We start from the raw sequence: 71829 nt of genomic DNA on the forward strand, positions 1-71829 counted from the left end.
TACAGGGGTGGGGCAGTGTGGACAGAGGAAATGCTTCCTACTGCCTGCAGCAGACTGATCATGGGTGAGGGGGTTGGCACTGAGGAAATGCTTCTTACTGCCTGCAGCAGAGTAATCAGAGGGGGAGAGGAGACTAAGGAAATTATTCCTCTTGCCTACAGTAGAGTGGTCACTCGGATAGAGGGGGCTGCCTGTAGCAGAAAAATCAGAGTGCCATATGGGGAAGGGGTGTGGTGGGGACTGAGGAAATGCTTCCTCATACCTGCAGCAGAGTAAGCACAGGGCTGGGGCAGTGTGGACTGAGGAAATTCTTTCTACTGCCTGCGGCAGAGTGATCACAGAGCTGGGGCAATGTGGACTGAGGAAATGCTTCCTACTGCCTGCTGAAGAGTGATCACAGGGGTGGGGCAGTGTGGACTGAGAAAATACTTCCTACTGCCTGCAGCAGAGTGATCACAGGGGTGGGGCAGTGTGGACTGAGGAAATGCTTCCTACTGCCTGCAGCAGAGTGATCACAGGGTTGGGGCAGTGTGGACTGAGGAAATGCTTCCTACTGCCTGCGGCAGAGTGATCACAACGGTGGGGCAGTGTGGACTGAGGAAATGCTTTCTAATGCCTGCAGCAGAGTGATCACAGGGGTGGGGCAGTGTGGACTGAGGAAATGCTTCCTACTGCCTGCAGCAGAGTGATCACAGAGGTGGGGCAGTGTGGACTGAAGAAATGATTCCTAATGCCTGTAGCAGAGTGATCACAGGGTTGGGGCAGTGTGGACTGAGGAAATGCTTCCTACTGCCTGCAAAAGAGTGATCACAGGGGTGGGGCAGTGTGGACTGAGGAAATGCTTCCTAATGCCTGCAGCAGAAAAATTAGAGAGGGAGAGGAGACTACGTTATTGTTCCCTCTTGTCTGCAGCAGACTGATGACATCATCCTAGCCTAGGCAAAGTCACTGACTGGAGCTGACAAATGGCTTTTTATTGATAAAGGTGGAGCTCTTCTGACTGAAGATACTGTCTCTGTATATTGTAAAAAAAAGTATCCATGTGACTTGTAAAGTTACTTTAAATCTGTAACATTCTAAGATGTGATTGGCCAATTCCCTGTGACCGAGGTATGGGGTGATGTGGATCCTGCACGCCGCTGTCCCCGCATTAGAGTGATAGTGATTGTCCTGCCTGCAGAGGGCGCCCCGCAGCTCTGCGCCAATTAGCGGGTTTGGTGGAGTGGCGTCACCTGGAAATAGACGTTTGTGAACTCATTTGTGAGACGTGGCGGAGCAGTCGGGTCGTCTCATCAATAATTCATACAAGACATAAAGTTTGTAGCCTACTTGGCGCAGAGTGGACGGGGGAGGATTAGCACTGGATGGGGGTCCTTGGGGACTGGGGCTGTACATACCGTAGATCGGTAAGGTGTTCCCAGCGGAGGACCCCGGATTATCTTCCCCCTGCAGCAAGGTAGCAGCTCAGCGCACTCCGCGGCCTGACACCGGGGCAGCCAGTCCAGATGGGGCTCATTAAAAATGATGTACGGCCCTTCAGGGGAACTCCGCATCCGAAAAACACAGCGAGAAACAAACAAACAAGATGCCGCCGAGCGCAGGCACATTTAACCCTTTCTCTGCCGCTCCTGCAAAATAAATCAGACAGAAAAATGCAGACTGGACGCCGAAGTCGCCACACTGCCATCACCATCATTATTTCTTTTTATTCATTTGGAAAGCGCCTTTCTCCTCGGGGACACATAGTGTGGGGGGATGGGAGGGAAGACGGCCATCCTGGGTGTTATCATACTAGAGCCAATTATTAGGCAGAAGCCAATTATCCACATTGGGAAATTCCCCCAAACTCCATGCAGTTCTGGAGTCCTTGAGATTCAAACCAAGGATACCAGTGCTGCAAGGTGGAAATGCTACCCACTAAGCCACTGTGCTGCCATTCATGCATTACCTTCCACCTTCAATGACTTGGGTGAACTACATGTCCCAGCATACTCTGCCATCCATCTGTGCAGTTATCCACTGTAATACTTTCCTGTAATAAAGACCGCTCACTGCTGCTCTTTCTCCTTGTGCAGGGTGGCTGGTCTTGACTCCGCCCCCACCTGTAGTGTTCTCTATGTAGCCTGTAGTGGGTGGAACCTAGTTGGCCCCTCCCACAGCTCTGCTCACGCGATCTCCTTGTGCAGGGTGGCTGGTCTTGACTCTGTCCCCTCCTGTAGTTTTCTCAGTGTAGCCTGTAGTGGGTGGAGACTGTTGGCCCCTCCCACAGCTCTGCTCACGTTCTCTCCTTGTGCAGGGCGGCTGGTCTTGTCTCCATCCCTTCCTGTAGTTCTCAGTATAGCCTGTAGTGGGTGGAGCCTGCTAGGCCCCTCCCACAGCTCTGCTTACGCTCTCCCCTTGTGCAGGGCGGCTGGTCTTGTCTCCATCCCTTCCTGTAGTTCTCAGTGTAGCCTGTAGTGGGTGGAGCCTGCTAGGCCCCTCCCACAGCTCTGCTTACGCTCTCCCCTTGTGCAGGGCGGCTGGTCTTGTCTCCATCCCTTCCTGTAGTTCTCAGTGTAGCCTGTAGTGGGTGGAGCCTGCTAGGCCCCTCCCACAGCTCTGCTTACGCTCTCCCCTTGTGCAGGGCGGCTGGTCTCGTCTCCATCCCTTCCTGTAGTTCTCAGTGTAGCCTGTAGTGGGTGGAGACTGTTGGCCCCTCCCACAGCTCTGCTTATGCTCTCCCCTTGTGCAGGGCGGCTGGTCTTGTCTCCGCCCCGTCCTGTAGTTCTCAGTGTAGCCTGTAGTGGGTGCAGCCTGCTAGGCTCCTCCCACAGCTCTGCTCACGCTCTCTCCTTGTGCAGGGTGACTGGTCTTGTCTCCGCCCCCTCCTGTAGTTTTCTGCATGCAACCTGTAGTGGGTGGAGCCTGCTAGGCCCCTCCTACAGCTCTGCTCTTGCTCTCTCATTGTGCAGGGTGACTGGTCTTGTCTCCGCCCCCTCCTGTAGTTTTCTGCATGCAACCTGTAGTGGGTGGAGCCTGCTAGGCCCCTCCTACAGCTCTGCTCTTGCTCTCTCATTGTGCAGGGTGTCTGGTCTTGTCTCCGCCCTTCCTGTAGTTCCCAGTGTAGCCTGTAGTGGGTGTAGCCTGCTAGGCTCCTCCCACAGCTCTGCTCACGCTCTCTCCTTGTGCAGGGTGACTGGTCTTGTCTCCGCCCCCTCCCGTAGTTTTCTGCACGCAACCTGTAGTGGGTGGAGCCTGCTAGGCCCCTCCTACAGCTCTGCTCTTGCTCTCTCATTGTGCAGGGTGTCTGGTCTTGTCTCCGCCCTTTCCTACAGGCAGCCTGTAGTGGGTGGGGCTTGCCCAGCCCCTCCCACAGCTCTGCTCTCTGCACAGACTATGTACAGCACAGTGATGATGTCACTGTTACTTCTACAAGGAAATATCTGGGTTTGCAAAGGCAGTCAGTGCACTCAAAGTGGATTTATACATTTGTAGCTATTGGGGAATAGATATTCATGACATTTCCGCATCTGGAGTTTCCCTTTAAAGACCAGTAACAGGAAACAAGTAAATATAACTTAGCTGCTGATGGCATTTAGGAGACACATATAATCCAATATACTAGATTCAGCAGGTTTTTTATTGTGCTTCTGGGTAGGACTGCAGCTTCTCATCACATGGTGCTGTGCCATGTATCTTCCCACCATGGTTTGGGCTCAGAGCTGGAACTTAGGCTGGCTGCAACTTCAGAGGCTTCGGGCCAATTAGAAGACAAGGATACAGAGGGGAGGTCATGTGACATCCCATGAGGAGCGCACATGTTCATGATTAGCTGGGGCGTGCTTTTAAAGGGCCAATCCACCAATAAAAAGTTGTAGTTCAGTTATAGGTGGAGCCTGCTGGACCGATTCACCTACTAGCCTATTACACCCCCCCCACCCCCCACCCCGGGGTCGATCTCCTGGTATAGATGCTGCAGAGCTGGGAAATGGAATGCAGGAACAGATCAATCACCTTCATCTGCTCCTGACCTGTAATTGCCGATCAAATCATCATTAAACCCAGAAGTGATTCCAGAGAACTCTGCGAGCGGTGAGATGGCGGCATATTCCTGTGTTGGCGCCCGCGTGCCGCGATACATCTTCTGTCAGCGAACATGGAAGCAAATTAGTGCAAGTATTGATCTGGAGAGGTAATTAGAGATTTATTACTAATCAATACACACGCCGGACTGAGAATCTGATTGTAGATGGACTGGAATCTGAAAGTCCCAATGAGATGAGATGTGAAAGCAGGTGGAACCGATGGAGGGTTTCATGACGGCTTCTCATTCCATTCTTCTGATAGCTTTCCATCAGGAGTGGACTGACAACTCATGGGGCCCCCGGGCAATAGGGGATCATGGGGCCCCTGTGTCCTTGCCCAAACTCAAAAAAGCCTACGAAAAAGGTACCAGGGGCATCTCATGGGGCTCCCTACTGATCCCGGGCCCTCGGGCAGTGCCCGAGTTTTCAAATGGTTAGTCCGCCCCTGCTTTCCATTAAGGGTGGAGGTTGGATGATCTCTCCAAGAAATTCTGTTTTTTTTCTTCCTGCGAATACTGGGGAGAGACCCCATGTACAAAGCCAACTCCATAGAAGCACGGTGTGACCAGTTTGGTGTGGAGGAACTCGAGTGACCTGCACAGATCCCTGGCCTCAACCCTACTGAACAATATTGGGGTGAATTGGACTGCCAATTTTGACCCAGGTCTTTATTCCTGTGCCCAACACGGAGTCCAAATGCATGAGCCAGGTATCCACCAACATCAGTACCTGACCTCAAAAACAGGCACAAATTCCCACAGGTACATGCCAAAATCTTGTGGAAAGTCTTCCCAGAAAAGTGAGCATTATATAAAAGAACATATCCCCGGCATCCCTTTAGACGTGCATGCTCCTCCCTGATGGCCACTGGGTGCTGCAGACATGAGCTGTGCAATCTGCTGATCATTTGCTTTATTTCACTCTTAATACATCTGATCAGCAATATTCAGCACAAGTTCTGGTGAGACCTGTGTGAATCTGGGGCGAGAGCTGTAAGAATTTTGGATAACAGCTGTGTGAATCTTGGATGGAAGCTGTGTGAATCTGGGGCGAGAGCTGTAAGAATTTTGGATAACAGCTGTGTGAATCTTGGATGGAAGCTGTGTGAATCTGGGGCGAGAGCTGTGAGAATTTTGGATAAAAGCTGTGTGAATCTTGGGTGGAAGCTGTGTGAATCTGGGGCGAGAGCTTCGAGAATTTTGGATAAAAGCTGTGTGAATCTTGGGTGGAAGCTGTGTGAATCTCGAGCGAGAGCTGTGAAAATTTTGGATAAAAGCTGTGTGAATCTTGGGTGGAAGCTGTGTGAATCTCGAGTGAGAGCTGTGAGAATTTTGAATAAAAGCTGTGTGAATTTTGGGTGGGGCTGTCTGACTCTTTGGGGAGAGCTATGAGAATTTTGGATAAGAGCTATGTAAATCATGGGTGGGAGCTATGTAAATATCGGGTGAGAGCAGTGAGAATTTTGGATAAGAGCTGTGTGAATCATGGGGGGGACCTGTGTGAATCTCGGGTGGGAGCTGTGAGAATTTTTGGATAAGAGCAGTGTGAATCTTGGGTGAGAGCTATGAGAATTTTGGATAAGAGCTGTGTGAATCTCAGGTGAGAGCTCTTAGAATTTTGGATACAAGCTGTGTGAATCTTAGGTGAGAGCTGTGAGAATTTTGGATAAGAGCTGTGTGAACCTTGAGTGGGGATGTGTGAATCTAAGGCGAGAGCTGTGAGAGTTTTGGATAAGAGCTGTGTGAATCATAGGGGAGAGCTGTGTGAATCTCGGGTGAGAGCTGTGAGAATTTTTGGATAAGAACAGAGTGAATCTTGGGTGAGTGCTATGAGAATTTTGGATAAGAGCTGTGTGAATCTCGGGCGAGAGCTGCGAGGATTTTGGACAAAATCTGTGTGAATCTTGGGTAGGAGCTGTGTGAATCTCAGATGAGAGCTCTTAGAATTTTGGATAAGAGCAGAGTGAATCTTGGGTGAGAGCTGTGAGAATTTTGGATAAGAGCTGTGTGAACCTTGAGTGGAGCTGTGTGAATCTCGGGCAAGAGCTGTGAGAGTTTTGGATAACAGGTGTGTGAATCATGGGTGGGAGCTGTGTGAATCTCAGGCGAGAGCTGTGAGAATTTTAGACAAGAGCTGTGTGAATCATGGGGGGGGGGGGGGGACGGGACCTGTGTGAATCTCGGGTGGGAGCTGTGAGAATTTTTGGATAAGAGCAGTGTGAATCTTGGGTGAGAGCTATGAGAATTTTGGATAAGAGCTGTGTGAATCTCAGGTGAGAGCTCTTAGAATTTTGGATACAAGCTGTGTGAATCTTAGGTGAGAGCTGTGAGAATTTTGGATAAGAGCTGTGTGAACCTTGAGTGGGGATGTGTGAATCTAAGGCGAGAGCTGTGAGAGTTTTGGATAAGAGCTGTGTGAATCATAGGGGAGAGCTGTGTGAATCTCGGGTGAGAGCTGTGAGAATTTTTGGATAAGAACAGAGTGAATCTTGGGTGAGTGCTATGAGAATTTTGGAAAAGAGCTGTGTGAATCTCGGGCGAGAGCTGCGAGGATTTTGGACAAAATCTGTGTGAATCTTGGGTAGGAGCTGTGTGAATCTCAGATGAGAGCTCTTAGAATTTTGGATAAGAGCAGAGTGAATCTTGGGTGAGAGCTGTGAGAATTTTGGATAAGAGCTGTGTGAACCTTGAGTGGGGCTGTGTGAATCTCGGGCAAGAGCTGTGAGAGTTTTGGATAACAGGTGTGTGAATCATGGGTGGGAGCTGTGTGAATCTCAGGCGAGAGCTGTGAGAATTTTAGACAAGAGCTGTGTGAATCATGGGGGGGGGGGGGACCTGTGTGAATCTCGGGTGGGAGCTGTGAGAATTTTTGGATAAGAGCAGTGTGAATCTTGGGTGAGAGCTATGAGAATTTTGGATAAGAGCTGTGTGAATCTCAGGTGAGAGCTCTTAGAATTTTGGATACAAGCTGTGTGAATCTTAGGTGAGAGCTGTGAGAATTTTGGATAAGAGCTGTGTGAACCTTGAGTGGGGATGTGTGAATCTAAGGCGAGAGCTGTGAGAGTTTTGGATAAGAGCTGTGTGAATCATAGGGGAGAGCTGTGTGAATCTCGGGTGAGAGCTGTGAGAATTTTTGGATAAGAACAGAGTGAATCTTGGGTGAGTGCTATGAGAATTTTGGAAAAGAGCTGTGTGAATCTCGGGCGAGAGCTGTGAGATTTTTGGATCAAAGCTGTGTGAATCTTCAGTGGGGGCTGTGTGAATCTTGGGTGAGAGCAGTGTGCATCCTAAGTAAAACTGTGTGGGATGTGGATCCCTGGCGAGAGCTGCGTGGATCCCTGGCGAGAGCTGCGTGGATCCCTGGCGAGAGCTGCGTGGATCCCTGGCGAGAGCTGTGTGGATCTCTGGCGAGCTTTGATTTAATTCCCTGCTTTATAAGTACATCCAAAGCGTATTCCGATGATCTGGAGGAATTGTATGAACAATGTTGCTCGCAGAGGATGAGGATGCTCCGTGTGGGTATTGGACATGACCGTGATCTCAGGGACAACTCCGCTCCGATAAGACAGAAGAAAACATATTTCTTGTGTCAGGATGGAGATATTGGAAACGGTCTGGGATTGTGGCAGCACTCCGACCCCAGGGGGGGGCTTATTAAAGCTGCACTGGCAGAGAAGCTATTGGAGGAAGCCGCAGGGGGAGATTAATGTCTCAGTGTTGGCCTGGGGCTGTGCTTCCTGACAACTCTTCTCCGGATCTCGGAAATCAATGTAAAGAAAAAGTCAAACAAACAGTAACACGCATGCGTTAACGCGCTGTGACGTCATTCATTGTAGAGGCCCAAGGCACTGCAGTGTATCTGCTCACGACACGTGGCGTTGGAGTACAAAAGAAGGGCCTTGTCTGATTTTCATCAGGTAGGTTGCTTTGCCAGTTCGTTCATTTCAATAGGCTGCCCTAACACAGCGCAAGTTAATGAACAACTTGACATAATTTAATGCACCACAAAGAAGTAAGTGGGCATGAGAAGTATTTTTGAACACAACTAATGTGACTACCTGAACCTGACTTGATTTCAGCCTGTACAGCACAACTCAGACTGGGAGAAGGAGAAGCAGTACTGGGAGCTGATAGAAGAGAGTAGAGAGGGGAGATCATCAGTCTGCTGCTGCTCCTTCTCTGTCCAGTCACAGGCTGGGGGCGGAGAGGTGACCAAGCTTTGTTGCTTAACTGCAGAAATGGAAAATCCAGTCACCAGGCAGTGCTGTGTAACTCTCAGGATTGGATGGACGGAATTACAAATCTTTTGGCAGATATAACCGATCCCATCTATGTATTTAATCTGTGTACGTAGGCAGCTGTTTGCCTTGAGTTCCGACTTAAAGTCTCTCCTCTGTCCTACATCTATGGAGAAGTCTTTGCCGCTCTGGCATGAAATGAACTCTGACCTCAGTCCGCTGGCGGCTCAGAAATAATTGTCCCATTTATAAATGAAGCCCGGGTCCTTCTACAGAGCAGGAAAATGTCTGTGCCCCAGGGTGAGAGATTTCCTCTGCCATACCTGTCATCCACATCCCTCCTAATAATGCCCCCCCCCATATAATTCGCTAAATATTGCTTACAGCTAAATGGGATGCTTAATTTGCACCCCCCCCCCATTATTTTGGAGGCATGATAATCTCCTCTAGGAGAAAAATTTAATATATGAGTTCTGTACCAGTCAGACATATGTGAAAGAATTTTGGAAAAGAGGACCTGTGTGTGGCCACGCCTCCCCAGCATGTCACCAAACCAAGGTCTAAAAAAAAAAAAAAGACATTTTCACCCCAAGGTGCTTCCCTTATGGCTCATTTAGACTTGTGGTTGGGGGGCGTCAAAGCAAAGGGGTTGAGCTGTGTTTTTACAGCCTCCAGCTGACAGTGGTTTTCGCATGCTGTGGTCATGATGCTTTCAAAAAAATGAATCCCCCTATTGCTGCAGAGTTCGTCCCATTGAAGCGAATTGGGATGCGCTGCAACCCCCCACAACCATGTGAAATGCAGGTGGCACAGCATTTACAGTGTTAAAACAGGCAGTGAGACCTGTCACATGTCCATGAAAAGAGATTTGAATGTGGATCACTTTTAAGAGGTGCGTCAATTTCACCACACATCTAAACTTAGCAGTTGTCCAGCAAGGATGCTGATTGTCTGACAGCCGGTGCTGTGTGTTGTGGCATTGCATGAAAATATCGCCTGTTCAAGCATTTGAATGTTGGATTGTGAGGAAAGATTGTGACATGTGTGACCATACATTAAATCAGCACCCCGCTGTTGATCTTCACCGCCCCCTCCCCCCCCCCTGTTTGTCCTGAGATGTGCAGAGCGCCCCTTTATATAACCAACCTTCATTTCCACTTCCCTGGATGGAAGAACTCGGCTCCCATAAATCATAGAAAAGTCACGTTTCCAGAGGACGCCCCGCCGCTGTCAGATATTCCCTTTATAAGACTCGGGAAGCTTTTTAATTATCGCAGATGAAAAGCGCAGCCGGCTCGCCGTGTCTGACATGATGGCCGCCGCTGTCAATTATTGATCTGCGATTTGCATGCTGCTCCAGTGGATTCGTCTGGATGAGGGACCTCATTAGGTAATTAAAGGGAGACCATCGACCCGAGAGGATCAATTAGACTTTGTAATGTTGTAATGGATAGCACCTGTACTGGAGACGCGGCTCCGCGAGACGATCGTGTAACGCTGTTCGCTGTCTGTCTGGATTACACGCGGCTCATTACTGGGAAATGGCGTTCAGCTGTAGTCAGTGACAGAAGGGATCTCTTTATAAATATTTTCATCCAAGAGTCACACATCTCACCCGAGACACACAGCTTTCACACAGCTCTCACCCGAAACACACAGCTTTCACCCGAGACTCGCACAGCTTTCACACAGCTCTCACCCGAGACTCGCACAGCTTTCACGCAGCTCTCACACGAGACTCGCGCAGCTCTTACCCGAGACTCACACAGCTTTCACCAGAGATTCACGCAGCTCACACCCAAGACGCACAGCTTTCACACAGCTCTCACCCGAGACTCGCGCAGCTCTCACCCGAGACACACAGCTTTCACGCAGCTCACACCCGAGACTTGCGCAGTTCACACCCAAGACACACAGCTCACACCCGAGACGCATAGCTTTCACACAGCTCTCACCCGAGACGCATAGCTTTCACACAGCTCTCACCCGAGACGCATAGCTTTCACACAGCTCTCACCCGAGACGCATAGCTTTCACACAGCTCTCACCCGAGACGCATAGCTTTCACACAGCTCTCACCCGAGACGCATAGCTTTCACACAGCTCTCACCCGAGACTCGCACAGCTTTCACGCAGCTCTCACACGAGACTCGCGCAGCTCTTACCGGAGACTCACACAGCTTTCACCAGAGATTCACGCAGCTCACACCCAAGACGCACAGCTTTCACACAGCTCTCACCCGAGACTCGCACAGCTCTCACCCGAGACACACAGCTTTCACGCAGCTCACACCCGAGACTTGCGCAGTTCACACCCAAGACACACAGCTCTCACCCGAGACGCATAGCTTTCACACAGCTCTCACCCGAGACGCATAGCTTTCACACAGCTCTCACCCGAGACGCATAGCTTTCACACAGCTCTCACCCGAGACGCATAGCTTTCACACAGCTCTCACCCGAGACGCATAGCTTTCACACAGCTCTCACCCGAGACGCATAGCTTTCACACAGCTCTCACCCGAGACGCATAGCTTTCACACAGCTCTCACCCGAGACGCATAGCTTTCACACAGCTCTCACCCGAGACGCATAGCTTTCACACAGCTCTCACCCGAGACGCATAGCTTTCACACAGCTCTCACCCGAAACTCGCGCAGCTCACACCCAAGACTTGCACAGCTCACTCACATAAGATTCACACAGCTCTCACCTGAGATTCACACAGCACACACCCAAGATTCACACAGCACACACCCAAGATTCACACAGATCTCATCCGAAATTCACAAAGCTCTCACCTAAGATTCAAACAGCTCTAATCAAAGGTTCCCACTGCTCCCACCTAAGATCCACTGAGTTCCCATCCAAGATTCACACAGCTCTCACATGAGATTCATATAGCTTTCACCCAAGATTCACACAGTACACACTCAAGATTCATACTGCGGTTACCTGAAATTCACACAGCTCTCACCCTTGAGATTCAAACAGCTCTAACTAAAGGTGCACACTGCTCCCACCTAAGATTCACTGAGTTCCCATCCAAAATTCACATAGCTCTCACCAATGATTCTCACCACTCTCATCCAAGATTCACAGAGCTTACATTCAAGATTCACACAGCTCTTCCCTAAGATTTGCACAGGTCTTGACCAAAATTCACAAAGCTCCCTTCCAAGATTCACACAGCTAACATTTGAGATTCACACTGCTTACACCCGTGATTCACACAGCTCACATCTGAGATTCACACAGCTTAAATCCATGAGTCACACAGCTCACACTTGGGATTCATAAAGATTCAAACAACTTTCACCCATGATTCACACAGCTCTCGTCCAATATTCACACAGCTTGCATCCAAGGGTTACTCAGGTCTCATCCAAGATTCACACAGTTTTTACTTGAGATTCACAAAGTTTTCACCAAAAAAGTGTAAATCTCAAAAAATATGTGTGTTCCCATAAACAGACCCTCTCCCATTCTTCTAATTGGATTCAATCAGGAAAATGTGTGAATCTTGTGTGAAACATAAATAGAGTGCAAAATCTCGGCACACACACTCAGAATCTAGCTCTGACTTCGCACTGAACTCTAGTTGATGTGTCATCCAGTCTGTCAACCTTATCCATGGCATCGCCTTAAAGTGGACCTGTCATCAAACATAATTTTATAAAGTTAAAGTGTTACTAAACCCCGGACCCGGCATTCACTATATCTGGTCTCCCCGGACCCTGCATTCACTATATCCGGTCTCCCCGGACCCGGCATTTACTATATCTGGTCTCCCCAGACCCTGCATTCACTATATCTGGTCTCCCCGGACCCTGCATTCACTATATCCGGTCTCCCCGGACCCTGCATTCACTATATCCGGTCTCCCCGGACCCTGCATTCACTATATCCGGTCTCCCCGGACCCTGCATTCACTATATCCGGTCTCCCCGGACCCTGCATTCACTATATCCGGTCTCCCCGGACCCTGCATTCACTATATCCGGTCTCCCCGGACCCTGCATTCACTATGTCCGGTCTCCCCGGACCCTGCATTCACAATGTCCGGTCTCCCCGGACCCTGCATTCACTATGTCCGGTCTCCCCGGACCCTGCATTCACTATGTCCGGTCTCCCCGGACCCTGCATTCACTATGTCCGGTCTCCCCGGACCCTGCATTCACTATGTCCGGTCTCCTCGGACCCTGCATTCACTATATCCGGTGTCCCCGGACCCTGCATTCACTATATCTGGTCTCCCCGGACCCTGCATTCACTATATCCGCTCTCCCAGGACCCTTTTCTCATCAGCAGTTAGAGCAGTCTTGTGACTTCTATCAATGGCCAGCAGAGCACTGGTTAAAGCTTGAAGAAAGAGTTTTCTTTCTGCTGTAGGAGGATGCAGAACCCCTGACCTCTGTCTGGGCAGTGCTTATTGGCCCTGTGCTGATCACATGCAGTCTCCCACGAAGAAAAAACTCTCTAGCAATACACACCAAACTGAGCATGTGCAGAGTGTCTCCACACTATATGTCTTATCAGGAGACATTTAGGAGACACTGGAAGAAGGGGAGAATCAGAGAAGACAGGATCAAACAGCCTTTTTACACAATCTGGAGACTTAACCCCTCGGTTCCACAGTGAGTATAACAAGCATGCTTTACTGCATATACAGACTGATTTTACTGCTGGGTTTAGTAACACTTTAAGTGCAGCATGCTGAGTAATGTGTCAGTGTAGCCCTTCCGGGTATGTATCATCTCTCACAGAGATTACAGGTCTCCCTCTGACAATGCCTTCATCAGTGCTTCTCTCTAAAAGGACAACACCATCTTTGTTCAGGCATCATCCAGGCTCACCATTTACCTCCTAGACTGAGATGCCAGCTCAGTGAGGACACAATCATGTAAATCCTGGTGCCTGTGCAGTTATTGGCTATGTTCACAAATCTGCTGAAGCCTTTCATCTTGTGACTTGCTAGAAAGTTACAATGTACAGTCTGATCACTGGGGGAGGGGAGACTGAGGAAATGCTTCCTGCTGCCTGCAGCAGACTGATCACTGAGGAAGAGGATGAGGTTGCTGTGCATCATGATCTCAGGCCAAGGTGAACTCGGGGTCTTTTTTTTAAAATAAATATACCAGATGTCTGTCACAAGTACTCATCGGGCCATAACAAATTTTGTCTAATCAAGGTATTTTCTATGATTGTCAGCTCCATCTAGTGGCCATAATGTGGTATTTTCCTGATTGAGGTATTTCAGACAAATTCCCTTACAATAATAGGAAATAACCCAATTAGACAAAATAGGGAAAATTTGATAAGGCTGGGCAAATTTTTTTGACGATTGTCCAGCAATTTTTTTTTTTTTTAATAAACAAACCCCAAACTGTTTCTAAAGCCAAGCCTTTTTCTTTTAGTTTTGGATACAATGGTTAGGACACCTGTCAGGTCTTTATGTTTGTGTATCACTATAGGAGCTTTCCTTTCACTTCCTGTCCCGAAGACACAACAGGAAGTGAGAAGGTATCTCCAGAATGAAAAGAAATCTCCCATCATGTTCATGTGCTCATCAGGATCTCCGTATTAGGTAAATAAATTACTTTTATTTAAAATTGAACTATGATTTCTTTCCACAAAGAGAAACATCCAAATGATTATTATGTTGCCATTCAAAAAAATACAATTCTCCTCATAAAATACAGTATCAGATACAATTTCAAGGAAGTATCCACCCAAAACTGATATCTGACTTCTGGACGGGGTCATTTGGCCTAATTATCTGCAAACCTCTCTTATGTCTATATTTATGAGCTCTCAATAGAATTCCCATTATTCTGCTCCAAGGAACTCTCAGTCATTCTTACTACAGTAAAAAAAATCACCCAATGACATCACTGTGATCACTTACATAGGTCACAGAGATGGGTGGAGCCAGGAGCTCACATTCAGGGATCTCATGACTGGAGACCCAGAGAGAGGTACAGCTGAACTTACCATATCAGTTTTGGGTGGACATTACTTTAAAAGGGGCCGATATAGGCATGCTGTCATTGCTGGCTTGATTCTTAAAGGTGCAGGCATGGCTATCATCCTGTTTCTGGCTTCATTACTCAGCAAGTCTTTGACCTGGAACCAGGAGGCAGGATGTGCATTCAGACTTTCTGACTTCACTGACTGCATACTTGTTCCAGGTCATGAAGGAGGCATTGTGACCTAACAGCCTTCCCGGAGTCTTGGTTTGGAGGCATTATGCTCTTCAAGTGCACTATGGCAATAAATAATTCCATTTTAGGGATTGGATAGAAGCCCAGTACTCAAGTGCTGTCCCTGTAAGGGTCACTTCCCATTGTAGAAGTACTGGTAGGTCTCCTCAGACACCAAGCTATCCGTGTCATTGAAGGTGTCGCTCTCTCCGGATTGATTGGCATCCTTCACCCTCAGTAGCCGGCTCTGGAGCCTCTCCTGTTCCCGTTTGAGCTCAGAGTAGGAGCGGGAGAAGGTGTGGAAGATGGAAGTGGCAGGAAAGGCCATAATCAGGATCCCGCTCAAGATACTGCTGAGGGCCACCACCTGCCCAGGGATACTGCGGGGCACCATATCACCATAGCCCACAGTGGTCATGGAGATGATGGCCCACCAGTAGGACGCTGGCACGCTGGTAAACTCTTGGCAGCGGCCCATCTCGTTCTCGGCCAGGTGGACCAGAGGGGCAAAAAGGGTGACAGCCACACATAGGAAGAGCAAGAGGAGCCCAAATTCCCTAGTGCACCTCCGGACGGTGAGGCCCAATGTCTGCAGCCCCAGCGAGTGCCTGGCCAGACGCATGACGTAGAGTATCCTCAAGGCACGTAGGACCCGCAGCACCAGGCTGATCTTCTCTAGGTATGAGTTGCCCCCAGGCTTGTCCTCAGACTTCTGCTCGTCCTCTACGATGAGAGACACATAGTAGGGCAAGATGGCCAATGCATCGATGATGTTCAGGGGCCCCCTGAAGAACTGGCACTTGCTCTTTGACTGGATGAAACGGAGAAGGAACTCCAGAGAGAACCAAGCCACGCACACTGTCTCAATGATGAAGATGTTGTAACATTTCTGCGAACATTCCCCCTGTGAAGAGAGAAGGGAGAGATCAGTTGACCTGATGTGTCTCAAGGATTAGAGCAACAACCAACAGTTCTCCACCCTGACACCGGAGTCTTTCCTGTGGGGGCAAACACAATGATGGAGTCACCTAACACTGCAGATTGTCCCCTATGAGGGCAAGCACAATGATGGAGTCACCTCACACCGCAGAGTGTCTCCCATGGGAGCAAAAACAATGATGGAGCAACCTGATACCGCTAAGTGTTCATTATGGGGGCAAACACAATGATAAAGTCAATTGACACCACAAAGTGTTCCCCATGGGGACAAACATAATGGTGGAGTCACCTGACACTACAAAGTGTCCCCTATGGGGGAAAACACAATGATGGAGCCACCTGACACCACAGAGTGTTCCCCATGGGGGCAAACACATTGATGGAGTCACCTGACACCGCAGAGTGTTCCCTATGGAGGTAAACACAATGATGGACAATTAATTTGCTTTTGATCTGTGTGTTTTAAACAATTGCCATATGTTTTTTTTCCATCCAACTGCTACCACTTCCTGTCTACATGCGCTGTCTCCAGTGTCGGCTCTCCATCATTGCTCTGAACTAGTTTCCTGATGGTGACAACAGTGGACCATGCCTGAACAATATCTGTCAGCACAGCTGCTTGAAGTCTCCACTAGGGGAGAATGTGACAGGGTGACAACACAGGACCACAGTTCGGAGACATGGACAGAGCGTGTTTGACCAAAGGAGCTTTATGGCAGGACCACCAGTGAGTATTTTATTGAAAGCTGCAGATTTAGAAAGTTTGAAAATTAGTTTACTTAGAAAATAATATGGAATTATACTGACTGGAAATACATCAAAGTCAACATCTAACATTAAAACCCAAGTCCATACAGTACTGTACAGAACATAGTCTTTGTTCCCGTAAAGGAGATATATTGGAAATGATGGAGAAATCTCCCTGTTTAAGAGAGCAATAAAATCCTGATGGAGGTTCTGTAGCAGATGGCCCCTTGACTCACCACGCAGACTTCTTAGCCTTCTTTTCCCCTGGGTGCCAACATGCCCCCAACCTCTTTGATGCACCCAAGGAATGTAACTTGTTTCGCACCCTCTGCATGTTCAGAGCGATCACACCTGATGAGGACTGGGACTGTGATTTCCTGCCAGGTGTATAGTCCTTCATTGTTAGTCCTAGCATGCGGGCAGATGGGCAGGAACCCAACAGCATGCAGTCCCTATGGAAAATACAGTCGCTGTCGGGAGCATGCAATTTATATGGGTGGCATTGTGTCTCCAGTTGGTCACCTATGGTACCATCCCTGGGAGTCTTTCAGCTGCCTGCCTGTGTTACCAGCCTTGGGACTCCTTCATCCTCCCACCTTTGTTGCCAGTCCTGGAAGTCCTCCAGTCACCCACCCATGATGTCAGCCCAAAGATATCTCTGGCTGCACACCTGTGGTACCAGCCTTGGGACTCCTTCATCCTCCCACCTTTGTTGCCAGTCCTGGAAGTCCTCCAGTCACCCACCCATGATGTCAGCCCAAAGATATCTCTGGCCGCACACCTGTGGTACCAGCCCTGGGACTCCTTTTGCCACTTGCCTGTGGTGTCAGCCTTGAGATCTCTCCAGCTGGTCTCCTGTTAACCCAGACCTACCCTGAACTGCACTGTGAGAGGCGCTGTCCCAAAGACTATGCGCATGTAGTTGTTTTGTACTGTACTGTCTATGATAAAATACTGGTCATCCTTTAGTATCTGGTGGCCACAGAGCCTTACAGATACTGCACTGTGCTGCCACCTACTGTCTGTATTGAGTCATAGAGACATTGATCTTATGAGCTTTTGTTTCTACAGCTTAATATTTTGTTTAACTTTGTTCTGTAATGTCTGCGCACACTTTTGCCACTTTGACTCTCTGCATTTTTAATCAGCTTCTGAACCTCTTTAGTAAATTTCAAGAAGAAGCTGTCAGATCATTAGGCAGATTCAGGGCCGGTGCTAGACTATTTTGTGCCCTAGGCAAGACCAGCTTTTAAAAAAACAATATAAAATATTAAATCAACAAAATATGAAACTGCTAAATTTATTTTAATTTGCAAAAATAAGTGCCATAAAATGCCACCAGTACCAATATTAAAGACAAAATCAGCATCACGGACGGACTGCATCTGTGGCTGGCAGTGGAAGGGTGACAGTTGCAGTGAGTGGAGGATGATGGATGGGTGATGACACTCTGAGAGATGCCAGGCTGAAATTCCCCAGGCAATGGGGGGGCGATAAAACGCTGTGACAGCTGGCAGCTAAACTGAGCTATCCCACACAGTGACAGATCCAACACAACACACCACTGACACAGATCAGCAGGCACTAGAAGAGCATGCTGTGGGATGATGATGATGTCATCACTCACTGACACATTGCACATTTGATTGATGGTCGGCTGGGTCACACTCTCACAAAGACACGAGACATCAGAGTCAGACATTACCTTCCTCCGCAGGCACAGCTCCACCTCCACTGATGAATGGGAAGAGAAGGGCTGGAACTCCACAGTGATCAGCAGCCATCAGCCCTTGTAGTCAGGGACTGAGTCTGAGAGGAACACTGGAAGGAGCTGCAGCTCCGCTACTACACTGGCCCCAGACACCTGGCATCTTCCTCTGTCCTTTCTTCCTCCCCTCTGCCACCCCTTCCCTCAGCTGAATGATCATTCATGATGTGGTGGTGTCCCACACAGAGCGTGTGCTGGCCTGTGCTGCACCCAGGTCTCTAGGTGGCACTGGCCTGTGCTGCACCCAGGCGCCCCTAGTTGGCACTGTACCCTAGGCGGCCACCTAGTTTGCCTAGTGGAAGCACCAGCCTTGGGGAGATTAGCTTATCTATTACAGCTCTAAGCCTTTTCTACTTCACTACAGAATATATTTTGTATTGCTCACTGTAACCCCCTTGGGAGGATTTCCCATCACTGGATGTTCTGCCTGACATCAGCCAAATAGGCAGTAAGAGGTGAGATTTTCCCTCACTTTGGAGAAAAATCTGAGGAAGGAAGTGAGAAAAATCCCCAGAAGGGGATACAACAATAAAAAATTCACAAAGGGTTATAACCCTTTCAGCCCTGGTTCACATGGGCCATGTTTGCTCAAGCACGGCAACCTATTCATTTGAATGGGCTGCCGTGCCTGCGTTTCCCCATAGGGTACCATGCGATTTCCCTGCAGTTCCTGCAGCCACATATGCGGTTCCTGCAGCCATTCATACTCCATCCAAAACTTTACCTATATCACACAGTCCAGTCATGCAAACTGCTACAGCAGTCAATGTCAAGTTAACAACACCCCAAAAAAATGGTCAAAAAAGGCAGTGTGATTGGCCGAATCAAATCACACCCATGCGATCTGATTCCAGTACAGCAAAAAAAAGATGCATGCACCTGTTTCACGCGGTTGCAGTGTGATATGAGCCATAAAAAATTAATGGGCTCAAATCTCACTGCAAAGAATCACATGTGATTTGAACAGGTTCACACAGCGGTGCGATTCCTGTCTGAATTGCCTGCATTCCCCCATGGCATCAGTGTGAACCGTCCCTTATCTTTCTGTGAACTACAAGTGTAACTGGAATGTAAACTGCAGTGAGTGACCTGGTCCAGGAATTTTCCACACTCTGCTCCTGCATGAGTTTTGATGCCGGTCAGTATGGCGCAGGGTGCAGACACATGAGTGTCAGGAATGACTTACAGATCATCTGCTTTTGCATGACAAGAAATTCATTGCATTACTGAAAAGGTGGAATTATTTTCCAGACTCTGTACAAATTTTAATCTACAGAAGAGAGATTTTATCTGAGCAATCGATAGGACACTGCAATTTATTTATGAGGATGCGGTAGGGGTGATCAGTTTAGCTCAAAGTCTCAGTGCTGCTCATAGAGGTCACCAAGCACAATAAATTCCAGTAATATGCAGGATGTGAGAGAACTAATCAGATGGGACTGTGATAAAAGTATATATCTCTATGGTGTCAGTGGTCCCCGGACATCCACAGGGGAGGGCTGAGCTCCCATCATCATCATCTCCGGACGGCTCCCCATCAGGTGCTCTGCGCTCCTGATGAAGTGGATGGAGGATGAGCGGAGAGGGTCGGGAGAATGTCTTATCTACAGACGAGTAATGATTCTCCCCACCTTCTCTGGATATTTTTGGAACTGCTGAATAAGATATAGAAGAAATCTGAGATACTTTATCATCATGATGTCTGATAGAGATGATAAATATTCACCAAATCAGAACGGACTGCCGGAGAACTTCATTAACACTTTATTTCTGATACATCTAGAAAAGTGTATGCTGCGGTGCTCAGGAATTGCTGGGCTACACTTGGGGGTCCCTGGACAATGACACACTGACACTCAAGGGTCCCAGAACAATGACACTGACACTCAAGGGTCCCAGAACAATGACACACTGACATTTGGGGGTCCAGAGCAATGACATACTGACACTTAGCAGTTCAGAACAATGACTTACACAAATTTGGGGTTCCCAGAACAATGACAAACCAACACATGGGGATCCAGAACAATGATATACTGATACTTGGGGGGGCCAGAACATAGATACACTGACACTTGGGGATCCAGAACAATCAAACCCTGACACTTGGGGGTCCAGAACAATAACACACTGACACTTGGAGGTCCAGAACAATGTCACACTGATACTTGGGAGTCCCAGAACAATGTCACACTGATACTTGGAAGTCCAGTAATGACACACTGACACTTGGGGGTCCCAGAACAAAAACACACACACCCTTGGGGGTCCCAGAACAATGACACACTGACCCTTGGGGGTCCCAGAACAAAAACACACACACACTTGGGGGTCCCAGAACAACGACAAACTAACACTTGGGGTCCAGAACAATGACACACTGACACTTGGGGTCCAGAACCATGACACACTGACACTTGGGGTTTACCAGAACAATGACACACTGACATTTGGGGGTCCAGAACAATGACATACTGACACTTGGTCCAGAACAACGACAAACTAACACTTGGGGGTCCAGAACAACGACAAACTAACACTTGGGGGTCCCAGAACAATGACATACTGATACTTGGGGGTCCAGAACAATGACACACTGACACTTGGGGGTCCCAGAACAATAACACACTGACACTTGGGGGTCCAGAACAATGACACACTGACACTTGGGGGTCCAGAACAATGACATACTGGCACTTGGGGGTCCAGAACAATGACATGCTGATACTTGGGGGTCCAGAACAATGACACACTGACACTTGGGGGTCCAGAACAATGACACACTGACACTTGGGGGTCCAGAACAATGACATACTGACACGTGGGGGTACAAAACAATGACATACTGACACTTGGACGTACAGAACAAAAACACACACACTTTGGTTCCCAGAACAACAACAAACTAACACTTGGGGTCCAGAACAATGACATACTGATACTTGGGGTCCAGAACATAGATACACTGACACATGGGGGTCCAGAACAATGACACACTGACATTTCAGAGTCCAGAACAATGACACACTGACACTTGGGGGTCCAGAACAATGACACACTGACACTTGGGGGTCCAGAACAATGACATACTGACACGTGGGGGTACAAAACAATGACATACTGACACTTGGACGTACAGAACAAAAACACACACACTTTGGTTCCCAGAACAACAACAAACTAACACTTGGGGTCCAGAACAATGACATACTGATACTTGGGGTCCAGAACATAGATACACTGACACATGGGGGTCCAGAACAATGACACACTGACATTTCAGAGTCCAGAACAATGACACACTGACACTTGGGGGTCCAGAACAATGACATACTGATACTTGGGGTCCAGAACATAGATACACTGATACTTGGGGGTCCAGAACAATGAAACTCTGACACTTGGGGGTCCAGAACAATGACACACTGACACTTGGGGGTCCAGAACAATGACATATTGATATATGGGGACCCAGAACATAGATACACTGACACTTGGAGGTCCCAGAACAATGAAACCCTGACACTTGGGGGTTAAAAATAATGACACCCTGAAACCTGAAGGTAAAGGAAAAAAGACACCGTGATACTTGAGGTCCCAGAACAATGATACACTGAAATCTGAGGCACAAGGACACACTGACACTTGAGACACTGATATCTTGGGTATGGTGACTCAAGGTGGCGCGGTGTCACCCTCCGTCTTGTAATCCAATCTCTAGCACAGTATTCACATTTCAGCTGATATGGCATTTGATTACTTTATCCGCCGATGACTTCTCGTCACCTGGAGCATTGAACAATGTGCCGACGTCTTCAGAGACGGCTCTCCTCACGTCTCATCTTCAGCTTACGACGTGAATTTATTGCCGTTCGGTGGAATTCTCCGCTCGCGGCCAATAACACAGAGATGAAACGATGCCGTTGTTTGCCCTCCTCATTTTGCTAATAACAGAAGTTTTCAGTGTAGAAGAAATCCGCCAAGTTATCTGTCTCAGCGGACAGTCGTTGGCAGGGACAGCAGAGGATGTCACGGAGGATTTACCGCAGATCGGGCGCAAAAAGACGCGCCAGATTATTACTAGCGACAGTGAACGTTCAGTCTCCCATCACTTTGTTTTATTCTGTTAATATGAGAATGGGAGAGCGTTATGTGTGATATGAACCTCAGCCTCAACCTCCCACAGTGACCATCACACCAGAAGCGCGCCACCCGCAATGTTGTAGTAATATTGAAAAATGGTAAAAATTTACTTGTGACAGAAAATAAACTATTACACAGAACTAGATGTTTGCTTCATTTTTTTATGATGTCATTATCAAACATTCAGATATATACGAATCTCCGAATGGACATACACTATATTTCCAATAGTATTGGTCGGCCGGCCTTTACACTCACAGGAACTATAATGTCATCCCAGTCTTAGTCCGTAGGGTTCAATATTGAGTTGGCCCCGCCCTTTGCATCTATAACAGCTTCAACTCTTCTGGGAAGGCCGTCCACAAGGTTTAGGAGGGTGTCTATGGGAAGGTTGGACCATTCTTCCAGAAGCACATTTGTGAGGTCAGGCACTGATGTCAGAGGCCTGGCTCACAGTCTCCGCTGTAATTCATCCCAAAGGTGTTCTATGGGGTTGAGGTCAGGACTCTGTGCAGGCCAGTCAAGTTCCTCCACCCAAACTTCGCTCCTCCATGTCTTTATGGACCTTGCTTTGTGCACTGGTGTGCAGTCATGTTGGAACAGGAAGGGGCTATCCCCAAACTCTTCCCACAAAGTTGGGAGCATGAAATTGTCCAAAATGTCTTGGTATGCTGACGCCTTAAGAGTTCCCTTCATTGGAACTAGGGGGCCAAGCCCAACCTCTGAAAAATAACCCCACACCATAATCCCCCCTCCACCAGACTTTACACTTAGCACAATGCAGTCAGGTAAGTACCGTTCTCCTGGGAACCGCCAAACCTAGACATGTCCATCGGATTGCCAGACAGAGAAGTGTGATTGGTCCCTCCAGAGAACACGTCTCCACTGCTCTAGAGTCTAGTGGCAGCATGCTTTACACCACTGCATCTGACGCTTTGCATTGCACTTGGTGATGTAAGGCTTGGATGCAGCTGCTCGGCCATGGAAACCCATTCCATGAAGCTCTCTACGCACGGTTGTTGTGCTAATCTGAAGGCCACACCAAGTTTGGAGGTCTTTAGCTATTGACTCTGCAGACAGTTGGCAACTTCTACACACTGTGTGCTTCAGCATACGCTAACCCCGCTCTGTCATGTGACATGGCCTACCACTTGGTGACTGAGTTGCTGTTGTTCCCAGTTGCTTCCACTTTGTTATAATCCCACTAACAGTTGAGCGTGGAATATTTAGTAGCCAGGAAATGTCACGGATGGACTTATTGCACAGGTGTCAAGCTATCACGGTACCACATTTGAATTCACTGAGCTCCTGAGAGCGACCCATTCTTTCACCAATGTTTGTAGAAGCAGTCTGCATGCCTAGAGGCTTAATTTTATACACCTGTGTCCATGGAGGGGATTGGAACACCTGAATCCAATGATTTGGAGGGGGGGCCCAATACTTTTGGCAATATAGCGTAGTAACGAATGTCAGCAGATCTGAAAAAAGTTTATAACAAATCCATTTCTTTCATTTGTTTTATTCAGATGATGTAACATAATGCAATAGTAGTTCAGGCCCATGGGGAAATTTCATTAAATTTGTTCGATAATGCAGATCCAGACAACGAAGAGATTCTAATTTCATTTCATTTGTTAATTTGATCCACATGATGCCAGTCGATTTTGTCCAATCAGCTCATGCCATTTCTCTAGCTGGGTTGGACTAGCGTCTGAAAATATTATATCCTTACAGATCAAATCCGCCTGATTCGATAAGATTAAAATTAAAATTGGAAAACAAATAAAACCGATTGCTGGAAGTTGATTGATTCATTATGATTTTTTTAAATGAAATTCAGTGGAGCATTGGCAGTTTCAGGGTTTGTCAGGGTCAGCTGCACCTCTCACGCCATGGCAGGTTGGGAAACCTATACACACAAGGACAATGTTAAGTCAGCAGTGGCACAAAGTGAAGATTTGCACTGGCGCCCCCTATTGACCGTATGTGCCACAGATACTAATACAGAATGCACACGCTGTATGTCTGCAATTATTAAAAATGTGTAACAATGGAATCTTACAAGCATTTTTAGGGTATCTTTGGGAGAATCCTTGACCACCCTCCTGTATAGATCGGGTCACCTCTTCAGGAGACCCACAGTGTGCAGGCTTTGGTGCCCCACCAATGTGCCTGGTATGCTGTTTCCTTGACAACAAGTGAAGATTCAGTCTCATTGTCCACTTTAAATTCCTTCTGGTGAACTTTATTACTGTCCAACTGAAGTCACAGCTGTAGATAAACAGTCAGACAATTTACTAACCATCTCCACTTACAGACACCATTCTATTGCAGCAGCTGTGCCGGGTTTCCAAAACATGACTGTGGAATCCAGTAGGCATGTGAATTAGACCCAGTGCACTCCGTAATCAGCACTTTGTAACACACCTGCTCTGACACGCCCCCTCTCTGGGGTGACACACCCCCTCACTACAGTACAAGCTGTGCTGAGGGGTGTGGCTGTTACTCAGCTCTGCCAGCACAGAGCACAGGAGGAGGACAGAAATCAGCATTTGTAGTAAAAGAAAAGAAGAGAGTTTAGGCCATTTCTTGGCAATCATAGGTAAAAAATCATAATATGGGGTGTACAGGACCGTACAGAGATAAACGGGTGTAAGACTTCAAATTAAAGGAACAGCAGCACTGACCCCATCAATGCCAATGGTGACACTGTGACACAGTTACCAGAAACCCAGAGATGCCTTTTGCTTGACTAACTCTGTTTCTCCATCAAGGACCACCATGAGATGCCAAAGGGACAATGAGTGGACTAACTGTCCAGAAATGTACAGACAGTCCCTGAAAAGTACAGGACATTTAAAGCTCTCTTGAAAAAATAAATATCTGGAATACAAATTGCTGTTCTTACAGAAATTTGAGTATCAGCCTTCCACAGGGGTTCCATCACATCTCAACTGGAAGTAAGACTTGGAAAGAATGATTTTAGTAGGGGGTGGATAGTTGAGATGATCTACCCAATTCTGTGAGCTGCCAAAGAGTGGCAGAGTGAGAGGGAGGATGCAGATAAGATGTCCAGATCACACACCAATCAGTCCAGTCATTGCCGCCTTTACATCCAATAATCATCACCAGGTCATCGATATTCTATAAATCACAAACTTTTATTAAACAATAAAGTAACAGTTTTCGTTATTCAGAGATTTGGATGTATCCAAATTTTTGTATTACAATAGTAATGAATTTAAACAAATCTGTAATAACAAAATAAAATTTGATATGAAATTCGAATCAAATTTGAATTTAATTCAAATCGAATTCAAAAACAAAATCAGGTTTAAAAACAAATTCGATACATAAACATATTGCTGATTTCTTCAAAGACTGTGCGTGTTAGTGTTAGAATATAGCTGTCTTCCAAAATTCGAATTTTTAAAAGCATAGAATAGAGAAAAACAATAGAATTGAAAATAAAGAAATGGAACAGAAAAGAACAGAATCTGAAAAAAAATAGAATAGAAAAAATAGAATAGAATAAAAAGAATATAGCTGTCTTCCGAAATTCACATTTCGAAAACAAAAGGATAAAATAAAACAGAATAGAATAGAAAAAATAGAACAGAACAGAATACAATAGAATAGAAAATAAAGCAATAGAATATGAAATAAAAGAACAGAATAAAATAGAATACAAAAGTAATAGAATAGAAAAAAAGAATAGATTAGAATACAATGGAGTAAACTCATCTTCCAAAATTCGAATTCAAAATGAAATTTGATATGAAATTTGAATCGAATTTGAATTGAATTCAAATTGAATTCAAAAACAAAATCGGGTTTAAAAACAAATTTGAAATATAAACATATTGCTGATTTCCTTCAAAGACTGTTCATATAAGTGTTAGAATATAGCTGTCTTCCGAAATTCCAATTTTGAAAAGCATGGAATAGAGAAAAACAATAGAATAGAGTAGAATAGAAAATAAAGAAATGGAATAGGAAATAATAGAATATGAAAAAAGAATAGAATAGAAAAGAATTGAAAAAATAGAATAGAATAAAAAGAATATAGCTGTCTTCCGAAATTCAAATTTCAAAAAGAATAAAATAGAATACAAAAAAGGAATAGAATAGAAAAGAATAGAATAAAAAAAAGAATAGATTAAAATACAATGGAGTAAACCCATCTTCCAAAATTCAAATTTGAAATAAAATTTGATATGAAATTCGAATTGAATTTGAATTGAATTCAAATTGAATTAAAAAACAAAACCAGGTTTAAAAACAAATTCAAAATATAAACATATTGCTGAATATTGCTGATTTCCTTCAAAGACTGTGCGTATTAGTGTTAGAATATAGCTTTCTTCCGAAATTCAAATTTTGAAAAGAAAGGAATAGAGAAAAACAATATAATAGAAAATAAAGAAATGGAATAGAAAAGAACAAAATATGAAAAAAGAATATAATAGAAAAAATAGAACAGAATAAAAAGAATACAGCTGTCTCCCGAAATTCAAATTTCGAAAAGAAAATAATAAAATAATCAGAATAGAATAGAAAAAATAGAACAAAAATAAACAGAATAGAAAATAAAGCAATAGAATATAATAAAATAAAAAAGAATAGAATATGAAATAAAAGAACAGAATAAAATAGAATACAAAAAAAAAGAAATGGAATAGAAAAGAATAGAATAAAAAAAGAATAGAAACAAAGGATAGATTAGAATACAATGGAGTAAACCCATCTTCCAAAATTCGAATTTTGAATAGAATAGAACTAGCTATTTGGATTGATTAGATATTTTTGATTTGAATACTTCGAATCAATTGGAAAAGTTTGAATCCTGTTGAAAATGAATAAACAAAACTAAACGAAGCTAATTTTGTCACAAATGCAACAAAATGAATTAGTAACTTAACGAACCGATCCGAAATGAAACAAAACAAATTTTTTGTTTTGCACATGTATCCAATTTGATTACTACAATCTTGATCCATTTCTCCATGTCACGTGACCAATGCCATGACCATATCACCTGATTTAAAGGAGACCCCGCCCCTTAAATGTTGAGATTCATATGTGATGACTACTTTATATCTAATATAAGTTTGTGTTTCTGAGGATCGGTGACCTGGTGGGTGACAGAAGCGGCATCGGTTCTGATCAGAGCCAGACGCAGGTGATGGTGGGACTTCAGCAAATATCTGGGACTGTCCCCAGAAACTGGGAGAGTTGAGGGCAGTGAACATAGCGCCCCGGTGCTGTAAGACCCCGCCGGACATGAGACTGCTGAGAACTCTTCCAGATTCTTCACTGTACCCAGCAATGAATATGACCCTCCTGAGTGGAGGCACAGACAGTTCAGTGTGCGACATTGGACAGGCCATGTTTTCCTGATCTCATACCACCACTGGTGACTCTGCGCAGTATTAGAGGTGAACGGATCCATAAACACATCTTTCTGCTTGGAGCCTCATTTACAGAATTTCTCCTTTCTGTGAGCTGAGTCCGGCGGGAGGATTTCAGGCTCATGAAAGAATAATCTCCTAAGAAGAATGACTTGGATGGAAAATGGCTTTTCTATACTTAGAAACGTGCGGCTATTTCGCTGAGCTGGATATTAAAGTGGACCTGTCATGGCTGGTTTTCCGAGCCGCAGCACTGTTACAGAGAAGGAAGCATGGGAGCTAGGAGCATCATGGAGGCACGGGGCACTGCATGTCTCATGTGGAAGCCTCGACAAATTTCCTCCATCTGCAGCCAGATTCATTTCCTCAATGTGCAATTCAAAGTGTTCTTTGTGAGTGAGAAAAAAATCCTTAAAGAGATCCTCCGCCCACAATAATTCCACATTTTATAAGCAGGGCCATCATGCTGCACTACGCCATCTATAACGAATGTTGTGGATTTACGGGGACAGTCCTCCATCTGGGCCCTCTGTCCTACTGATGCTCTGTCCTGGGCCATGTCCTGGGAGCACAGCTTCAGCCTTGTTTATGTTACTGCACAGGTATCTCAAGGAGGCATTCATTGTAGGGATCAGACTGGGCGTGGGTGGTCCCTCCATATTCAGAGGTGGAGTTTAGGAGGGACCAATTCATCATGTGAATGTAATGGATGGTCCCTGCGTGTTTAGAGGTGCGGTCTGGGTTAGCCCAACCTGTAAACGGGGATGTGATGGGTTGTCCCTACATATTCAGAGGGTCTGGGCAGAACATACCAATAAAGTGGACGTGATGGGTGGTCCTCACATGTTTGCAGATGGGGTCTGGGTGGAACCAACCTGTAATGTGGGCGTGGTGGTGGTCCTTCCATGTTTCGATATGGGGTTCGGGTAGGACTAACCAATAAAGTGGGCGTGGTGGTCCCATCATGTTTACAGGTGGGGTCTGGATAGGACCAGCCTGTAAAGTGGGTGTGATTGGTGGTCCCTGCATGTTTAAAGGTGGGATCTGGGTAGGACCAACCTGTAATGTGGGTGTGGTTGTGGTCTCATTATGTTTACAGGTGAGCTCTGGGTGGGACCAACCTGTAAAGTGGTTGTGATTGGTGGTCCCTGCATGCTTAAAGGCAGGATCTGGGTGGGATCAACCTGTAAAGACGATGTGATTAGTGGCCCCACATGTTTAGAGGTGGAGTCTGGGTGGGACCATCCTATAAAGTGGGTGTGGTAGTGGTCCCATTATATTTACAGTTGGGGTCTGGGTGGGACCAACCTGTAAAGTGGGTGTGATTGGTGGTCCCTGCATGTTTACAGATGGGGTCTGGGTGGGACCAACCTGTAAAGTGGGTGTGGTGGTGGCCCCATTATGTTTACAGGTAAAGTCTGGGTGGGACCAACCTGTAATGTGGGTGTGATTGGTGGTCCTTGCATGCTTAAAGGCAGGGTCTGGATGGGACCAACCTGTAAGGAGGATGTGATTAGTGGTCCCATTATATTTAGAGGTGGGGTCTGGGTGTGACCAACCTGTAAAGAGGATGTGATTGGTGGTCCCCACATGTTTAGAGGTGGAGTCTAGGTGGGACCAACCTGTAAAGTTGGTGTGATTGGTTGTCCCTGCATGTTTATAGGTGGGGTCTGGGTGGGACCAACCTGTAAAGTTGGTGTGATTGGTGGTCCCTGCATGTTTATAGGTGGGGTCTGGGTGGGACCAATCTGTAAAGTGGGTGTGATTGGTGGTCCCTGCATGTTTATAGGTGGGGTCTGGGTGGGACCAACCTGTAAAGTTGGTGTGATTGGTGGTCCCTGCATGTTTATAGGTGGGGTCTGGGTGGGACCAATCTGTAAAGTGGGTGTGTTTGGTGATCCCTGCATGTTTATAGGTGGGGTCTGGTGGGACCAATCTGTAAAGTGGACATGATGGTGGTCCCTACATATATAGAGGCAGGGTCTAGACAAGACCACCCTATACAGTAGGCTTGATTTGGGCATATCCACCCAGAAAGTGGGAGGATGAATTGTGGACTGTGGGCATGTTCTGAGTTCTACGACCAAAATATTGATATGTTTGCTAAGTACGTAGAAATGTTATTAATCCCTTTTGTACTGATTTGTGCACAGAATGAAATGAAGCCAACATGAGTTGGGGGAGGGAACTCCATGTTTTGGGAGCTGTAGAGAGTCTGGTGACTTCTCTCAGTATTTCCTTCTGCTGCTCAGCTGAATGTATTCACAGATTTCCAGAGGTGACCCCACAGAGCAGGAGTCACCCTAATTTGCCTTTTTAGGGTGTCCTGTAGAAATCATCAGACAGACCGCACAGAATACTCCCGGACGGATGTGACTCCTGAATCGCCTTGTTTATAAATCACTGCCTCAGAAATCCTCCAGCCTGGAAATATTAATCCTCCGTCAGCCCAGATTAGTGTCCATTAATGTGAATTTACCAGCCACTGCCTCATTAAACGGGACTTTACACTCACATTAACGGACGCGGCGCAGAGATTCTGAATCCCTCAATGTGATGTCCTGGTGGAAATGTGCGCCACGGATCAGTGACAACAAACAGATTTATTAGTGTAGATGTAAGCCCCAACTGGATGACATTTAGTTTGCTCCGGTCACTGTGCGTCATCTGAAACAACTGTCATCGTGTTTTATACATGAAATCCTTGTTTTCACCTTTTTCCCTCCTTTGTTACATCTCAGTGCTGCTGATCTCCTGCAGCCTCTTTGCAGGCAATTCCTGTCTACATGCACTCCAGTGATGGCTGCAGGACTTTTCACAGGGCGGGTTTCCTGATGGTGACAACAGTGGACCGTGTCTGTGTAATGTGCGCTGAAACGGCCACTTGTAGTCTCCATGTGACAGGGTGACAACTCAGGAGAACGACTGGGAGACAGGGACAGAATGTTGTCACTCTACAACAGGAAGTTACAGAGTTACAAAGACTGAAGATAACTTTTGAAATTGCATTAACGTACTTTTCTATGAGATTTTGCTTATTGTGGACTGCAGGATACAGAAATACATTGTCGTGTAAATTGTCATGTCACCTCCTATAGGCTCCATTCACACTTTTCTGACTCCATAGTCACATGATTTCAGTGCACATTTCAATGCGACTTTGATGCCACTTTACATTCTCTGTCACTCAAGTCGCATCAAAGTAGTAGCGCCTTTTCAAAGTTGCTGCGACTTTAAGTCACATAGATTAGAACGGGTGCCTTTGAAATCAATGGCCTGCGACTTGTCATGTGACTTTATGAGGTTTATTTACTAAAACTGCAGAGTGCAAAATCTGGTGCAGCTGTGCATGGGAGCCAATCAGCTTCTAACTTCAGCTTGTTCAATTAAAACTCTGGAAGCTGATTGGTTCCTATGTACAGCTGCACCAGATTTTACACTCTCCCGTTTTAGTAAATCAGCCCTTATGTGTCCAAAGTCACACAAGTGTGAATGGAGCCTAATGCCGGCCATAGACGGGTCGAAAATCGGATGATTTTTCGCCCGGAAAAAAAATCGGCCGATTTTTGCACCGTTAGTGGATTAATTGTTCGGTCATTTTTCGGGGGTTTTGCACATTTTTTTTTATCGGGCATGTTGGAAAATTTGACGATCGGCCGATTTTCCCGGCAATGATGGGCAAATCGGCCTATCATTTTACCGATAAAAAAAAAATGCGCATGAGCCGTGACCTTCAAGAAGAAGAAGAAGAAGAAAAAGAAGAATTCCAGTCCGCTATTATATTCTATATAAAAAGTCGTGCGGTTGCAACAATGTATCCATTTGTATCCGAATAAAAACATCTGTACCCGAAATTGATACAAATAGATACATTGTTGCAACCGCATGACTTTTCATATAGAATATAATAGCGGACTGGAATTCTTAGGGACAGAAATAATTATGGGGTTAAATGCCGGCCATAGACGGGCCGAAAATTGGCCGATTTTTTTACCATTGGTGGTAACATCAGCCGGTCGAACGACCGATCTTTCTTTTTTTTTTTAAAAAACGGACGGTTTTCGACTTGTCTATGGCCTGCATTAGATTCCCTGTGTGGTGTGATTTGATTGGAGCAGAGGTGAGTTTGGTGATAAATCTGATACAATATAATCCTCTCTTCCATCTGTTGGTAACAATGTACTGTGTGATGGAAAACAAGTCCGTCAATCTGTCACATGTAACGATTGCAGCTCCCCTGGAGAATACAGCCAATCACAATGTCCTCTGGGAATTCAGCCAATCACAGCACTGTGGTGATATAAACACTTCTAGGAAAGAATGTCTGTGATGTCATCGTCTGCACTCAAGCTGTCTTTACACAATACAATCTGATTGTACAATCCCTCTACAATCCACTTAGATTAGAAAACTAAACAATCTATCCAATCTGTTATAAATCAGGCAGCCCTTGGCACTACATAGTTGTTGGTAGATCTAAAGGAGATTGTACAATCAGGTTGTATAGTGTATGTCCAGCTTCCAGTAAGGGATAATTGTTCACACACTGACTTCCTGCCAGGAATGCCAAAGAGGGGAACAGACAGACAACTGTCCCCAGGAACGTCCTCCAGCCTGAAATGCGTGTCAGAGCTCCAAGAGATGTCAATTCCAGCACATGAAAATCCCCAACAATGACCGGCTATTGTCTGTGGGTAGTACTCCCCTTCCAGCAACTGGTTCCCTACAAGTGCAGAAAAACTACAACTCCCAGCATGACAATAACCTGTGTCTGCAGAGATTGTGAAGAACCACAATTCCCAGCATGTCCCATCAGTCACCAATAACCTTTGTCTGCCCAGCTTCTGGAGCACTACAACTCCCAGCATGTCTCATCAGTCACCAATAACCTTTGTTTGCCCAGCTTCTGGAGCACTACAACTCTCAGCATGTCCTATTAGCCATCAATAACCTGTGTCTGTCCAGCTGCTAGAGAACTACAACTCCCAGCATGTCCTATTAGTCAGCAATAACATTTGTCTGCCTAGCTTCTGGAACACTACAACTCCCAGCATGTCCCATCAGTCACCAATAACCTTTGCCTGCCCAGCTTCTGGAGCACTACAACTCCCAGCATGTCCTATTATCCATCAATAACCTGTGTCTTGCAAGTTTCTGGAGAACTACTACTCCCAGCATGTCCTATTAGCCACCAATAACCTGTGTATGCCAAGCTACTAGAGAACTACAACTCCCAGCATGTCCTATCAGCCACCAACAATCTGTGTCTGTCTAGCTGCAAGAAAACTAAAACTCCCAGCATGTCCTATCAGCCACCATTAATCCGTGTCTGTCTAGCTGCTAGAGAACTACAACTCCCAGCATGTCCTATTAGTCGCCAATAACCTGTGTCTGACAAGCTGCAGGAGAACTACAACTCCCAGCATGTTCCATGAGACTTCCATGAGAAAATGCTGAATCTTATAACTCAGGAGACCAACAGGCTGAGAATAAATGTACTTCTTCTGCAGTTATATAGAACTGACGGTCCTGGGACAGATTCCCCCCTAGGTAGCCCACAGTAGTCAGGGGCTAAACCCCATGCAAGGAATTACAAAGATATCTCCAGATGGGGGTCACCTGCTTTGGATATGAAATATTTCATGGAGGGAAGATGTGAGAAGAAGAGGGGGATGGAGGTGACAGATGTTGGAAAAGAAACTGACTGGTTCCTGGACAGTAGAGTTCCACTTTAATGTCAGTGTTTTTTCAGTTCAGTGCTGCCACCTGGTGCCCAGTCTTATTCTAAGCTGGCCCAAATACATCATCATTATTATTATTATTATTATATGATACTTATTCCACCAATCACAGCAAAGGACAAAGTGCAACAACTCACAGCGGAGAAATTATATGTTCTGATTGGTTGTTCTGGATTAAGGCACATGGAAAATCATCTCTGCACCTCTGATATTGTGTGTGGGGTCAGACTCCCCTGTGACCAATCAGCTTTTATATCAGCGAGGGGTGAATTCTGATTGGTTGTTCTTTGTTATGAGACATTGAACATTATCTCTGCACAACTTATTGTGTGTGTGGGGTCAGACCCTCCTATGACCAATCAGGTTTTATATCAGCGAGGGGTGAATTCTGATTGGTTGTTCTTTGTTACAGCACATTGAAGATCATCTCTGTACTATTGAATGTGTGCGTGCGTTCGGAACCCCTTGTGACCAATCAGGTTTCGTATCAGCTGTATGAGCGAAGCGTGAAAACTGATTGGCTGCTCTGCATTAATGATCATGTTTGTGGAGTCCGCCCCCCTCCATGACCAATCAGCTTTCTTATCAGCAATGAGTGAATTCTGATTGGTTGTTCTGGGTTATGGCACACTGAATATCATCTCTGCACCATTAATCATGTGTGTGCAGTTGGACCCCCCTGTGACCAATCAGGTGTTATATCAGAGGGGTGAATTCTGATTGGCTGTTCTTTGTTACAGCACAATGAACATCATCTCTGCACCATTGATCATGTGTGCGGGGTCAGACCCCTCTGTGACCAATCAGGTTTCATATCAGCTGTATGAGTGAAACATGAATTCTGAGTGGCTGCTGTGCATCGATGATTGTGTGTGTGTGAAGTCCAACCCCCGCCATGACCAATCAGGTTTCATATCAGCAATGAGTGAATTCTGATTGGTTGTTCTAGGTTGCAGCACATTGAACATCATCTCTGCACCATTGATCATGTGTGCGGGTTGGACCCCTCTGTGACCAATCAAGTTCCATATCAGCTGTGTGAACGAAACATGAATTCTGATATGGCTGCTGTGTGTCAACGATTGTGTTTTTGGAATCCAACCCCCCTACGATCATTCAGGATTCATATCAGCAGAGAGTGAATTCTGATTGGTTGGTACATTGAGCATCACCTCTGCACCATTGATAATGTGTGCGGGGTTGGACCCTTCTGTGACCAGTCAAGTTTCATATCAGCTGTATGAGCGAAGAGTGAATTCTGGTTGGCCGTTCTGGGATACTGCACTTTAGACAAGGCTCTTTGCCCTAAACTGACCATACATGTGCAATCTGATTGCCCAATTCTCTTTAGGGTGACCAGACAGATTACAATCCAGATGTACAATCTCTTTTAAATTTACCAAAATTTTGTAAAATTTGTGATAGACTTAAATTATCCATTAAATTTGTATCCCTTTACACCATTGTACAGATTTTGTAGAGATTGATTACCCTTCAGGCTACTCCCATTGCCCTCTACTTGGAAGACACAGTTACCCTCTTGTCTTAGAGTACTCACCCTGTCCTCCTCCTCCCGCAGGTCCGGCATGGTGCTGATGCACAGGTTGATGGCGGTGGTGGCCACAAACAGGATGGACAGGCACGCAAACACTTTCCCCGGGATCCCGGACTGTGGATTCTCCACCATGTCCCGCAACTTGTTCATACAATGTCCCATCCTTGACTGGTCATCCAGGACGCAGATGGTCTCATGGGTTCTTTGTGCGTCCTCCTGCTTCTGGATGTCCGCCAGCTCCTCCAGCTTCTGGAAGAGTTTCCGCAGGCAGCAACGCTCCAGGTTGGACTCCTCGATGCCCCAATAGGCCAGCTCGTCCTGGAAGGACAAGGCGCACATCTCCCGCAGGAGGCGCAGCTTACCGGCCGCCAAGAAGCTGACAATCATGCTGAAGGCGCAGGGGTTCCTGTCAAAGAAGAACTCATTGGTGTCTTCGTCAAAGTCGTCGCAGATCTGGATGATCTCCTCGTAGCTGCTGCAGAATCTCAACCGACCCAGCCGGGTCATGGGAAAGTCGTCCAGCGTACTCCATGGTAGAAGATACCTGTTGCCTCCAACGTTGATGATGATCTCACGTTTTAAGTCAGTTGAGTAGAGCTCATCTGGGTCGTAAATCTGTTGTGCCCTCTGGTACCTCACCCCCTTCTCTGGCTGAGACTCAACAGCAATGGGGAAGAAGTGGTTTAGGGTACTGCTGGATGTATAGCTGAGGTTGCTGTAGTCTTGCTCGCTGCTTCCAGAGATTATAGGCATCGCTGCCGGCCAGATGTTACTTCACATAAGTGACCTGGAGAGGGCAGAACATGATCATCAGAACAGACAAGGGGGGGTCATGACCAAGACTGATACAGCTCTCTGGATTGGGATTCAGCAGATATAACTTTATTTTTCAAATTTTGTTTTTTTTTTAATCAGGAAAAAAAATGTTTATTTAGCACATAGCGCATAAAGCTTCAATAACATAGGATCACATGAAGAAACACATTCTTTAGGAAGATTCACCTGAACTAAATGTCAGATGCACTTCTATGTAAATATGCCCCTAGTTTGCTCTGTGGGCTGCATATCATAAACAGTTGTCAGTGGTTGTTAATAATTCCAGTTTTCACTGTTTTTCCTCATTTATTACACCTCAGTGCTGCTGATCTCTTGCCAGCTCTTTGCAGCAAGTTCCTCTCTACTTGCATTCCAGTGAAGGCTGCATGGCATTTCTCAGGATGGATTTCCTGATGGTGACAACAGTAGACCATGCCTAAGCATTGTGTGTTGGCACGGCTGTCTGTAGTCTTCACTGGAAGCCTGTGTGACAAGATGACATAGTTACATAGTTAGTCTGCCTGAAAAAAAGACAAAAGTCCATCTAATTCAACCATAAAAAAAAAAATTAAGTTATAATCCTACACCCACAGTTGATCCAGAGGAAGGCAAAAAACCCAACAAAGCATGATCTAATTTGCTCCTGCAGGGAAAAAAATTCCTTCCTAATCCCCCGAGAGGCAATCTGATATTCCCTGGATCAACTTTACCTATGAATGCAACCTCTGCCCCATCCTTGACAACATGGGAGCAATTAAGAGACAGGGACAGAGTGTTGCCAACTCAAATAACAGCAAGGGCCTGAACAAGGACATGGCAGGATGATCAGGTGCACATGCAGCAAGTTGACAACACAGAAGAACAATTGGGAGGTGGTTGTCACCCTATAACAAGAAGGGTCTGAACAAGGACCTTTGTGGCAGAATCATCGAGGGCACAACTGACACAGTGAAAAGACAGGAAAACAATAGGGAGATTGTTGTCACCCAATAACAAGAAAGGTCTGAACATGGACCTTCATGGAAGGATCATTAGGGGCACATGTAACGGTGACAACATAGGGAACAATATGGAGAAAGTTGTCACCCTATAACACAAAGTCTCCACCAGAAACCTGTGTGAGAGTGTGACAACGCAGGAGAGCAATTAGGAGACAGAGTGTTGTTCCCTGCATAACAGGAAGGGCCTGATCAAGGACCTTCATGGCAGGATCATCAGGGGCAAATGTAACAGGGTGACAACACAGGAGAACAATAGAAAGACAGTTGTCATCCCATAACAGAAAGTATCTGAACAAGGAGCGTCATGGCAGGATCATCAGGGGCACACATAACACAGGAAAACAATAGGAAGACAGTTGTCACCCTAGAACACAAAGTCCTTGAGCAGGGACCTTCATGGAAGGATCACTAGGGATTCTTTTAATGAAAGCTGCAGATTTAGGTAGATTAAAGATTACTTTTGATAATGATCTTTTGAAGATTATTGAGATTTTAGTGATTTGGTTGACATCAGTGTTACATAATTACAATCTCTTACATTAGGATATAACCACCTCAATGTAATATTAAAAAAATAAATAAATGATCCCCCTTCGATGTCTCCAGCTTCTGTTTTTGGTTTTCCATCATTTACTATCAGTGAGACGGAATAAAACTGAATAAATTATGAATACTGAGCCCGGTAACCGATATCAGGGAGTTCTCTGCTTTGCCATATTAATAGAGGAAATAAAACATTGTGGGATATACAGAACATATCTCATTCTTCTTGATGTATAGAGGGGGATCCATGGAATAAAGGAGACACTTTGTATAAATACATATCATAAAGACGATTATAGATAGATAGATAGATAGATAGATAGATAGATAGAATGAATGAATGAATTCTGGTACTGGGTGGAACATTGATACATCTTAGATGATGATTATTAATAATATTGTAACCTTAAAACCAAAACTAGACTATAGGAAAGTCGATGAAAATGTCACCGAATCGTCAGGATGTGCTGCAGCCGGTCCCCTCTGAGTCCAGGGCAATTCCCAGTCCTGGATATCGGACAGGCAGGTGGAAGGACAGAAGTGTTCAGGGTTTATAATGAAATCCCCGAAATGGTGGGATTGATAAGAACAGGGACAGGTGGATCAGATAGGGTCCTCAGCCTAGGACTCCACGGAGGGACCCACAGACTGGTTTGGGGTCCCCAGATGTTCAGATATTACACTGGATGCACCCCACCTCAACAAAACAACTTTGACACTGATGGGCTGGTCTGGGAGGGGGGGATGAAGAATTTGGGGTACCCATAGGGAAGAAGTGATAAAGTTTTTCTTACCAGGATCCTCGTGTTGCTGCATCCTTCTCACCGCTCCGACATCTCCATCCTCCGCTTCTCTACATCCCGGAGCTACTGACTGCCAAACATACACTGACTGCACTAGACTCATTACCACCAATGCAACCTCCTCCTCCCTCTCCTCCTCCTCTCCCAGTCTGTGACCTCCCCTCACTGGCTGCCTCCTCTCTGTCCCATCCCCATCCTTGTCTGTCCCTCCGACTCTCCTCTCCATCCACAACTCTTTTTCCCTTCTCCCTTTTCCTTCTCTCTGTTTCATCCTTTTTCGATTTTCTGTGTCTTTCGTTTTTCTCTCTCCTCCTCCCACCCATCACACCTTATTTCCATCTTTCTTTCTTTCTTTCTTTCTTTCTTTCTTTCTTTCTTTCTTTCTTTCTTCCCCCCCCCCCCTCTCTCTCTCTCTCTCTCTCTCTCTCTCTCTCTCTCTCTCTCTCTCGTCTTTCTTTCTTTCCTTCTTCTCTCTGTTTCTTCCTTTTTCGATTTTCTGTTTCTTTCGTTTTTCTCTCTCTCTCCTCCTCCCACCCATCACACCTTATTTCCATCTTTCTTTCTTTCTTTCTTTCTTTCTTTCTTTCTTTCTTTCTTTCTTTCTTTCTTTCTTTCTTTCTTTCTTTCTTTCTTTCTCTCTCTTTTTCTTTTTTTCTCTATCTTTCTTTCTTTCTTTCTTTCTTTCTTTCTTTCTTTCCTTCCTTCCTTCCTTCCTTCCTTCCTTCCTTCCTTCCTTCCTTCCTTCCTTCCTTCCTTCCTTCCTTCCTTCCTTCCTTCCTTCCTTCCTTCCTTCCTTCTTTCCCTCCCTCCCTTCCCTCCTTCCCTCCTTCCCTCTCTCTCTCCCTCTCTCCTTTTTTTCTCCCTCCTCTATATCTCCCTATTTCTTCCTTCTCTGTCTCTTATCTATCTCTCTTCCTCTCCCCCTCTCCTTCTCCCTTTCCCTTCTTTCTCTCGCTCTCTTTCTCCCCCCCCCTTCCTCCATATCTCTCACCCTCTTTCTCTGACACCATCCCATCCCCCAAACCCCCCCCCCCCTTCACTGACACCATCCCACCCCCCCTTCACTCTGTCTCTCTCTTACCCCTCTCTTTTACCCTCCCCATCTCTCTTTCTCCATATTGCTCCCCCACTCCTACTTCTCCCTCCACTTCTTTAAGCCGCCCCCCCCCCCATCTCCCTCTCCCACCTCCCCCTTTTTCTTTTCTTTGACCCCCCCCCCCCCACACACACACACACACGCCCATCTCTCTCTTACCTGTCATGCCCTCCCTCTGTTCCTCCTCACCTGGCTCCCCTCCATCTCCCTGTGTGTTGCTCTCTGGATTAGTGGTGCCCTCAGCCTCTTCTGTCTGTGTCATCTTCATTCTCACTATTACTACAATGTGCTGCACTGAGGCCCCAGATGGATTTTCCACCTGTCTCCATGTAGATCCAGGATCTCACAGTCCTCGGAGGGTAATTTGTGGTTGCCATCCTGAGCCAGGAATTGCTTGTAGGAAATTTGTGGAAATTATTTCACTATATTGTGATTGTAAACTACCTGAGCAGTGACACCACTCCAACCCAGACAACCTTCACCCCCAAAAATTTATTATATATACTATACAGTATACTGTGTCCTTCTACTGTGTCATAGATCACTTATAATATTGTTATAATGTAATTGAATCATCTTCTGGATGCAAGATTATGTGTCATATAGAGGGATGTCCTACTATATTGAGGACTCACATAAGAAGGGATAACAAGGTCAGGAACAGAGCATTTTCTACCATATAGAGCAGGGGGTCCCCAAACATTCTAAACAAAAGACTATCCATCAGACTTTTGGCGGTATAAAATATGCTGGTATCAGTGGGAGGAATAGTGCCCCATCATTGGTGTCAGTGGGGGGAATAATGCCCCGTCATTGGTGTCAGTCAGGGAAATAGTGCCCCATCATTGGTGTCAGTGGGAGGAATAGTGCCCCATCATTGGTGTCAGTGGGTTGAATAGTGTCCCATCATTGGTATCAGTAGGAGGAATAGTGTCCCATCATTGGTATCAGTGGAAGGAATAGTGCCCCATCATTGGTATCAGTGGAAGGAATAGTGCCCCATCATTGGTATCAGTTGGAGGAATAGTGCCCCATCATAGGTGTCAGTGGGAGGAATAGTGCCGCATCATTGGTGTCAGTAGGAGGAATAGTGCCCCATCATTGGTATCAGTGGGAGGAATAGTGCCCAATCATTGGTGTCAGTGGGAGGAATAGTGCCCCATCATTGGTGTCAGTGGGAGGAATAGTGCCCCATCATTGGTGTCAGTGGGAGGAATAGTGCCCCATCATTGGTGTCAGTGGGTTGAATAGTGTCCCATCATTGGTATCAGTAGGAGGAATAGTGCCCCATCATTGGTATCAGTAGGAGGAATAGTGTCCCATCATTGGTATCAGTAGGAGGAATAGTGCCCCATCATTGGTATCAGAGAGAGGAATAGTGCCCCATCATTGGTATTAGAGAGAGGAATTGTGCCCCATCATAGGTATCAGTGGGAGGAATTGTGCCCCATCATTGGTATCAGTAGGAGGAATAGTGCCCCATTATTGGTGTCAGTGGGAGGAATAGTGCCCCATCATTGGTATCAGTGGGAGGAATAGTGCCCCATCATTGGTATCAGTGTGAGGAATAGAGCCCCATCATTGGTATCAGTAGGAGGAATAGTGCCCCATCATTGGTATTAGTGGAAGGAATAGTGTCCCATCATTGGTATTAGTGGAAGGAATAGTGCCCCATCATTGGTATCAGTGTGAGGAATAATGCCCCATCATTGGTATCAGTAGGAGGAATAGTGTCCCATCATTGGTATCAGTAGGAGGAATAGTGCCCCATCATTAGTTTCAGAGAAAGGAATAGTGCCCCATTATTGGTGTCAGTGGGGAGGAATAGTGCTCCATCGTTGATGTCAGTGGGAGGAATAGTATCACAAGGGACAGATAAAGGCAAGCAAAGGGCCCGGTCCGCAGTTTCGAGACCTCTGATTTACAGGGTCATGTTGGATGTGTGATATCCTGGTGGTGGGTATAATCAGAAAGGTAGACAGAAGGTCTGGAGCAGAGAATTTTCTACCTTTATGGAGGGTCAGGTTGGAGGTGTGATAGGTGTGGTGTAAGGTGTAATATCCCACATGCTGGAGGTGTAATCGGATGGTAGAAAGAAAGTCAGGAGCAGAGTATTTTCTACATCAGAGAGTGAGGAAATTAGGTTGGTAGGTCTATATAACATGAGCAGTTAGCGCACTGCACATTGTGGTACAATCAGTCTAGTTATATCATTCCTGGAGATAGCAATGAATATTTGATGTGTACATGAAAAAAAATTTCCATTGAAGTGAGCTTTGGGTGTTTCTGTTGATCCTGGAGAATCGGCCCAGAGTCCCAGCCCAGAGCTCATACATTATATATCAGAACCTATAGAGTATTGTGTTACTAATGAATTCATCACCAATTCTCCGCACAGCAACTGAGCACAAAACAGAATGCCGATCATTAAATGCCTGTAACTCCTATGTGTGTGTATGGACGCATAGGCTAACACAGAGAGGCATTTAGGGGCAGAAAAAAAAAACATCAAACATTTATAAAATGCAATTTGACAGGCACAGTGTACATGAAGTCTAACTCTCTCCTATCCAGGGATCTTTTGTGGACTGTGTTGCTGGATAATTGCAAAGTATCTAAATGTAACTGGTTAGATGCAAAGTAGCATACATTGAAAGGGAAAATCTCAACCTCAACAAGAGGTCGCGTATAACGAACACTCAGGCAAACTAGGCAGCTGCCTAGGGCTCTGTGTGGAATGCTGCCACGTCATGAATGATCCTTCAGCTGAAGGGAGGGGTGGCAGAGGGGAGGAAGAAAGAAGAGAGGAAGATGCTGGGTGTCTGGGGCCAGTGTAGCAGCTGAGCTGCCACTCCTTCCAGTGTTCCTCTCAGACTCAGTCCCTTACTGCATGCTGGAAGCTACTGATCACTGTGGAGTTCCAGTTCTTCTCTTCCCATTCATCAGAGGAAACGGAGCTGGGCCTGCGGAGGAAGGTAATGTCTGACTTTGATGTCTCATGTCTGTGTCAGTGTGACCCGGCCGGCCGGACATCCATCACATCTGCAATGTGTCAGTGAGTGATGACATCATCATGATCCCCCAGCCTGCTCTTCTAGTGCCTGCTGATCTGTGTCAGTGTTGGTGGTGGTGTGTTGTGTCAAATCTGTCACTGTGTGGGATCGCTCAGTTCAGTTGTTCTCTGTGTGGGCTGAGCTGTCTGCTGTCACAGTGTTTTATCGCCCCCCCATTGCCTGGGGAATTCCAGCCTGGGATCTGTCAGAGTGTGGATCCATCATCCTCCACTCACTGCAACTGTCACCCTGCCACTGCCAGCCACAGATAAAGTCCATCCGTGACACTGATTTTGTCTTTAATATTGGTGCTGGTGGCATCTTATGGCACTTATTTTTGCAAATTAAAAGAAATTTAGCAGTTTCATATGTTGTTGATTTAATATATTCTGTTATTAAAAAATTTTATTTTAATTTTTTTTTTTTTCTTTTTGAGAGGGAGTGGGCGCAAGTAGCTGGTCTTGCCTAGTCTAGCACCAGCCCTGCAAACACTGCAATAGTGCGTGACTGCGTGACTGCTGAGGAGGGCCCGTGGATCGATCTGAAACGATCTGAAACGTGTCGGGTTGTTACCGTATATACTCGAGTATAAGCCGAGTTTTTCAGCACATTTTTTGTGCTGAAAAACGGCCCCCTCGGCTTATACTCGAGTCAACGTCTGGAGGGGGCTGCTGTCTCTTACCTGGCTCCGGTCCCACGACGATCCGGTCCAGGAAGCGCGGCTGCTCCTTCATTCGGTTCGTCCACTGGATGTTCACGCGGCTGCTCGGCTCCGCCTTCTCACCGGTGATTGGCCGCCAGAACTGTAGCTCAGGAAAGGCACACAGGCGGCCAATCACTGGCGAGGAGGCGGAGCTGAGCGGCCCCGCGAAAATCGAGTGAAGGAGATGCAGGTAAGTGTGCCGTGCTTAGGTGCTGCTGCAACCACATATGCTGGCTGCAGCAGCACCATACTGGAACAGGGGTCAGCAAGTGTCAGTGGGAGGAATAGTGCCCCATCATTGGTGTCACTGATACCAATGATGGGGCATTATTCCTCCCACTGACACCAACGATGGGGCACTTTTCCTCCCCCCCACTGACACCAACGATTGGGCACTATTCCTCCCCCCCCACTGACACCAATGATGGGGCACTATTCCACCCCTCACTGACACCAATCATGGAGCACTATTCCACCCCCCACTGACACCAATCATGGGATACTATTCCTCCCCCCCCCACTGACACCAACGATGGGGCACTTTTCCTCCCCCCTACTGACACCAACGATGGGGCACTATTCCTCCACCCCCCCACTGACACCAATGATGGGATACTATTCCTCCCACTGACACCAATGTTGGGACACTATTCCTCCCACTGACACCAAAGATGGGGCACTATTCCACTGACACCAAAGATGGGGCACTATTCCACTGACACCAATAATGGGGTGCTATTCCCCCCACTGATACTAATGATGGGGCACTATTCCTGCCACTGATACCAATGATGGGGCACTATTCCTCCCACTGACACCTATGATGGGGCGCTATTCCTCCCACTGACACCAATGATGGGGCACTATTCCTCCCACTGATACTAATGATGGGGCACTATTCCTGCCACTGATACCAATGATGGGGCATTATTCCTCCCACTGACACCAATGATGGGGCGCTATTCCTCCCACTGACACCAATGATGGGGCACTATTCCTTCCACTGATTCCAATGATGGGGCACTATTCCTCCCACTGACACCAATGATGGGGCACTATTCCTCCCACTGACACCAATGATGGGGCACTATTCCTCCCACTGACACCAATGATGGGGCACTATTCCTCCCACTGGTGTTCCCACCCTCGGCTTATACTCGAGTCAATAGTTTTTCCCAGTTTTTTGTGGTAAAATTAGGTACCTCGGCTTATATTCGGGTCGGCTTATACTCGAGTATATACGGTATATTAAAGTCTACACTTCTCCTGAGGAAATCGTCTTTTTGCATCCCCTCAAACCCATCACAGCGATGTTTGTTATGCTCTGCCAATGTTGAAGTGAGCCTTTCCTTTTCAATGTATGCTACTTTGTATCCAAGCATTTACATTTAGATACTTTGTAATCATTCAACAACACAGCCCATGAAAGATCCCTGGGCTAGAGGGGTCACAGAGATGAACTCTTCAACTGCAACAATATACCTCCAAGTAACGTTCCCTTCTCATGGTATGTGATTTCCTGGCTATACATATAGGTGAGCACTGTCTTTCCTGACTATTGGAAATCAACTACATTTAAATCTGACCTCCAACCTTCCCTTCAGTCTTGCACAGTTGTATTGGCTCCTCTCCTGCATTGAAATTGAGCCTGCCTCATTTCCTGGCTGGATGACTTCCAGCATCATCTAGCCCAGGGGTCTCCAAACTATCGCTTCTCGGCCTTTTGGCTACGATTAAGTGTACTATCTGTTCTTATCAGTGTCCAATAGGGGCGCTTCACCATCATTCTTGCTTTTAAGGCAAGGATGGTTGGCTGTATAGTACCCCTGCTGGTATGATGGGGGCTCTGAAGGCTAGTACCGGCTGGAAGAGAAACCAAGGCACCCACAGGCTGTTGGGGCCCGGGAGTAATACTCCCGGGAAAACTGGAGGGGCCCACTTCCTCCTGATTTGAATGGGTCTACCTTGTCTGGCCAGGGGCCGGGGATGCAAAGAGTCCCTGGAGCAGTGCCCCCTAAGTGGTCGCCTCAGGGGTGCTCTTAGTAACACATGGGGGTGGTATCCCAAGTGTGAAAAGTGCACATGGTCACTGTTCCAAACACTTTTTCTGCACTGTGCCTTTTAGGGTTAGGCCTTTTGGGCAATGTTTTTGCTATGGACTTCAGGGCCTAACCAGTGCACAACTGCATGACCACTTATTTATTTATTCCTTCCCCCCCCCCCCCCCCACTGTTTTGTCACTCTTCACTTTTGTGTGTGCTTTTTTTCTCACTAGGATGGAGGGTGTGGGCCCTTGGGCCTGCCCTGAAGTCTAGGGAGAGGATGTGTGGCCCTTAGGTTCCTTCCTCCTGGTTTTTTTTTTGGGTGGGGGGGGGTCTGTCTTTGGGAGAGCTCCCGACCTAGTACTTGGTGGTTGGCTTTGTCTAGCCGCAAGGAAAGGGGTCGACCAGGTCTATTGGCTAAGTGGACCATGTGGAAACCTTTGACCCTGTCAGGAGCCTTGCACCTTGGGGGATCAGGGTAGAGGTCCTATCCCTTCGGGGGGTGGGAGGGGGTGTACTAAAGCACACCCCTAAGTGCACTTTTTTGTGTTTGTGTTTTGCACTTGCAAATTTTTTGTTCACTTACGGGCTTTTGTTTTTCGCACCTCCGTGGCCTTAAAAAAAAAAGGGTTTCCAAACTTTTTAAACAAAGGGCCGGTTTACTGTCCTTCAGACTTTAGGAGGGCCAGGTTATGGCCATTTGGGGTAAAAATATCCCAGGCCCAGCATCAGTGAAAATAAACATGACCTCAGGGTTGGTGGTCAGTAGGAAGAAGAGTTGTGATCCACCATTTGTATCAGTGGGAGGAATAGTGCTCCATCATTGGTATCAGTGGTAGGAATAGTACCCCATCATTGGTATCAGTGGTAGGAATAGTACCCTATCATTGGTATCAGTGGGAGGAATAGTGCCCCATCATTGGTATCAGTGGGAGGAATAGTGCCCCATCATTGGTGTCAGTGGGATGAATAGTAACCCATCATTGGTGTCAGTGGGAGGAATAGTAACCCATCATTGGTATCAGTGGGAGGAATAGTAACCCATCATTGGTATCAGTGGGGGGAATAGTGCCCCATCATTGGTATCAGTGGGAGGAATAGTGCCCCATCATTGGTATCAGTGGGAGGAATAGTGCTCCATTGTTGGTATCAGTGGAAAGAATAGTGCCCCAAGGGCCGGATAAAGGCTGGCAAAGGGCCACATCTGGCCAACGGGCTGAAGTTTGGAGGACCCTGATCTAGTCATTTCCTCCCCAGCTTGACAGTCCCTGGCCCACCCCTTTCATTCATTGGATTTCAGTTCTTTCATTCATGGGGGCATTACATGTGGGCGTTACCTAGGGCAGTCTTCATACAAATACAGCCTGCCTAGAAATGCCCACTTTTCCAGACTGACACATGCTTATTAATTTGGAAAAGTCCTGCCAAGAACCAGCCCACTTGGGCTGAGGGCTTTTGAGAGGTAGGGTGCTGTGATGTTTTCAGGAAGCTATGTACAGCTATGTACAGTACCCTGCCAACCCCTCCCACCAGCCATGATCAGCCTGTATTGCAGAGAGAAGCACAGAGACCTAGTGATGACATCACTGAGTGTAAAATAAGGTATTTCATGAAAAGAGAAATGTTTTATGAAAAATATCATTACCATGTTGATGAAAGAGAAGAAACAAGGGAAGAAAAAATATAAGAAAATTAAATTTTGTAACTTGTAATTAGATGATCAGTTCCACTTAGTAGGACTCTATGAGGTCATTAAAGGGACAGCTCAGCCATTTCAGTAGCGTTGGGGTACCAGGTCAATTTTTAGGGTTTGTTTAGCACTGCGATGTCCAGTCAGAGCTTCATTATTATGAATTATTGTCATCTGTGTTTGACGGGTTCAGTAAGATGTAACAAATCAATTCTGCTTTATGATTGTCCAGATGAATAAAATAATTCAGAACTTCCATCTGATGATATGGATCAGAGATGAGCAGAATGCAGTGCAGCCTCTGAGCTAAAAAAAACATTTATGAGGCTGGGAAGTTACATCTCACCGCCAGAGTCTCAGAGGGGTAAAAAAAAGCTGATCAGTGTAATTGTGTAGTTTCCAGGAAACACTGAATGATTAGTTCTGGGTGGACATACCTGCCCTGGTCAACTTCCTAGACAACTTAGACACCTTTTTACTAGAACCAGCATGAACCTTTTCAGCAATTTGAACTACAGTAGCTCTTTTATTGGATAATACTACATGGGCCTGTTATGGCTGATCAGTATATATATATATATACAGTTGTGTTCAAAATAATAGCAGTGTGTTGAAAATAGGGAATAAAGCTCAAAATCCTTCTAATAGCTTTTATTTCCATACACACAAATGCATTGGGAACACTATACATTTTATTCCAAATCTAAACATGAAGAAAAATATATCAAATTTCCTCTAAAAAACTTGAAGAAAAGTGAATATTCGACTGTTCAAAAAAATAGCAGTGTTTGTATTCTTCTTTACAAACTCAAACATTCACTATATAAACTGAAAAATGTTTGAAGATTTTGCTTTCCTTTGAATGACTTCATGAATATTTGGTTGTAGTCGCACTGTTTCTGAGAACTGCTGTACATCTGTGTTGCATGGAGTCACCCAACTTCTGGCCCCTGTGATCAGGTATTCCAGCCCAGGATGATTGGACGACATTCCACAGTTCTTCTCTATTTCTTGGTTTTGCCTCAGAAACTGCATTTTTGATGTCACCCCACAAGTTTTCTTTTGGATTAAGATCCGGGGATTGGGCTGGCCACTCCATAACGTCAATCTTGTTGGTCTGGAGCCAAGATGTTGCACGTTTACTGGTGTGTTTGGGGTCGTTGTCTTGTTGGAACACCCATTTCAAGGGCATTTCCTCTTCAGCATAAGGCAGCATGACCTCTTCAAGTATTCTGATGTATTCAAACTGATCCATGATCCCTGGTATGCGATAAATAGGCCCAACACTGTAGTATGAGAAATATCCCCATATCATGATGCTTGCACCACCATGCTTCACTGTCTTCACAGTGTACTGTGGTTTGAATTCAGTGTTTGGGGGTCGTCTGACAAACTGTCTCCGGCCACTAGACCCAAAAAGAACAATCTTACTTTCATCAGTCCACAAAATGTTGCGCCATTTCTCTTTAGGCCAGTCAATGTGCTCTTTGGCAAATTGTAACCTCTTCAGCACATGTCTTTTTTTCAACAGTGGGACTTTGCGGGGGCTTCTTGCAGATAGCTTGGCTTCACATAGGTGTCTTCTAATTGTAACAGTCCTCACAGGGAACTTTAGACCTTCTTTCATCTTCCTGGAGCTGATTGTTGGCTGAGTCCGCGCCATTTTGGCTATTCTTCTATCCATTTGAATGGTAGTTTTTCGCTTTCTTCCACGTCTTTCAGGTTTTGGTTGCCATTTTAAAGCATTTGCGATCATTTTAGCTGAGCAGGCTATCATTTTCTGCACTTCTTTATATGTTTTCCCCTCTCCAATCAACTTTTTAATCAAGGTATGCTGTTCTTCTGAACAATGTCTGGAATGACCCATTTTCCTCAGAATTTCAGAGAGAAATGCACTGTAACCAGCATGTACAACATTTGCTGCCTTCCTTCCTTAAATAAGGGCAATAATTGCCACCTGTTTTCAAACAATGAATGACCTCACTAATAGAACTCCACACTGCTATTATTTTGAACATGCCCCTTTTAATTAGTGATTTAATTACACAGAATCAGCAGCATGCATGTCATGACTGTTGGGTCTGCTGGATTTCTATTACTCTACTACACCTGCTAGTAAATTATTTGCCGTGTAGAAATATCATTTCTACCAAAACAGTGATTGATCCGGTTAGTGATGTCTGACTGCTATTATTTTGAACACAACTGTATATATGTATATACTGTATATATGTATGTAAGTCTGTTACAGTGCAAGGAGCTTACTAAAGAGAGAGAGCAGAGTGATGGAGAGATGAGCTAATCACTGAGTTGTTTCTCTTTTCATTGTCCATTTGCAGGCTGGGTTCAGGAACAAGACAGTTTGGGCTCAGAAAGAGTGGGTTGAATGATATCGACCATCAGACTGAGGACATCATGTGGTGGAAAAAGAAATAGTGCATGGGGGAGCTCTGGCTTGAAAATCAATATCACAGGCTGCTTTTTTATTTTGTCTCTTGTTTGTGGGGAGATTTTCTCTCATTGCCCGTTCTGTCTTCACACATTACCTGTTCAGGAAAACTCATGGAGTTTTGCTTTAAATGGCCCCTGAGGGTTAAAGAAGCTCATTTTAAACCTTTATTATTTTTAATATTCATGTTTTTTTCATTTATTTCCAACAAGTTCAAGTAGGAAGAAAGACGAAGGCAGCTGTCAGTGACATGGATAGTTTATTACCAAAACCATGCGATGTCAGTAAACAAAGACATATGCTATATGAGCACTAAACCATGTGGTGTTGGTAAATAAAATGTATGTGATGTTAGTAAACAAAGATATTGGCCATTAGTATACAATACCATGTGGTGTTAGTAAATAAATCCATGTGATGTTAGTAAACAAAGATATCAATGAATTAAAAATAATTTGATCTTAGTAAACAAAGACATCTCCTATTAGTGCACTAAATCGGGCAATGTTAGTAAATAAAACCATGTGATGTTAGTAAACAAAGACATTGGCCTCTAGTATGCAGGACCATATGGTGTTAAAAAACAAAGATATCTATTAGCAAATAAAACCATGTGATGCTAGTAAAGACATATTCTACTAGTGAGGTAAACGATGTGATGCTAGTAAAGACATCTTCTACTAGTGAGGTAAACCATGTGATGTTAGTAAGCAAACATATCTATTAGTAAAAAAAACTCAGTAATGTTAGCAAAAAAAAATTGATGTTAGTAAATAAAACAATGTGGTGTTACTAAAAAGAGCCATGTGTTGTTAGTAAGCAAACATATCTATTACAAATAGATAAACAATGTGGTGTTAGTAAACAAAACCATGTGATGTTAGTAAACAAATACATTGGCTATTAGTACTTAAAACTATGTGGTGTTAGTATACAACTATATTTATTAGCAAACAAAACCATGTGATGTTAGTAAACATAGACATCTGTTATTAGTGCACTAAGCTATATGGTATTAGTAAACAAAACCATGTGATGCTGGTATGCAAAGATATCTATTAGTAAACAAAACCATGTGATGTTAGTAAGCAAAAACATGTGATCTTACTACATGAAACCATGTAATGTGCCTTTTTCAAGCAAATTTCACCTAAGAATCAAACCTGAGATTAAAGTGGTTGTAAAATTCATTTTTTAAATTAAAATAACAATGGTTTTGCACAGAGCAGCCCGATCCTCCTCTTCTGGGGTCCCCTACCAAGCACTCCTGGCTGCTCCATTCCACCGAGTCTCCCCATAGCAAGCGGCTTGCTAAGGGGGCACTTGTGCGTGTTCGTTCCTGAGCCGATAAGACACATAGAGCATGGCTCAGCCACAACCCCTGCTCCCTTCTCACTAGTTGTGATTGACAGCAGCAGGAGCCAATGTCCATTTACACAACGCTTTACGTATATTTTGTACATTCACACCAGTCCCTGCCTTCAAGGAGTGTACAATCTAAGATCCCTAACTCACATCCATACACATACTTCTAATTTAGACAGGATCCAATTGACCTATCAGCATGTCTTTGGAGTGTGGAAGGAAATGTGCACAGGCACAGGGAGAACATGAAAACCCCAGGCAGGTAGTGCTGTGATTAGGATTTGAACAGACAACACAAGTGCTGCTATGCAGAAGTGCTAAATACTTAGCCACTGTGCTGCCCCCATTTGCCCTAAACATCTGATGTCCTATACATAACAATCATCACTTATAAATTATAAATGGACAGATCAACTTTCCAACTGACTATCACCCCATGCTTATGGCAGAGATCACATCCCTGCATGGTACATGATGGATTCCTCTCGAGGCTGTGCCAGGGTCAGGCATTCAGACTGCTACCAAAGTCTTTCAAAAGTTTGTCATTTAATCAACAGGAATTCACAGGACGCAGTGCTCATTTTTTTTCCTTTTTTACGGCGTTACGGGTGAGATTGGCCCTCCTCGCTGCGTTTTGCTGATTCTGAACATTAATTTGATGTGTGCGGACAGCGCGGCAATCTGCGAGGCCTCGTCAGGGGCGGCAAGCGGGAAATTGTGGCTATTACTGAAGCTTAGGAAGACATAACTTATAACAGCACTTCTAAATTTAGACACCCAACAGGAATATTCTGCGGCTTCTCCTCCATCTATAACAATTCACCGGCTACCAAAATTTGCTGAATTGCAAAGATAATACTTAAAGGTGTACTCCGACCAAACATGAACTTTCCTTTTTTAAACTTACTCATGGAAGAGCTCCTAATCATCTCTATTCTAAAAGTCTCAGGAAAGCTGGGTCCATGACAGAGGCGGACTGACCATTTGGAAACTAGGGCACTGCCCGAGGGCCCAGGGTCAGTAGGGGGCCCCATGAGATGCCCCTGGTACCTTTTTCATAGGCTTTTTTTTTAGTTTGGGCAAGGACACAGGGGCCCCATGAGTTGTCAGTCCGCCCCTGGTCCATGATCATGCCCAAAGACCTGCACATGCACACAGAACTGTCTGCAGATTAGGGTGGTGCACACAGCCACATGTGTGCACAGATGTGCATGCACATGCATGCTGGTATTAACTTATTTATTATTGGTACTTATATAGCGCCGTCAATTTACACAGCACTTTACATATATATTGTACATTCACATCAGTCCCTAACCCTCAATGGGTGTACAATCTAAGGTCCCTAACTCACATTCATACATACACATACTAGGGCCAGTTTTTAGACAGGATCCAATTACCTACAAGCTCTCTTTGGAGTGTGGGAGGAAACCCACGCAGGCACAGGGAGAACATGCAAACTCAAGGCGGGTGGTGCTGTGGTTGGGATTCAAACCAACGACCCTAGTACTGCCAGGTGGAAGTGCTAACCATTTAGCCACTGTGCTGCCCTACACTTTGACTCTAATGGCTTGATACCATTTCCTGCTGGTGTGATACTGACCCTGGCTTCCATTTCTGTCTTTATCTCCTGAATCTGCATCTTTGCTGCCTGGTTGCTGCCAACTTCTGCTCACCTGACCACAGTTCTGTCTCCAACATCCACAAGTTCCTCTGATAACATCCTTAACAAGTTCCTTCTCAGAATGTTCTGCCATTCTGCATGATCCAAATCCTCTTCTCGCCAGAACATACCATAGGCACTCATACCTAGACGTGTGATTCCTTTTGTTATGAATCAAAATTTGGATGATTTTTTCATTATTCCTATATGGATTTTTCAGAATTTCCATATCCCAATACTAACAAATTTCAATGAATCTGAAATAAATTATAATGAAACGAGTTATCCGAATTCGAAAATGAATTTGAAATGGAAGCATATTATATATATACAGTAAGGTATAAAAGTGAAATAAGATGGTGTTCCTACTTACACTGCCTTATAGAACAAAATAGATAAGAATACAATAAAAGAAAATATAACAGAATATAAAAGAATAGAATAGAATAAAAGAAAATAGAATAGAAAAGAAAAGAATGGAATAGAATTGAATAGAAAAAATAGAACAGAATAGTATGAATATATCTGTCTTCTGAAATTTGAATTTCAAATTGGTTTGAAAATAATAAATATACGAAGAGAATTCTGAAAATGAACATAGCGTATATGACTAACCAAAATTCTTAACTCAATGAACGAATCAGAAAAAAACCCCAATTTTTTTCATTGTGCACATCTCTACTCATGCCACTCCTTGTCCTGTCCAGGGGTGGACTGACCATTTGGAAACTCGGGCACTGCCCGAGGGCCCGGGGTCAGTAGGGGCCCCATGAGATGCCCCTGGTACCTTTTTCATAGGCTTTTTTGAGTTTGGGCAAGGACACAGGGGCCCCATGATCCCCTATTGCCCGTGGGCCCCATGAGTTGTCAGTCCGCCCCTGGTCCTGTCATACTTTGTCAATCGAAAACAGGACGAGGGGTGTAAAGGGAAGCACTCTCAAAAGCTCAGCCCTATCAGGTATGCTGGTGCTCTGCTGGTGTTCTGATCCTCAGAACAGTCCTGAATCCCAACCTGTGAAATGGCAAGATAGCGTGTTCCTTGGTTCCAGCCCTGCACTTTCTTTGAGCCCAAAGCAACAGCACTTACCTATATTTGGAAGATGAAACCTAGGTTGCTCAGTATCATGTGACAAGAGGCTGTAGGTAAGAAAGAAGGCCTACTGAATAAAAGTCATATTAAGATAAGCACTTTAGGTATTTTTTGGCTATTCCTTTGATTTTCATGCCCTGAGCTGCTCTTCTGGCTGGATTCAGACATTTGCATGCAAAATAAAATGTTAACGCCTGTATTTTAATGTACATTACAGTAATGAGTTACATTAACGATGCATCAGAATGACACCCCAACGTACCTGCAATTCAGTGCATCTCAGCACATGTATGTGAATGGAAACTCACTGCATTTCACCAAGTGGCCAAAAAGTACTCTTTTGTGCACACTGAGGTGATAGATGCAGTAATGTGTTCTTCACCATATGACCAAAACCTCCTAGATTGTAAGCTCGAAAGAGCAGGGCCATCGATCCCCTCATGTTTTGCATTGTATTGGTATTGTTCTGTCCCCCTTTGTAATGTACAGCGCTGAGCGAACTATTGGCGCTTTATAAATACTGTATAATAATAATAATTACTGTTTTTGCAAACGTAGTCTTGCTGCCCCTTTAAAGCTTAATGTGACCTTCCATCATTTGAATCCTAGCTGGGAAGACTAGCAGTTTTAATGATCAGAATTGTACAACAGACAAACATACAGTTAGGAATCAGTGCCCACCTGTGGTCACCAGCTGAACATTTCCAAACTGAGCCCAACGACCTACAGATGTTCTAGAAATTATTTTTAAAATCACCTTGAAATATTTCCCCCATGGTCTCACTTTGCAATTTGTTTTTAATAAGCTCCTCGTTATGTGATCCGCCTCAACATTTCCGCAGCAAAACACAACGACAAAACGAGCAATGAAATATTCCGCCAGGAACTGCAAAGGCAGACGGACTGGAAAAAGCCAAAAAAAGCTGTTTTATGTGGCCGGCAATTAAGCATTTCTCAGCCGCTTTGAGGAAATGCACGCTTGGCACGGCGAGTCGGCCATTGGAGAAAAACGACAGTAATGACAGTCTGGCAGCACCCGTATCTCCTGAGAAGGAAAATAATCCTATATATATATGTACATATATCTATATACCCTGACAGCATGGTTTTCTCTTTATATATCCAAGTGAGGTGAGAGGCAGCAGTATGATAGATCTCGCTCCTATTTTCTGAGCTGGGCCTTTCATTAGTCTGCAAAATCTGCCAACGATCCATATCACAACCCATCTTCGGCAGGGAGGGCTCTAGACTAGAAAGTGACAGTAGCCTTTCACTGACAGCATGATACACTCCTCACCCATATTGCAGACTGGTAAAAGGAACTACTATTGTTATTATACAGGATTTATACAGTGCCAACAGTTTGCGCAGTGCTTTACAATATAATTGTGATTTGTTTTTAATAAGCTCCTCGTTATGTGCAGCTACAATACAGTTCAGTACAGAAGGAATAGGAGGGCCACAGACTAGATTCACACACAGAGAAAGGGATAAAGCCTTTATAATAACTCATAAACTATGACATAAGAAAGAGGCTTTTGGTTGAGTAAACAAAACCATGTGATTTTAGCAAACAAAGACAAACCAGTATTAGTAAACAAAAAAAATCTGATGTTAGTAAATAAAGACATTTGCTGTTAGTAAACAAACTCACCTGATGTTAGTAAACAAAGATATATGCTATTAGTAAACAAAACCATGTGGTGTTTGTAGACAAAGACATCTGCTATTAGTAAACAAAACCATGTGACGTTAATAAATTAGAACATCTGCTATTAACAATCAAAACCACATGATGTTATTAAACAAAGGCATTTGAACATCTGCTATTAGCAAACAAAACCATGTGATGTTAGCAAACAAAGACAAACCGGTATTCGTAAACACAAAAATATGGTGTTAGTAAATATTGACATTTGCTATTAGAAAATAAACCCCTGTGATGTTAGTAAATTAAGATATATGTTATTAGTAAACAAAACGATGTGATGTTAGTAAATTAGAACATCTGCTATTAGCAAACAAAACCACATGATGTTATTAAACAAAGGCATTTGCTATTAGTAAACAAAATCATGTGAAGCATCTGCTATTAGTAAACATCCCACTATGGGATGCTGCATTTGACATACCACCATGTCACAGTTATGATGGTTTCCAATTCTCCACAGATAGTGTTGTTGTTCATCTTCTTTGGATGCTTCTCCAACATCATGAAGACTTTCCTTCCATTCTTTCTTTTATGACATGTCTTTCTTTTATGACATGCACTATCATACCAACGTGTTGTGGATCTTCCTTTGTCCCTCATATTAAGGACTGGGTACAAGCTCTTTGTCTGCTTATGAGAACAAAGAACCTAACGGATCAACTTCATGATACACAAGACCACTATAATGACCTATGGGGCCCTGTGGTCCACTTCATGGGAACATCAACCTACAGAACTCTCTCTTTGTCTCTCTTAGAGGTTCTTTTATCTTGTACTTACTGCATGTTGCACTGTCATGGTGTGGTTGAGACCTTCAACATTCCATCTTGCTTATTGAGGCCAATCTTATATTTCTATGATATGTTGTCTCATCTCATTGGTGGAATGGGCCATTGCACAACCCTAGTGCTTCCACTGTATTCTTTTTTTTTTCTTCTCTATCTCATCCCCAATCCTCCCTTCTCCTGGATGCTCTTCTGCATGCCAGGCATATCCATCCATTGTAAATTACATGTCTTACAAACGTCTGTGATATCCATCTCTTACTAGGATGTGCTTCATCTGCTTCATTATATTTTGATGAAATTGTACTTTGTGTTGGAGAACTTGTTCTGCACACCTCATTGACAGGGACCTGGATTGTTCTACATTCTAGTGCTACTTTTTACTTCTCAAAAGAATAGAATTTGGTAGGTGGGGAGGCGAATGTGGGTCATTCAGTAAGTTCTACATTTCTGGGAAATATTTCTGGATGGACAGGAGATTGGGGTGCTTATTATAGTGTGCTAGATAAAAATGATGGAGAATCATATGGGATCTGCACATGTTTTTGCTAGTGAGGGTCATTTTCCACCAGAAATTGGCATGGTGGATACTAGAAGTGAAAGGCAACAGCAGTAAAGCCTCTGTGATAGAGTGTATTGATAACAGGTAGTGTCAGGATAGAACCAGTGGGAGGGTGTTCAGTTCAGTTTAGGGTGGGGGTGGGGATGGGGGAGTGATTAGACTAAATTTAAGAGTTGTGTTGGTTTAGGGGAAGGCTCAGCTTTGCATTATACATGAAATCAAAACTTTGTATGTCTTTTTAGATACACAATATGTAGCAATGTCATCACTATCTGGAAACTGTACATGTTCCTCCTCTGTACCGTATGTCATTATCTATGTAGAGATTCTCTTCATTGCTGATTGGCAGACAGAGACCATGTGATTGAGGCTGCTTTGGCAAGAAAGAGAAGCTTTTATCCTTGAAAAAGAAACATGATTTCGTCATGTCAAGTTTTAATGGCAGGTCAACTTTAAATTTAGGCATTAGGTCAAGAGTGAGGTTAGGGTTCAATTTTGTTATTTGGGGCTTTTTTGTGGGGGGTGGGTTAACAATTACTTTACAGTGAAACTGTCACAGCCACAGGTCCCAGGTCATAGCGAAATGTAAGATAAGGACCATTATAAGATTGTGGTGAGGGGTACAGGAAGGGAATGTGAGAGGAGAGAGAGGGGAAAGGAGTTTTGAATGCAATATTATGGGGAAAAGGGGCATCAGAAGGAAGGTAAGAAAGTTCTTTTCAAATGGAGAGGTAAGAATAAGCAGCAATAGATAAAAGAAGTAAAGAAAATGAGTGTTGGGGTAAAGGTACTGGTAATGGTGGTGGGAAAAGGGCAGCAGGAATTGAGGGAAAGAGATTGAAAAGAATGTCAAAGAGAGATTTAAGGAGATTTAAGGGAGAACTTGTGTCAGACAAAAGGGGTAAGGGGAGAAGGTCAAAAGAACAGGTAAAAATCAGAGGAAATCAGGGGCCGTGATAAGGGCAGGAATGCTGGAGGCAGTGGTAACAGAAGAGAGGAAAAACTATGGGAAGGGAGTGTCAGAAATACAGTTAAGGGAAATGAGTATCACAGGGATAGCTAAACGCAAGGAAGTATCAGAGGAACAGCTAGGGGAAAAGAGTGTTAGAGCTGCACATAAGAGACTAAGATGGTAGTAGTAGAGGAAAGGAGTGTCAGAGACAGTGGTAAGGGAGGGGAATATCAGAGACAGTCATGGAGTATGGCAGTGTTAGAAGCAGTGGTAAGGGAAGTGAGTGTCAAAGACTGTGATAAAAGTAGTTAGTGGCAGTAGTTAATAGAATGGAGTGAGAGAAGCAGTGTCAGAGACAATGGTAGAGAAGGGGAGTATCAGAGGCAGTAATGAGTGAAGGGAGTGTCAGTGGTAGTGGTGAGGGAAAGGAGTGTCAGAAACAATCCTAAGGAAAGAGAGTGTCAGAGACATTGGTAAGAGAAGGGAGTGAGTGCTGGAAGTGAGGATTTAGTCTAGCTTATGATTCAGATGTTTATGTAGTTTTTATATAATGTTGGTATTAGGTTAACTATCTGTAATTTTTTTGAGTAATGTTAGAGAAAGTGGTGCAATTTGCATGCTGGTAGTTTGATTGTCTGTAATTTTTTTAATCAGTGTTATTTATTCTATGTAGCATTTTAATAGGAAGGTATGGTTGATTAAAGTACAGTATTAAATGCGTTTTATGTGGTATTAATTGCTGGTAATGGTAATTTTATAGTTGTTGTGCCTTGTTATTGTGATTTTTGTGTTGTCTCATTAAATGTTTTTGTGCCTTAGTAATTTCCCTTTGAGATTAATAAAGTATTCTACACACTAAAGCAGTGGTAAGGGAAGAAAGTGTCAGAGGCTGTGGTAGAAGAGTAGAAGAGGAGAGTGTCAGAGGCTGTGGTAGAAGAGGGGAGTGTTGGAGTCTGTAGTAAGGGAAAGAAGTGCCAGAGGCACTGGTAAGTGAGGAAGGTGTCAGAGGCAGTGATAGGGGAAGGGGGTGTCACAGGTGGGGTCATAGATATGGTAAATGAAAGCATTGTCAGATTCAGTGCTAAGAGAATTGGGTGTCAGAGGCAGTATTAAGGGAGGAAATTGTCAGATGCAGTAGTAAGGGAAAAAGGTGTCAGAGGCAGTAGTAAGTAAAAAAGGTGTCAGAGGCAGCAGTGAGGGAAGGTGTCAGAGGCAGCAGTAAGGGAAGAAGGTGTCAGAGGCAGCAGTGAGGGAAGAAGGTGTCAGAGGCAGCAGTGAGGGAAGAAGGTGTCAGAGGCAGCAGTGAGGGAAGAAGGTGTCAGAGGCAGCAGTAAGGGAAGAAGGTGTCAGAGGCAGCAGTAAGGGAAGAAGGTGTCAGAGGCAGTAGTAAGATAAGATGGTGTCAGAGGCAGCAGTGAGGGAAGAAGGTATCATTGGCAGTAGTAAGGGAAGGGAGTGTAAGGAAAGGTGATAAGGGAAGGGGGTGTCACAAGTGGTGGTCAGAGGCATGGTAAGGGAAGGGAGTGTCAGAGGCAGTGACAAGGGAAGGGAATATTAGGAAGAGGATGTATAATGCAGATGGAAATTTATAAACTACGTGAACATTAAATATGGTGTCACTAATGGTATTAACAGTCTTCTTCCCATCTGTATCTGTTCCTTCAGATTCCGCTGAATTGGCTCCCACTGCAGACGTCATCTCTGGAATATGTTCCTCGCAATTGTCACTTTTCTTTAGGCAAAACCTCAAATGTTTCAGCCATCCCCATATGTCATTGAACTCAATGAGCCACTTTCTATAAAGTTCATAGATTGCTGTATATCATTCCGTCTATAATCACCATTACTAATTAATTATCTCCAGAGAAAGGCAGATTAGTAGATCAGAGTGCAGCCAGGAGATGTATTTTCATCGGGGTGTGGCAGCCATCCAGGATAATATCATCGCTGCATGTCAAGATACTGATTATACTGCCAGCCTGTCCTCCTCCATCTGCTCTTCCTGGAAAGCTGATTATGTGCCATCAACTGCAAGATCTGTGGGCCCCATCCCAGAATATCATTAGAAGGACAAATCGGCGCAACCAAAACTTCTCATCACATTCCCCCTGACAGATACACTGTGATATATTCTGCAGATTATTCCATCACTGACCTTCCTAGAGATCTGAGGAACATCGCTACATCTCATCTTCCCCCTGGCAGATACATATTGATATATTCTGCAGATTATTCAATCACAGACCTTCTTTGAGACCTCCAGGACATTACACCATTCTACCTAAAGTCTTTCTCAAATATTGTAACATGGAGGAACCCTCAAAATAACTTTCAGGTGTTAGGGAACCCCTGCTAGTGATTACTGTATCCATAGCTCACAGTACATTAGTGTGAACAGTAGATTGCTATAATAAAATGGGGAATGCGGTCACTTACAACTGGTATGTTCTATACAACAAAATTAATGTAAAGCTGAAGTTTAGCTACAAAATATTTTTTTTCTGTACAACTTTAGTTCCATGACTTACCTGTAATGAAGAATGTCTCAGAATGTGCTGAATTCTGTAGAAATCTCCACTGCAGGGCTGCCCTGTCCTCTTCCTGCTGTGGAACTTTCAGCACTGTGGGGGTTAACAGCTTCAGGTCTCCTGGCTCAACTAGATTCAAGATGATCCGAAAGAGACTCTCCCCCCTCCTGCCCTCTCCTCCAATGAGAAACGTTCTTCTTTGGTTATATCTGCATGTATTACAAACTGTGAATGGCAGAGAGAATCCTGTGACTGATCAGACTCACCTCCATTCACAGATTATGCTACATGCAGTGTAATCAGTGCAAGAAATTTTCTCATTGGAGGAGAGGGTAGGAGGGGATGTGTCCCCATCTGATCATCTTTAGTGCAGCTGAGCCTGGAGAACCCAAGCACCAGATGGATAATAGTAGGAAGTGGATAGAGCAGCCCCGCAGTGAAGATTTCTACAGAATCAGCAGCCTGTACATCCTGGGACATATTTATTAGAGGTAAGTAACGCACCTAAACCTGTAGAGAAAAAATTTGAAAAAATGTCAGTTTTAAGTAATAGTAATTAAATAAACAATAATAATAACCAGAAAATTAAGAAAGAATTTCAGGCATGGATATTTTATCACAGTTACATTGTTCTAGCTTAAACCAATGTAGCTATATATGTACCATACCTGTGGGATCCTTCTGGAAGCTGGAAATTACTGTTGCAGACACCACTTCTGCACTGCTAATCCAGTGATCGCCACCTGCTTCCAGGTCCCATACAGAGCGGCTAGTCGAGAACATAGGACATTGACTGCTCAGCATGGACGCCATTCAGAAAATGCATGGAAAGCATTCTCTGATTGGACAAGGTGGAAAATGTTTTGCATTCATTGAGAAAATGCAAAATGATCTCTGAATGGTGCTCGACCAATGTAACCATGTAACCATGTCAAAATTTTCATACCCGTAGATACCTGCAGTGTTCTCGCATTGGTGGTCAGTGGAAATATGTTGCTCTGTATGAAGGTGAATGGAGAGTTCCCCATTTAATTGGTGGAGAGAAGAGGCCATTAGTGTTCAGTGTACTGTCAACTTACATTGGTGGTCAGTGAGCTATTCCATTACATTGAAGAAGGTCATTGTAGAAGGATCCCTTTATAATGTTGGTCACTACAAGACTAAGTAAGGAAAGGCCCTATTACACTGGTGGTTGGTGGGAAGAATGTCCTTTACATTAGTGGTCAGTGGGAAGAATGCTCCTTACATTGGTGGTCAGTGGGAAGAATGTCCCTTACATTGGTGATCACTTGGAAGAATGTCCCTTACATTGGTGGTCAGTGGGAAGAATGCTACTTACAATGGTGATCAGTGGGAAGAATGCTCCTTTCATTGGGGGCCAATTGGAAGAATGATACTTACATTGGTGGTCAGTGAAAGAATGCCCCTTACATTGGTGGCCAATGGGGAGTATGCTATTGACATTGGTGGTCAGTGGGAAGAATGCTCCTTACATAGGTGATCAGTGGGAAGAATGTTCCTTACATTGGTGATCACTGGGAAGAATGCTACTTACATTGGTGGCCATTGGGAAGAATTTCCCTTACATTAGTGGTCAGTGGGAAGAATGTCCCTTACATTGGTGATCACTGGGAAGAATGTCCCTTACATTGGTGGTCAGTGGGAATAATGCTACTTACATTGGTGATCAGTGGGAAGAATTCCCCTTACATTGGTGATCAGTGGGAAGAATGTCCCTTACATTGGTGGTCACTGGGAAGAATGTCCCTTACATTGGTGGTCAGTGGGAAGAATGCTACTTACATTGGTGATCAGTGGGAAGAATGCCCCTTACATTGGGGGCCAATGGGAAGAATGATACTTACATTGGTGGTCAGTGAAAGAATGCCGCTTACATTGGTAGCCAATGGGGAGTATGCTATTGACATTGGTGGTCAGTGGAGAGAATGCCCCTTATATTGGTGATCAGTGGGAAGAATGCTACTTACATTGGTGATCACTGGGAAGAATGCTACTTACAGTGGTGGTCATTGGGAAGAATTTCCCTTACATTAGTGCTCAGTGGGAAGAATGTCCCTTACATTGGTGATCACTGGGAAGAATGTCCCTTACATTGGTGGTCAGTGGGAATAATGCTACTTACATTGGTGATCAGTGGGAAGAATTTCCCTTACATCGGTGATCAGTGGGATGAATTTCCCTTACATTGGTGATCACTGGGAAGAATGTCCCTTACATTGGTGGTCAGTGGGAAGAATGCCCCTTACATTGGTGGTCAGTGTGAAGTATGCTCCTTACATTGGTGGTCAGTGGGAAGAATGCTTCTTACATTGGTGACTAGTGGGAAGAAAGTTCCTTACATTGGTGATCAGTGGGAAGAATGCTCCTTACATTGGCAGTCAGTAGGGAGAATGCTCCTGACATTGGTGATTAGTGGGTAGAGTGTTCCTTTCATTGGTGGTCAGTGGGAAGAATATGTCTTACATTGGTGGACTTGGATGGGTGTAGAGATGCACTCTGTATGGATGATCATCACACTTGAGGTTGATATTGAATGGTATATTGAGAATTACAGTTCACAGATGATGGGTAAAACCAATGCATTTTGGGGGAAATTACAACCCCTTCATCAGGACAGTGGTGGTGAGTGTGGTTGGGAATGTCCTGGAACCAAAGGTCAACCAAAGTCCTTTAGGAGCTTTCAAATGGCAGAGAACCTGCATGTCCACATCCAACCAGCTCTCCGCCATCTGACAGCTCTTAAAAGATCTATGGGATCCCAGACATTTCAGATCACCTCCAATGATACCAGACCACACGCTGGTCTAGAGCTCATACACGCACATTGAATTACCCGTACATTGGTGGTCAGTGGGGCGATTGTCCCTCACAGTGAAAGTCAATGGGAGGAATGCTCCCCCTCCCCTTTAGATAGCTTTTTATAGAGACCTGAAAAATATCACTCTGTCCCATCTACCCCCTGAAACATAAATATCGACATATTCTGATGATTATTCCATCACTGACCTCTTATAGAGACCTGCAGAAACATTGCTCCATCCCATCCCCCCCCCTGACGGAGGCATATTGATAAATTCTGATTATTTCATCACAGATCTGCACAACATTGTTACATCATATCTACCTCTTGACAGATACATATTAATGTATTCTGTAGATTATTCCATCATTGACCTCTCTGGAGATCTGCAGAACGTTGCTCTGTCCCATCTACCCCCTGACACATACATATTGATATATTCTGCAGATTATTCTATCACTGTCCTCTCTAGTGATCTGCAGAACATTGCTCCATCCCATTTTCCCCCTGGCAATAACATATTAATATTTCCTGCAGATTATTACTGACTCCTCCAGAGGTTCTGCAGAACATTGCTCTCTCCAAGGGCATGTATAATGCTCCATGGAGCGCCGTAATTAAATGAACAGACACGGTTCTGCTAGCTGAATTCAAAAAACGGCTCTTCCTTCCAGCCTCACATGACGGCTGTACAGAAAATAACTATGTCATGTTTTGTTACCTCTGCCGCTGTGAAACCCCAGAATGGAAAATTGTATTTCCCTAACAAGGACACAACTTAATCCTGCGTGTCTGAATTGTCAGGAGGATTGTGACTCAGTGCCTGGGTGATGACACTCATAGGAGCAGCTCAGACACACTGCCAATCAGGCCGGATGGCCGGCTCCAGGAGCTTCAATAGAGACTTGGAGTGACAGTCAGAAGTAAAATCAATATGACAATGAAATGACACAAATCTATAATCACGATGATAATTTACCTCTCCAGAGAAGATTGACACTGGGACCGAGGATAGAAAAAGATGAGAGAATCTGACATTCACTGAATATTCTCTGCAGGTGAATCTTTCAGGTCCAAGTTTTATATTGACAATTGTTGTTTCTCCACCAGAGAATGTTTGGTGTCCAACGCATGGAGAAAACGATATTGCAAACCTCTTCTGACAAAATTATATGCAATAATAATCAAAAATTAATAATAATGACCACTTTATTCATTATTAAACACAACTTTCAGCTGAAATCAGCTAAATACACTAAAGGTGTATCAAAGAAAAAGGTGTGCAAAGTTTCTTTAGAAAGCTGTCACAGCCTGAATATAAAAGCTTGACCTCTGCGACCACACTGCAGAGAAGGTCCCTTTCTGTTTGGAAGCAGTGGACTCTCTGCAGAGGTCCGAAACACTCCCTGCTTTGTAAGAGCCAGAGCTCTCCAATCAGTGCTTATTAAAGAGCCCTAAGTCCAGCAAAAGTAAGGAGTATGTGGAAGCTCTGCAGAGGGACCTCTGCTTTTACACAGAGAGCAGGGGTGCTTCTCTGTAGTATGGTGGCAAGGAACAGGCTTTTCTATTTAGGCTGCTTTCTGAAAAAAAAAATAATGTTGCACACCTTTTGTTTTGATACATCTAGAATGTATTTAGGTGACTTAACCTGAAACTTGAAGCATTCTGCAGAGAAGGATTTACAATCTCTGTGTGGAAGCAGTGGTCTCTTTGCAGAGGTTTGACACACCCAGGGGCGGACTGACCATTTGGAAACTCGGGCACTGCTCAAGGGCCTGGGGTCAGTAGGGGGCCCCATGAGATGCCCCTGGTACCTATATCATAGGCTTTTTCGAGTTTGGGCAAGGACACAGGGGCCCTATGATCCCCTATTGCCCAGGGGTCCCCATGAGTTGTCAGTCCACCCCTGGACACACCCATTGCTGAGTCAGAGCCAGGACTCTCCAATCAGTGGGGAGCATGAGCTTTCCTGATGGCAGAGTTAGCAATTTGACTCTGTAGGGGCTGTGTTGGAGCTCTGAAGAGAGACTACTGCTTCCATACAGTGAGCAAGGGTTGTTCTCTGCCGCATGGTGGCAAGTAACAGGCTTTTCTATTCAGGCTGTGGCTGCTTTCTAAAGAAAATTAACTTTGCACACGTTTTGTTTCGATACACCCGGAATGTATATAGCTGATTTAATAAAACTTCAAGTATGCTGCTCGGTGTGGAAGCAGTGGTCTATGGCAGGGCTCTGACACCTCCTATTGAGCCAGTCCTATACTTCTGCAATCAGTACAGCTTATGCTGTCCACTGATTGGGGAGCCCTGGCTCTGACTCATCAGAAGGTGTTTTGGATCTTTGCAGAGAGGCCACTGCTTCCACACAGAGGTCAAAGGGCCTTCTCTTCAGCATGCTGGCAGGGGTCAGACTTTTCTACTACTACAGTGCCATTACCTTCTGGCAGCAAAATTAACATTTAAAATGAAAGAACAGCATAGCAGACAAGGACATTCCTCATTCAGCATGCTGTCCTCCGATGTAGTATTAATATACCTTGGTGTCTGTTTAATAAAGTTTTTACTCAATAAAAGATTTATTTTTTTAAATGTATAAATCTTGGGTACAAACATTGATAAATGACCCCCCTTATGTACGAACAATAAATCACTGTACCAGACTTACATGGGGGGAGTGGTGGCTCTTAAAGCTGTATTCCCAGTGTTTTACTCACTTCCATGTCTGCCTGCTGCAGAGGGAACATATTATGAATTATTTCATGGATGTTATTCTGTCATTAATCAAGAGGAATTGATAAATATTAATGTCAAGCTGTTTGCTCTTTAAATTTAACTCAGAATAACAATTTACAGAAGGTGATTTATGACATATTAATATGATCTGAAAGCTGTGCAGATGTAGTGTAGACCAGTCTGGTATGTTATAATGGGGGCAGCTTAGCTATTCGTGGGGAATATTGACATCTTTTGGGCTCTCGGGATCAGAATTTTAGATGCACCCTGTGTGCCGAGAATCAGACAGATCCGCACCCATTTTTCTATGGAGTCAGCTGTTTGGAGCACATTCTGTGTCTGACCTTCATTGCAGTGTATAATTCAAACGCACACGTTCCTGCGTTAAAAATGGCTGTGTTTATAAGTGGGTGCTGCAGTGACCGTCGGCTGGAACCGAACAGAATCAGCAAGGAAAAAAATCTCACCAGCACACTGTGGATCACCAATATGGGTCCAAAGGTTTTAATAAAACCATCACATAGTTACAGCAAGGCAACGTTTCGGAGTCTCGCAGGCCCCCTTCATCAGGTCACATGTAAAGGCAGGCCAACCAATACTTTTGGCAATATAGTGTAGATAGATAATCAACAGATAGATAGATAGATAGATTGATAGATAATGAGATGACAAATAGATCAATAGATAAATAGATGATTGATACTGTAGATAGCTAATCAATAGATAATAAACGATTTAGATAGATAACAGTATGGATCCAAAAAAGAAAATTGCGTCTTTCCTGTTAATACTAGAGAATTCCTCGATGTCCGCAGAGCTGGGATTATCGGATCTTCTCTTGGATACAGAACACAAACACACCTGATGCCAGGTAATAGTAAGCTGTCCCTGGGATCCTGTTTCTGACACCAGTAAAATGGTAGAAATATGAAGACAGCTCCCTTGTTATTGATGGTTACTATTATCCGCTGTGATGGGTCTTTACAGCTCAGCAACATGAAGGAACATCAATTATATATTAAACCCAAACTGATTGACATCTACTTCTGTGTAACATATATACTTATCATTCCTTTTTTATAATATTCTCATGTTCACAATTTCGGTTGATCAGTGTTGCTGATCTCCTGCAGCGTCTTTGCATCCATGTCCTGTCTGCATGCACCCCAGAGATGGCTGCTTGGCATTTCACAGGATGGGTTTCCTGATGGTGACAACAGTGGACTATGCCTGTGTACTGTGCGTTGGATCTCCATCAGAAGTCCATGTGACATCATGACAACACAGAAGATATGTAGCTTGTTTGGACACGCATGTGCTGGGAAGAGATGAAGGACTGGGGCAGGGGCGGACTGACCATTCGGGTACTTGGGCACCGCCCGAGGGCCCAGGGTCAGTAGGGGGCCCCATGAGATGCCCCTGGTACCTTTCATAGGCTTTTTTGGGTGTGGTTTGAGTGTGGGCAAAGACACAGGGGCCCCATGATCCTCTATTGCCCGGGGCCCCATGAGTTGTCAGTCCGCTCCTGAACTGGGGGGATTTTGGGGGCTCTGGGACTCCAGGCTGGCCATACAATGGAGTTTTAGTTCAGTATCTTAGATGGACAATAATAGTTAGAGCTCATTTAGACCTGTGGCTGGGGGGCAGTAAAGCCAAGCAGATGAGCCATGTTTTTTACTGAGCCCCAACTCCCCCCACCCCCCCCTTAATCTGCAAAGGCAACCAGACTGGGATTTATACATTTTGTGGTTGCAGCAAAAATAAAGCCCCAGCGTGTTCAGCAGGCAATACCGACACCAAACGTGACCCATTCAAGCAGAGCTCCACCACAACTGCAGCTGCGGTACAGTAGAGTGGAATTACAGGGTTAAAACAAGGGGTGGGGAGGTGACATTTGGCCTCCTCACTGCCTGTCAAGTGCCTCTGAAAAGTAGCTCACCACGGATTGCTTTTCATAGGTGCAGCAATAACAGCAGCATGTCTAAAAGTAGCCTTCAATCACCCACAAGGCAATGTAGGCAGGAACCTGGATGTTCAGGGGCCCCACTACAACCTCTATCCTCCTGCATAGCTAGGGTGATATTCATTGTAAATGATGTCACAACGCATTGTAGAGTAGAACACAATGCACAACGCAGCGCACCTCAACGCATATTCTGCGCTGCCTTAAAGCAATACACCTCAATGCACTTTAACACTTGTGCATTAATGCATCACAACGGAACGCTGGGCCCTCAAAAACAAAATGAAGTGTCCTCAAAGACAAAAGATTCAATCCGTCCACAGATTAGCGTACTGGAATACGTATGTTTGACATCGGTTTGTTACACTATCCTAACTCCAGCCAAGAGTTTTATTTTTCTCAGTCTGTGACCCCATTGGGGAGATTTCCTCTCACTTCCTGTCCCTGTGACACCCATAGAAAAAATGGCAGAGTGGTTGTCACTAGAGCAGAAAGGTCCAGACAGCAATAAATACATTGTGAGAGGGTTCAATCCTTCACAGCTTACTAAAACTGTTTCCCTGCTGAGGAAATTTCCCACCTGCTAGAACATTGTTACTGGAACAGGAAGTGAGAGGAAATTACCCCTGTAGGGCCACGCCCCTTCCCTACTCTGTACAAAACCAAAAAAAAATGTTGTGTCTGGTGTTGAGTAAATCCGGAGTCCGGTGACAGCGGAGCTCATCATTAATGAAGCGTGTCGGGTCTCGGCAGTGGAAGGTGAGAGCTCTGTTTGCCTCTCAGGTATACAAAGTGTTTAATATTTACTTTGTGGAAAAAAAGACGAATGGGCAGCTTCTTGAAAAGTCACCTGGAGGATCTCAGCGATCGGAAAGTCGCACCCTCTCTCACCTTCTGCAGGCCGTCATGCTGGGCCTAATTATCTGCAATCCCATCTGGCTGCTTCATTGGCGACCTCCGTCAGCTGGAAAATTGCCTTTTAATTCCATCGGATGAGTTTGTTACCCGGTGATGTGTGAATTGCCGCAGGGAGAGACGGTCCCCGCCATTCGGAGTAGAGTACGGGATCGGAGACTGTTTATTGGTAGACAAGGAAGCTGACAGTCTTCACAGAGGTCGAGGGACATATTCAGCACTGTAGGAGGATGGCAGTCTGGTATAGTGGCAGCTGATCATTGCTGATCCCCTCTCTGGTCAATAAACATTTTGTGGTGTGGAAGTCCCTATGTACTAATAGTTCACTGGATGAGTGAATCACTTATAGCCAGATTCATCAAACTGCAATATCACCTGATGAGTGCTGAACAGACCCCGGTATGTACTAACCTCAGCTCTCAGCACACGGCATAAAGAAGAGACTGAATACTTACCTCTCATGCTATCAGCAGACAGCCCTATATCCAGCAAGAGACAGCCCCTATATCCAGCAAAGAGACAGCCCCATATCCAGCAAAGAGACAGCCCCATATTCAGCAAAGAGACAGCCCCATAGCCAGCAAAGAGAAAAGCCCATATCCAGCAAAGAGACAGCCCCACATCCAGCAAAGAGACAGACCCACATTGCACAAGAGATATCCCCATATTCAGCAAAAGACCTCCCCTATATCCAGCAAGAGACATCCCCCATATCCAGCAAGAGACATCCTCCATATTCAGCAAAGAGACAAGCCCACATCCAAGAAGAGATAGCCCCATATCCAGCAAGAGACATCCCCCATATCTAACAAAGACACAGCCCCCATATCCAGCAAGAGATAACCCCATATCCAAAAAAGAGACAGCCCCATATCGAGCAAGAGACATCCCCCATATCCAGCAAAGACACAGCTCCATATCCAGCAAAGACACAGCCCCATATCCAGCAAGAGACAGCCCACATATCCAGCAAAGAGACAAGCCCATATCAAGCAAAGAGACATCCCTACATTCAGCAAGAGATAGCCCCCATATCCAGCAAAGAGACCGCCCCACATCCAGCAAGAGACAGCCCCATATTCAGCAAAACACATACCCCATATCCAGCAAGAGACATCCCCAATATCCAGCAAAGAGACAACCCCATATCCAGCAAAGAGACATCCCCATATTCAGCAAAGAGATATGCCCCACATCCAGCAAAGAGACATGTTTCCTTTTTAAGTAATAGACATCCCCCATCCAGCAAAGAGATAGCCCAGTCCAGCAAAGAGACAGTCACAGGCACAGCAAATTCCCAATCAGCAGTATTGTCAATTAATTTACCAAAGAAAGGCTAAAAACTTGTCTGTACAGAGACTTGACTCTCACATGGTCGATCCGCTCCACACCTCTGCTACACAGTGTCTTCACTGGCGCACTGACACCAAAACAAGCAGTGAGAGGTGGAGCAGAGTGCAGATCACTCGGCCTTCTGCTCTCTCAGGCTACAGCCAGAGTTTAGCTATATCACCCGCCCACCCACCTACCTGCCTGCCCGTCCGCCTGCCTGCTCCACTGTATGATCACTCCAGCGCGGCACCGGGCTTTGCTCCCAGTGCCTCCCATACTATCTCTAGTGGAGGTGCTGGAACGGCATTCTGGCATGTTCCACCAGAAAAAAACGCCCTGGTGGTCAGAGAAGTGACTCCTCTCTTGGGAAATCGGAGCAGTGATTCCTCCCTTATAGGACGGTGGAAGGTTTCAATCAGACAAAGGGAGCTGCAAAGCAAGCTGTATCGGCTGTACTCTTTCTTTGTGTACATAGTGCTCTGGGAATCCTTTTTTCATGCATGGGATGTTTATTTAAAAAGGTTACGTACAAGTAATACAATAAAACATATAACATATACTTTCAAAGAACAGCTAAGATAAAACTTACAAAAAGTTATTAGAGCTTGGCCCTTTTCAGAATATCTTTCCTCCTTCATAATGAACATGCTAAAATTTCCACTGCTGACTGTTCACCAAAAGGCAGCATGAATATACTAAAAAGTAAAAGAGGTTTATAGAATGTGTCAGTCTTCTCTACAACACTGCCATCTCTCCTCTTATGGCACAGGCTGACTTTAGGAATAAGAGCCCTGGAGCAGCGGAGTACCCCTACACACTGCGGAAGGGGCCCTTCCTCCTCTCGGAGTGACGCAGCGATCAGGACCCTCCAGATGTGCGCCGCATTCTCAGCATCTGTAATTAAGCCTTAAATATGGAGAGCCATCTGGATGGTAATCTTCTACATCTCATTCTGATGGAACATCTAATCACTTCTATGTCGGGAGCGACACCCCGATCACCTTCTCCGGCGAATCTGCTGCGCTCTTAATTACGCTGCCCTTCATCGTCTCTCTCGTATCATCACATAAGCCCACCAGTCCAGTTGAGCGCTGCGACATGAAGTAAATTGTGAGGCTATAAACAGACACACAATGTCAGGTTGGGGAGCTTGGCGGAGGAGCTCAAACTTGGCAAGTTCTATCTTCACACGGCGGGCAGCAAGTGACATCGCTCCGGGAGTCCAGGAAATACTGGATATGTGCTAAGGTCATGACAGAGACAAGGTCGATTCAGGCTGCAGCTGCACAATACGCCACACAACATACCCGCTCCATCTGGCAGGCATGATTTATTAACTTAAAGTGCTTGTAAACCTCAGACATGAAATATGAACAAAGCATATCCCTCTATAGGGTGCACTTGTCTCCATCCGGAGCACTAAGTGTCATTTCTGTCTGCTGCCTTGTTCCTCTGCTAGCAGCATGGGTCACTTCTGACAAGTTTTCCTGACACCAAGAGAAAAAAGGTGACAGGGAAGGGACCTCCAAGACTCAGCCTGTGATTGACAGCCTCAGCTCTGTTCCTGTGTGCTGTGTGAAGGGGGGGGGGTCCGTTCCGTCCAATCAGCTCTCACTGGGTTCTGCAAAGTGTGACTTCAGCTACCCACCCCTTGCTTTTCTTGTGAATAGTCTGTACTTTAAATGGCTGTAGAGGAGAGAGGGATACAGGTAAACAGGTACAACTTACATAGGAGGATTTGTTTCATCTCTGTGTATCACCTGAGTTTGGTCACTTCACTGGGTATATGTAGGTTTTTACAAGCACGTTAAAGTAGATGTAAACCCCATACTGCCGGACATTTAGTTTGCTGTGTGTGCTGTGTATCATAAATAATGGCCGTTCTGTACATGCAGCTTCCAGCGTCATAGGGTTTGGATGTGAGATCCAACACGTTTCAGTTGCTGTTTTTCTGCATCCAAAATGCACAGAAAGTAGGTTATATGGTTGGCAATGTCATAGTTCACATCAGTGCTTGCAGTTCCCGTGCATTTCAGTTGCAGAAAAAAAGGAGAACAGGCTGCATTTTTCCTGCACTGAACTGTACTGGAACGCGGTAAAATGCATCAAAATTGCACCGGAATGCACATGTCCCTATTTAACCATTAGCCGCCCGGCCTATAGCTGTTTGGCGGCCTCAAAAACGCTTTAGCTTTCCGGGTGCACGCCATTTGGCATGCTCCCGCACATGCGCAGTTCGCGCGGTTGCAGAGCCGTGCAGTGGCGCGATCTGTCACCGGCTGTGTACCTCGGACACGGCCGATGACAGATCTGAGTACCGGCCCCCGTTGCCGGTACCATGTGACCTGCTGTGACCAATCACAGCAGGTCACATGATAGCTGTATACAATGGATGGCTTCATTC

At 45.1% G+C, this 71829-nt stretch overlaps 1 protein-coding gene and 1 pseudogene across 1 annotated transcript; one reads left to right on the plus strand and one right to left on the minus strand.

Annotated features, from left to right (window-relative positions):
* Positions 1-13858: 13858 nt before the first annotated feature.
* On the minus strand, positions 13859-38283 carry KCNG4 (potassium voltage-gated channel modifier subfamily G member 4). The gene is made up of 3 exons (XM_089662582.1): positions 37963-38283; positions 34812-35595; positions 13859-15408 (listed from the first exon to the last, which is right to left on the minus strand). Exons 2-3 carry the CDS (start codon positions 35559-35561, stop codon positions 14638-14640), a joined length of 1521 nt encoding a protein of 506 aa, XP_089518708.1. The 5' UTR covers positions 35562-35595; positions 37963-38283; the 3' UTR covers positions 13859-14637.
* A 6247-nt stretch (positions 38284-44530) lies between these two features.
* Positions 44531-44652, plus strand: LOC149435517 (U2 spliceosomal RNA; annotated as a pseudogene).
* The last annotated feature ends 27177 nt before the right edge of the window (positions 44653-71829 follow it).

This window comes from Staurois parvus, unplaced genomic scaffold (assembly GCF_062004578.1).
Source record: "Staurois parvus isolate SC_StPar_1 unplaced genomic scaffold, SC_StPar_1.0 ptg001493l, whole genome shotgun sequence".
Lineage (NCBI taxonomy): Eukaryota > Metazoa > Chordata > Amphibia > Anura > Ranidae > Staurois > Staurois parvus.

Coding starts and splice junctions, on each gene's coding strand:
- KCNG4 (XM_089662582.1), bottom strand. CDS start 35,561: ATGCCTATAATCTCTGGAAGCAGCGAGCAAGACTACAGCAACCTCAGC. Junction 15,409..34,811: donor TGCGGGAGGAGGAGGACAGG/GTGAGTACTCTA, acceptor CTCTCTTCACAG/GGGGAATGTTCGCAGAAATG.